This window comes from Exophiala xenobiotica (assembly GCF_000835505.1).
Source record: "Exophiala xenobiotica strain CBS 118157 unplaced genomic scaffold supercont1.6, whole genome shotgun sequence".
Taxonomy (NCBI): Eukaryota; Fungi; Ascomycota; class Eurotiomycetes; order Chaetothyriales; family Herpotrichiellaceae; genus Exophiala; species Exophiala xenobiotica.
This window is the reverse complement of record NW_013562489.1, coordinates 1715792-1781783: the sequence shown is the minus strand read 5'-3', so window position 1 is coordinate 1781783 and position 65992 is coordinate 1715792. Positions and strand designations below refer to the sequence as shown.

Genomic DNA, 65992 nt, shown 5'->3' with positions numbered 1-65992 from the left:
GACGTGCCGTCGCTGTGACTGGCTGATGGTGATGGAACATACGGCGCTTGACAATCAGGAACCCGTCATCCGTCGGCGGCTCTCCGAGCGAAGGACGAACTTGCCCCGGAGGTTAGGGCCATTAGGAATACGGTGCCAATCAGACCCATCCCAAAAATGGAGGGCGCAAATACCTCGGATGAGCGGGGCTTTGCGCATGAGGTCTAAAAGAGTCTGGCCTCCATCAGAAAGAACATTAGGGGGGAAGTGATTGCTGAACACAGGTCAGCAATACCGCTTAACAATTCTGGACCTCCGCAGATGCAATGCTTGCCTCACAGTCTCCACATCGTTCAGGCAACTGATCTATGAATTTTATGCGTGGAGCTTCATGGCATTTCAAGTCAAGGGCTCCAGCCCGGCCCCCGTTTGCTAGTATAATAATGAGCAGCATTCTCCAAGTCGACCTTCCGCAGACGAACAGCGATATTTTGGACTCACGCGGCCCAGTATGGAGTATTCTGATATGAACACAGATTATGATATATCGTCCTTCGTGGACTTTGGAATATGGGTTCGCTTATCAAGCAACTATTGTCAACGGTGCTAACTATGAATTGACAGTCTTACGATGAAAGCATGTTCCAACCTTTCCAAAATGAAGTTGGCTTGCGGGCACCAACAAGCCTTGATGCCTGGCCTGCTCAATCGGAACCATATCCCGATTTTCCGGTGACTTTATCTTTCGACCATCTCGATGGCAGTAATTCGGTTGCGCCGCCTAAGAACCCTGACCTGGTCGACTTTATTGCATCAACACAACCACAACTCAGCCTTGCCACACACCAGGGTCTCTCATCTTCTCGGATGGTCCCTCGACAAGCACCGGTGGAGTCGCCAACACAAGACACAGTCGCCCCTGGTCTTCTAAGTCTTGACAGCGGACCTCCTGCTGAAGGGACCGCCAATTCGCTCAATACCTTGAATCCGGCCGATAACGAGGAATATAAACGACTGCTAGGCACCAGCGAGATACAGAGAAAGACCTCTTCAAGGTGCAGCAGCAAGCACAGAGCTCAATCTCGGGACGAGAAGCCATCCTCCAATCTCCAAGCTCATAGAAAGACCAGTCGATCTCCGTCGTCCAGTGACGGCGAAGACTCGGCGAGCGCTCGAGCTAAACACAATCATTCCGTGGTCGAACGTAGATATCGAGATAATCTGAATGGCAAAATCACCCAACTTCATCACACCTTACAAGCAATTGAAGCCAATCCACGATGGCGGAGTTCCATCTCGCAACAGTCGCATCCGGCCAGGAGAGTTCGGAAGAGCGACATTATGATGCGAGCTATACAGTACGTCCACTCGTCGGAACTTGAAATGCGCCATATGACAGACGAGATTCGTCACCTGCGAGACCGGGTCCAGGGCCTCGAGAAGCTCGTCAAATGCGATGACTGCGTTTTGGTCAAAAGTTTACGAGGTCTGAGCGTCAGACAACCTTGCTGACCACAAGGATCATCCCTAGAGAGGTATCGATGGCCAAAAGCATTTATCGTGATTAAACAAAATTCTTCAACCAAGTTCCCCAACCATTCGAGTATCGAGATGCTAAGATCGAAATGTGCGGATGAACCTGGCGGACACCTTTGTGGGCACGGTGCCAGCGGCGACAGGGCCACCAGCGGCTGTGTACGAATCATGGACCACGCAAGGTTTCAGATTTTGCGTGCTTGAAAGAAGTCCTTGCGGCAACAAAGTGGCACTGCTCAAAACTGCTTTCGGCAAGCGAGGGCGTGCGGTACCGTTCGAGGAGATTCACGTGGATGGTGGTTGGGTTGGTGCTACCGAAGACTGGATTCGCTTTCGAACCTGGCAATCGCAGCCGCAAGCGACACGAAAACTGTTGTGAAAAGCCTCGGCCTATTATTGTCGTCTTCTATGCCTTTACGAGTATTCAAGACTGTTGAAGCCAAATTGCGCTTTTTGATCGCACGCAGCATTCAATGCCTGCGTTTGCGGGTCATACTTGGTCCAATCGTGATTTGCGCATACGACTCATGTTGTAATGTCTTGTTCTGCCTCTAGTTGACCTATCTCGACCAAGATAATCTCCACTGCCTCGCTCGCCAGTACGTGTCCATTCTCCTCATCTTATGCCTCTGACCGGATCATCATCGTCAAATACCCGCGAAAATGGTGTTTGTCTTAAACGTCTCTCCTGTATTCGCAATCTCGTCCTGGACAGAGAATAAATTTTCTGCCTCATCCCATTCCTCCTCGCTTCCGGTTAGGGCTTACGATGTATCGAGCACACACGAGTTACTTTCCACATTGCAGGAAAGTTCTGCATCGCAGCGGTAGCTGTTGCATACACCTGATGGGGCGTGTTGCAGGTATGGAGATCGAGGATCGCGTTCATCGCAAAAGTTTAGGACGATTGGCTCTAGGTCTACGCAGTCACCAGGATCATCCTACCGATGCTGGCCGAAAAAGTGCAACAGCTGTGAAGGAGGGAGTTGCGCACGATTCCAGGGGCTTTCCCCCAGAGCCAACTGCGCTGCAATGATGTGCTTGTTGTTCCGAGCTCTCTGGAATAACATGACGTCTTGTTTCTTGCCATAGTACCGGCCACGCCCTTGCTGAGGTAATCGTCAGGCTCAAAAGGCACCTGCCAAGCGTCGCTGCGTCGTAAGGACAAGGATCGATCAAGGAAAGATCAAGAGAACCAGGTGCATAAATGATTGCCATGTGGCACAACCTTCATTGTATAACGCCGGAGAAGGAACACCTGACGTCAGGAGCCTCCACGAAAAATCGATACGCACCGTTCTGTGCCGCAACAGAGTCCGCGACAGCAAAGTCGAAACAATTCCCCAACACGGGCTGACGCGTCACAATAATCCATGCTCAACAGCATTTCAGGACGTCTAGCGACCTACCCATTACAACGATTATAGCCTAAGCTATCTCCAAAGCAACTTGCATCGTGTAGCCTTTCCTACGAAGCCGACGACTATTTCTGCCGCATCTGTGACCTGACCATAATAGTGGAAAAGAAGGCAAAGCAGCATAAATAGAGCAATGATAATATCCTCAAAGCGTATAACCAACCCTACGTACTCGCAGATACAATTCACGACATAATGTATAGCTTCACGGATCGTTCTCCCGCGCGCTTCTATATTTCAGAAAGAGTCTCAGAAACGATCCAATATTCCAGTCCAGTCTGATTCGTCGGGTGGTTCGTCGGGTAATATTTCCCGAGTTATATAATCACTTGAATTTTCTAAGCTTAGCGAGCCTATATACATTCTTCTTATCCTTATTCTTATCCTTATTCTTATTAGCATCCCAATTCTTAACCATTCAGTCGACCTAAGTTAGCATCTTAAAGACGCTATCACTATTCTCTTAGCAAGATTAAGATATAATTAAGTACCTAGGTTAGGCAACTACATTCAAGGGTTAATAATATCATCGTACATATTGCACGAAGCGAAGCTAATAAAGCTATAAGCGTTCAAGCACCTCGAAAGGCAGCATCACCACCTATACTAAATGCACCGAACTCGGGAAGACTTGTATCATAAGCGACGTAAGCTATCGTAACCGTAGATATAATCCTCTGGACTATTCGTATTTAAGGCCGAACGACGTTAAGAAATTTCTATAGAACCTTTTCTAGGTTCTTTATAGCGCTAAAGTCGGTTAGATAGACGATTTGTTCCAGTATATTCGTAGCGAGGCCTCGCTCGAGGAGGTTCGATCACGTCTTAGTGAAATCTTGGGAAGCATGAGCAGTCCTGGGGCTAAGGATCAACGATAGCAGCAGGGACGAAAAAGGTCCCTGGTCTGGCGCTCCATCGAAGATAAGTTGAAGTATCCATCAGTGGCAGTCCAAATACCAATTCCTGCGTCGAACCTCCATATCATCCGTATCTTTATCGTATCTACTGACAGTGTCGCTTGTTGCTGCAGTACCTTCAGTCCGAGGTTGCTCTTGCTCGTACTTTTGCTCAGGTGCAAGTTTGACCTGCAAGCTACTGTATAAATATTACGCTAGGACAGCAGAGATGATCAGGAAAGGCACCACAGGATATTCCACTCCGGTAAGAAAACTACTTGGTGTTGAGTCAAGTCATCCCGGAGAGCAATATAAAAGTGGTATTAATATTGTCGTTACTAAGACTAGAGGTCGCACGGGTGATGCGTCTGAACGTGTGAGCAGCCAATCTGCTGGGCACGTATCCGTACATAGTATGCAAGTTGTCAGGTTTTTGAGAGAGACCTGCAGTAGAATTCACCGGCACCCACATGGAGCTCAGAAAACCGCCGCTGCGACAAACAGGCCACGTTACCCGGTCAGGCAAGTCGAGGAGCGGAACGCCAACCCGGCTTGGATTTGCGCCATGACTGCAATCACCGATCTGGGTCACCTTTCCTGACTCGCCGAGAGCTGAGACGGGCTGTTGTTGCTGCAGCCTAGAGCTGGACTACTTCTTAAGACGGTAAAGGAGAAACTGCTAGCGAGGGCGGTCCTTAAAAGAGAGTGTACACAGGAGGAAGAAAAGCACAGGAATGGTGGGTGCAGTAAATTGGTGGTGTCCTGCTGTGCATTCGACAGGACTACGAAATCGGCCTGTCCAGGGGTACGGGATTTGCAGGGATGGCTGCCACATGAAAGAGTTTTGGTGGGTACCTCGTAGATCCGACGGACGCCTCGTAAATTTTTGACACCCAGCAACAAAGGAAAAGATATCCGACTACATCCGTAGTAGAGCGTCGCACATAAAGTATCGGGCGGCCCCTAAAGTGATGCTCGGAGGGGATGCAGGGGCTTTGACGATTGACCCAGGGTCTATGCCAGTGAGGGTAGGTGGAAAAGGGGAGCCAGACCACGAGGTCGTTAGGCAGATACGGTGCTGTCAGTGGTGTTGCGCTGCATCAATTGCTGCCCCTTCGCCTACTGTCCAACATATGGTGATGCTCCTCCTTGGATTCATCCCGGTCGATGATTTGGACAATTTACCACATAGAGTAGCGGGAAACCACGATAGACGACTATGTGAAGAATTAGCAAGTGTAGTGGAGAAAAGGAAGCTAGGAAAGGGGGCTACTGCACGTCATTCGTATTGTTGCTTGTGTGACATGGATGTCAAGAACACAACTAGTGTCCGGTCCCTCTTGGTCGTCGACTCTCGTCTCGACTTGGACGTCGATCCTCTGCCACATCCCTACCTTCAACTGCTTGCTCGTTCGAGGCGAATAATGCCCACCACCTTCTGCCTATCGTCCCAACTGTCGGCGTCACTGGTGGGCCGTCGACACCAACCACATTTCTTCCTCCTGACTATTCTTTTTCGTTCCTGCATTCCCCGTCACCTACATCATTCGGCAGCTCAAGCTCTCCTTCCTGCAGTGTGGCCCCCCTCGTTCAGCAAGATCCTTAACGTGTCTTCACCATCTCTTCCAGTGCCGAATCACCTCGCGGAGCTACTTTTTAGCCGTGATTTTGCACGCGGTCTTCGGCCACGCTCGTCTCATCGACCCGGGTCATCGCCCATGTGTCATCGAAGCGTGATAAACCCCATACCCGCATCCGGAATATCATCGCATGGCTTGACCGCACTCGGACGAGATCGCTTAGACCGGGGAACCTGTGAGTCGGGGTCCCCATCCTCGGAACCCTGATTTTGCCATCGTAGAGCCTGTCATAGCCTTCACGGCACTGGCTTTCTGACCATATGCACCAAGCGCCCACCACCGAACATTCGGGACCTAGAGCCAGGACGGTAGTGGCCCAGTAATGCATATCACTTTTTGCTGGGCGCTAGAGCCGGATGTGAACGTATGCGAATCCATCTATGGCCTGGGCGGCGTCTGTACGTTATTCGATGGGTCTCCATCCGGGCGGCACACTTTTTCTGCCAACGGCCGGACGGCGGCGGCTTTAAACTCACCCCTCGCCCACATCTCCCACTAGGCCTGCACATCTCACACTTGCATCAGACCGATCGACGGGCTGCTGGACGACGAACGGCCAATGCATTGGACCAGCGTGTTCAAGCACTAGCCAGATTCCGTGGCCAGCCGGCCCCGCCTGAAGAACGGCCTTCACTTTCGCGACGATCTGTACCTCTCGACTCTTCGGTTCGGCAGCACCTTGGTCCACTTGTGGCCCATTCCGACCAGGTCCCGTCTCCTAGTCTTTCTTTCATTAAGCGACTTGTCAACCTGCTGTCATCCGAGGCCGTTCCTTACTGAATCCAGCATTGCTCCTTTGCAGCGTCATAAGGCTCGTTTCCACCTGCCGACAACTTCTGAGCCATCTTTGCACTTAAGAAGTTCCCTTAATCCTTCGACTTTCCCCGCTAGAGAATACTTTCCATACCTACTCACCGCAAGAAACCCCCCCTGTGCCTGTTGGCTGACTTGCATATACCTCCCTCGGAAAGGACTCCCTGGTCAATTGTCGCGGACCCACGCAGAGTAAAATAGCAGGCCCTGTCGGAATTTCTAGCACCTCCGTCACTGTGGACTCGAAATTCGCTCGCTCGTCGGAGAACGCACTCGAGTCGAGACCTGTGTAATACCTGGTTGGTCAGCTACTGGCACACCTTCGAACACTGTCGTGTTTTCTGGTCCAAATGTCCATCTTCTGTCCTCCTCGATGCATTGACCTGCTGCGCCCATAACTATATGTAATATAGCATTGGTGCTACCACCAAGTCATCATTCGAATCGAACCAAGCACAGCCCTTCGCCGTATCCCGCAATCCCGATTGCGACCGCAGGCATGGACGACGTAAACAAGGCCAAGCCAACGCTGCCCTTAATCGCCACTCTGATAGGCGCCGTATCAGGGCAGGCTCAAAAGCGTAAGTCTGCCAGAAAGGTCATGGCCGGCTAAGCTAACGGAACGCAGAAAAAGACAATGAGCTTTCGCCTGTGGTCGGTTATCCTCCGCGCAGAATATCGGGGAGTTCTCAAGGACTCAACACAAGCCCTAACAGGCTGCATGTTTCAAAAAGTCCACGCCATCCTCCTCTCCCCTCACCAGAGCTGCCTCCAGCGTCGGATTTCGACTTTCCGCGGCTGTCTCCCACGAAATACTCGCCAAAAGTTGGGTATGCTCGACCGTCACCTGCGGTCTATTCGCTAACCGATGCACCTAGTCGTATCCATAACGACCTGCTTATTTCTATGAGTGCAAATCCAGACCGGTATGGTCAACCAACGTCTATATATTCTCCCCTTAAGACCGACGGACCGCCACAGCTATATCCTCCGATTGCGGATGTACCTTAGTCGGCCTTGGCACGTACAAAGCCAGTATCGGACGATATACAGCTCGATGGACCTATTCGAGGTCACCCACTCGCACCATTTCGCGATCCGTCATCCGACGCGACGGCATACAACAGCCTCACACAGCAGAGACCTTTGCTCACCAATTTCCCGTCGCCCATAGCTGGTTCGAGCTTGCCTCCGATTGAACCGCAAATGGCGCCCACCTGGCAGCATCACCACTGTTACCCGCCTGCAAATCCCCCAGCTTACCCGCAGCCGCAAGAGCGATATATTTACCCGAACTATAACAAACCATTTTCTAGACCAAGCTCCCTCAAAATTCATACACATTCCCACACGGGAGAGAAGCCCTACCGGTGCAATTACGCCAGCTGCGGAAAGTGCTTCAGTGTGAGGAGCAACATGAAAAGACACGAGAGGGGCCACCGAGCCCAGGGCCAAAACGATGCAGGAAATGGCCCTGGTTCACGCAAAGAATGACGTTCGTAAGGGGCAAGTTCCAAGCTCATGAAAGAAGAGCTGTGAGACTACCCAACGTCGTAATTGTGGCAAAGTCTGTTGGATCACGGAGGAATGTCGAGCAGTCACGGTGCATTCGCAGGCCGTGCGATACCTTTCCAACAATTCGATTTCTGGTATACGACGGGTGGGGAATTGGCTCGCTTCCACACGCGATCTGTGAAAATTGGCGCAACATAGTACGTTGGTTAGTCTGCCACGAGGCATTTTGCGGATGCGAGAGGATGTGCACGAAAGCCCACCCATAGGGCGCCACGTGCGTCCGCAGCTACCAGCGTGCTGGGGCACTTGGGGACCGAAGGGATGGGACTGGTCTCAAGCACAAGCTGCATATCATGCATCTGGTTTTCCTTTCTTCTTCCAGCGGGATTTCAATCAAGTCAAGGGCCAAGACCCTGAAGGGCATCTGGGTGGAGCCGAGCTCTAGACCACGCCCCACCTGGTTGATCCGTCCCTCACCAACCTCGAAAGATATGTCCATGTCGTCCGATAGTTTGATGCCGACCTCACCACCGTGAGCCACTAGGCTAAGACGGGACAAAAAGAAAGTGAGTTTCTGATTACCATAAGACCATCGACTTCCGGACCGAGCTCCAGCGCGGGAGTGATGAACAATCCGTCGTTGGTCGCTGACCAGCTCGAGCAAGGTTTGCAGGGGCGGTCCCCTCTCTTCTTCATCCTCCCCCTCGATTTGGATGTCCCCGAATGGGAACTGCAGCTCGAGAGTGAGATGGCCTGATCGTCGCCTCGCCGTGCATGTGCTCGACGACGTCATGAACACTTCTTCGCGGACCTTTGCGCTTGGCATGATCTCCCGTCTCCCTAGTCTCCCTAGCCTCTCCTTCTTGGAGCGAGGCGAAATTGCGTTCGCGGGGAGATGCTGGCCGCTCGTCCGGGTGTGACGGTGATGGTTCAGATTGATGCGCCATATGTTGAGCTCGTTCGCAAATTCAGTGAGCACGAGCGTCTTGCCTGATCGGCTGATCCCGTGCTATAGCAGGTTTCACAATTGGTCTCTACCTCCCATTTGAGTATCTCGGTCGTCTCTAAAACAGGCGTCAAGTTGAATCTTAATCCTCTGTAGGCTTAGACAGATTTTGATATTGGACCCTGTAATGTCTGGCAAAGGGAAGGTTTTGCAACAGACGCGATCGACGTTAATAGATGACTCCATGACTTCATGACTCCGATGGCCTGAGATCCGCTTGGTCTCTTGACAGAAGAGTCGTAAATCTTTCCAGAATTGCTCTAATTGCCGGGCTATCTGAAAGTTCTCGCATCTTGCCGAGTATAAGTGCACAGCTTAGAGCCTTCTGCACAGCTACCTGCGAAGTTTTCACCGTCGGCATCACGTTTTGGAGGCCGAGAAAAGCGTCCACGACGTCAGTCAGGTGACCGACACGCAGGCTCCGTAAGTCAAACGTTTGTCCTATGTCGAGGTCGCCCCCCTCCACTCGAGGACGGAGCAATTCGGCTGACGTATATGACATGTGAAGAAGGAAATTCCAGTGTTCTATCTGGTCTCTGTGTGATCGGCACGCAGTAAGCACTTTTAGATAGATTATCGCCTGTCCCGATATGTCGAATAATCGGTTGTGAAGTTCAAGTATTTCTGGAAGCGGACGGCTGCGTCTTGGACGGAGTGACCGGTGCTGAAGGATATCGCGAGCTGTTTTGCAGAGCAGCTTCATGCATTCAATGTACGAAAACCCTTCGCCACCTAAGTTTTGCGTGTGATGGGGGCTTTGCGCAGGCATTCCCGAGTTTAATGGTGGTCGACCATAGGTCATGGACAGGAAGGTATCCTGCCACAGGATTTTCCACCTGGAGATAGTGAGCACGCGCTTCCGTCCTATTTAGAAGCAGGCCACACGCACCAGATCTCCTCTCGTAGGAGGGTTTCAGTCAGAGATATAGATGATTGAAACGGCTTTTGAAGATCGATCATTTGTGCCAGTCGGGATGTGAGCCCTGCAACGTATAAGAATGCCGTCAAGACGAGAATCTCATGTTTACTTGCCTAGTAACGACCACGCCTCCCCTGCATGGTTTGTCACAGCAATAGAATCGGCCGAAACCAAGAGGCTCTGGATATCGAGCATTGTCGGGCATGAAAGGTAGTCGACAGCGACCAAACATTCATACGCACACCGTACTAGATCATATTAGTAACTGTTCCTGAAATAGCTGGGAGTCCCCAGGGGCTGGCTGGAGTACACACCGTATACTTGCGGAGTTAAGTATTGTTCTTCCAGTCGAATTGGCAGACTTTGACAGCCTGACGCCAAACATGAAAAGAGGAGACCAAGCCAATGCAAACTTTTGCCGTAGATCGTCGAAGATCCATCCATGAAAGCACTCGTCTCCCTCCGTTGTATAGATCGACAGACAAGAAATTGGGTCAAATCAGTTTCAAACCCATCAATATCGACGACACCTGGATACAGGATATGCGCGCTATCTCGATACTGTCGGAACAGTTGAAAGCAACCGGCGTCACAAGGGACCAGGTCACATAACTCCGTAAGTTTTAGGGTTGACCTGGAGGGCAAGATCGCTAGGTCGACCCAAGGGTAAGTCGTAGATCTGTCATGGGTTGGACCCAATACAGTTGAGAAGCCTTCGCTAGTGGAATTTTGCAAGCGATTACTGTACTCCTGGGCCCGTACCATGCCCTCAGCGTGTAATGGGTTTCGGCATCGGTGAGTGTAGCGGTGAGTCGGGCCTGTGCGAGTGGTTGTGATCGTGTCTACTTCACTTGCCTCGTTGTCTTTGGGGACTGTCTCCGAGACGTTGGCCAACAGACAGTGTTCAGCTAATTTGTGTTTGACGTCCTGGACCAGAGCCTCTATCGTCTCCAGTTTGGACAAGAAGTCTGGTGTTTCAGCGAAGCTTTTGGCATTGTTAGGCATATTGCCAGAATCACTGAACGTAGCTGGTGAGCGAAAGAAAGACATAATCACTGGGCGGGAACACCGCTCCGCATGCTTCCCGTCATACACGTCTGACACCCCACTCCACAACCACAGTGGACTAGACTTTCGGCTGCCGATAAGGATAACACGCTCGGGTTTTGCGGGGATGTCGTTTGAGATGTATAAGCTGCTTGATGTACTGCGCCAGCACCGAAGCAAGCGGAAACATGCAAGCTCAATATTATAGTGTAAAACCACGATTCATCTGAGGGATAAACGGAAGATAAGCTCGTGAGTACAGCAGTCTCTTAACAGCGGCCACCCTTCTCTGCTATAATGTACCAGAAGGTGAGTCGGCGAATCTTTGCATCATGCTCATGATAATCACTCCACCTTGGACGGGACGAGGTTTTCAAGACAGCTCAAGAATGCAGACTCAGTAGACATCGCGAACACAAAGAGTATGCCATAGAAAACTGCAACTGAATCCACCGGCGCTTACAGTACGACTTCAACACAGCAGCGTGCTTTCAAGGTGGTTGTAGGCAAGAACCAGCATGTTGAATGTGCCTATAGAGTCTGCAACGGTAGCCCGGATGTGAACCTTGAGGTTGACGTGTTGAACCCGACTCTCAAATTGGAGGCGCGGTAACCATGAGCCCGGTTTGCCACAGCCAATCAGTGTTTCTTGCCTAGAGCCAAACAAGGATAGGCAAATGAGTGGATCAAGAGAACTTTGTGTTACTGTATGACATGCCACAACATGTGAGAACGTGAACTGGCGGTCTGATGTGTACTCTGTACATCGCGAAAAGATGTAAGCAAAAATTCCAGGTTCGGCAGACAAGAAACAGGAGCCGAACGTCTCAGACCAAGCAGCAGCGCTTGGATTGTTTCCAAATGTAAGATCCCCTTCACTAATCGAGCTTGCCGACTAGCTGCGAAGAAGCAGAGTGCTGTACGGAGCTCGTGTGATGAGAACAGAACCAAGGCGCTCGCCAATGGTGGGTGTGCTACGACTGTGGGGTGGCTGGGTGTAGGGAAGACTATCTGTCAATACTTCTTGGTCACCTGTCCCTACCTGACATACTCCCTTGCTCTACCTACCTTGAGCGAAGTGATATGATCGCTGCTCAACTTAATCCACCTGAAAATGGACTGCCAAATCAGCCCTACCTTTCGATGTTTGATAGCATCGGTGGCGGACGCTCTACTACTAATAGAAGCTTGTTTGGAGGGCTGTCTAAACCATCTTCCTCGAAAACGGTACCGTCAAGAACTGGTCTGTCTGGCTCAAGCTGGGAATGTATATATATACGAGGAGAACGCATCAGGGTTCAAAACATGGGATAATCATCTCGATTGGACCTTTATCGGAAATGAAGAGGGTCTCCATACGTTCATGGCTGTTCCATTAGCACTACGCAAAGTCACTGCCTCACTTGGATTTGGCGACACCACTCACCACTTGGTCGCCTATCAGCCGATCGACGATATCCGTTCCGGTCTGTTAAAAAGACCTCCAACAAGCGCGAATCTGCGAGATCTCGAGCTAAGCAAGAAATTGCACCTCAATTAAACAACATCAACATCGCGATAAGTGACATGGCTTCGCTCGCGGCGAAAATAGGGGTCGTATAGCGGTTATAAGTTGCTTTCGCACCAGTGCGGGTCACGAAGTCGCGGTCATAGAGGGAGTGGCAAAGTCTCACAAATCGTCTTCAAGGGATTGCACTGGGGAGTGATGCCTCGATGAGAGAAAAAAAAAGTATCCTGACAGACCGTAAACTTCGCGAATCACTACTACAAGCAAGTGCTCGCGCTTGGCGCTTCACGGCCTCTCCTTTCATGTGCGAGATCGAGTGCTGTTTGGCCCCGGTGCTCGTTCAGCCGGGGATGGTACTTCCAACAAGAAATCTCACCTCATCTTGTCGACCTCAAAAACCAGGCTTCCATCATGAGTGTCCGACCTCTGGCATAATCTTCGAAACTAAGCTGAGGAGGATAGCTGATCGCGGTGCTACCTACAACTGCCAGACTAAGCCGCTGCATGCAACAGGTCACTCGAGAACGGCGACTGGGATTTTCTGCTGGCGTGGGCCAGGATATTGGCGGTGTTGGCTTGCTCACAGCAGCCGGCGCATGGCTCTCCATTTTTGACCCGCCGCTGAGTATTCCTCGTCATGATTTCCATCAGATCCCGATATTGGGTCTCGAATGTAGCAATCCTCGCAGCTCTTAGATAACCATTTATTTCTGTACCTTTGGTCTGCTGTGTCTCCCTTGTTATTCTGATCAAGATCCTCGACAGTGTCATGTTCCTCTCCTCCTTTGCTATATCCGTGTTAGTTGGACTGTGCAGGGATATAAGGTCGCTGCGGGTTATCGCAAGTGCAGTGACGGGCACAATTCTGTCGAGGAACGTTTTGCATTCTTGATGGTTGGTGACTGCATTTCGTCAGCCGTAATCCCGTCGCGTAGGGCCGCATTCATTTGCATGTGAGCAATTGTATCAACGAACGAACAAACCTGAGACAGGGTCGGGTCGACGAGGGCGGAAGTGGAAGTTGGGATTTTGCCACCTGCTTGGAGGATCTCCAAAGGAAGTCTCTCAGGCTCGGCCATAAATGCTGTAGTAATGAAACTACAGCACTAAGGAGCACTGGAATTACAGGGAAGGAAAGTTACGTGGAAAGGCGCACGCGCGACTGATCCGACGAAATAAACTATGCGCACTTTTCGAGTGAGGAAATCACGTGAAACGTCCTAAAGTGGGTTGGTGGTGTTGCGGACTCGCTTTTCGTCGCCGCTCGTCGCCGGTTTTTGCGAGGCTCTTGTACGGACCTGTGGCATGAAGGCTCGACTCAGCCACATGCAACTTCTTTTTGCTTCCTGCCGAGGCTGCGTCGATCCCTGGGCTGCATTCAGTGTCCCTCGGTGTCCGGGGGTCTCCCCACCATGACATGTTGTCATCCATATCTGTGATGACGGGCGAAAGTTTACATACAGCCACATGCTGTGTGTAACTGCCTGCTAGTGCCGATGGAGCATGAGGCGAGACAATCATGCACGACGTCTGAGACCGAACGACATCTTTTTGGTCGCGGTGCACAACCATATGTCCGTCAACGAAGGCTTACACGAAGACTCGCAGGGACATGATGTTTGCAAAGACGGAGAGCTTAGCTTTCATGTACGTCGGCGCTAGAGCATTGTTGGTGCCAGATACACTCAATGGTTGAGGTAAATGTCCGATGCTTCGCCGCAGCAACTGTCGCAGAGTCATGCTCGAGGAATGACAGAACGTGTTGCGAATCCGGAAATACGAAATGGCGGTCTCTTTTGAAAATCGTTATGGTGTGGGCATGACGCTGGATACGGGCAACAGTAAGTGGCCGTCCTGGTCCGCATTCTTAGAGCGAAAAGTGCGAATTCAAGGTCAAAGCCCATTAGGATCGGCGGCTGGCGGTTGAGCCTGCGCGCTCTCCAAACCGTGAGCGGCGCCCTTCATGCACCATAGCAAATGTGGGAATGTGTGTCTCCTGACCTCAAATGCCAAGGGAATATTACCCGCGTACCCAGCTCTTTTACCAGAAATCTGCGAAGTGTAGCGACCTTGGGCGGCTGATTGGCCCCCATGCCAGGTTGTCAGATTCGGATCACCGGCGATGATAGTTCAAGAGGGCTCATGGTTTTGCGTATAGGGACTGGCGACCGGCTGCCACGTGTTCCATGTCGGGGCGACAGTGGCCTTGGAGTCATATCGTTCGATTGACTAGCGACATCGTCTGGCTTGTCGAGCTGTGCTAGCAGCGTCGTCTGACAATCCATGGCTTCTGTTTCACAGCTGCGCCACGTATGTGAAGAGTATTGGGACGAAGGACAGGTCAGACCAGGAAGTTGTGATCGAAGACCGCAGACATCTGGTCCCCAACCGCGAATCTTCTTCGTCGCAAATGCACGATAAATTTCTCCTAGCATGACAAGTAAACGGATGCTCCAAGCTGCAGTTAGCAGCCGCTCCAATTTGGCGACAGGTGAAACAGCCATCCGAGATCATGTGCTGCACTTGCAGCGCATGCTGTGAATCGGTCAGATTAGGCGCCATTATACGTCGGCTTCAGCGATGTCGCAGAACAGGATACTGTAACTGCGACTCAGGAACCGAGAGATGCGTGAGCATCTAGCCAAAGTGTGTACTCGAATGTCCTGGCCCAATCTCGGTCTTGCACAGCCCCTAAATATTTGCGGCGTCGAAAGTGTGGCTGGTATCCGTACTCGCAGACTTCGACGTAACAGTTCTCACGTGATCTCGTGCCGTTGGCGATGCAACTTGGGCTCTGCGCAGCGGATTCTCAACTGCGTTCAGTTCCAATCGAGCAATTCCACGGCGTAGCCTTTGGCTGGACATTTGTGCTCGTTGATGTGCTCGGACCCGTTCTTTACCTGTGGCCACCCAGGCACCATTACCACGAAGTAACGCGCTTTCGACGCGCCAAACGTGGTAATGGCCTAAGGTAGCGTGGGTTTACTGTGGTAATCCAAAATTTACGCGTTTTCAAAGATTTGTTCTGAGCTATGGGTTTGGTGTTTTTTGCTGGTGGCGGGCTTGATTCTCCACGCGGGATTCTGATTCCGATCTGCCGATGGCCTTGTCTGGTTTGGAGGAAGTTCTTCATGCATTCGCGCATGTCCGAGCGTCAACAAGATTTATTCACATCAGGTGAATCCAGCGGGTCCGAGTTGTCTTTCTTTGCCCAGATTGGCAAAATCATTTTTGGAGAGCACTGTCTACTTAGCCGCTTATGGACATTACGGAAAACGTTGCAAAGAAGAAAAAGGAAGTAGGAATGATTGTTAACAAGTCATTCAGAGGACCTGTGACGCAGGTTACCATAAGTAGTGCAAAGCAGCGCACATGCATCAGTCTGACGAGCTGGAGCCGCCAGGACCATAATTAGAAAAGTTACGTTGCGCGGTCTCGGTGATCCAGTATTCCAATGCACCAGTATCTTGATCTGCACACTAAACGTGCGCTTTGCACGTACCATCACGAGTGTCGCCCAAATGTCATATCTGGATGTAAAGGTTCCTCTTTAATCAACAACGTCATATGGATTATTTGTCGATCGCAGCCTGGGTGGCCCCCATGACGTTATATGGCTCGTTCGCTCACCCGCAGTCATCGTAGATCGAACAAATAGCACTTCTCGAGAGCAGAAAATCAAGGATAGAACATAGACTTATCTATCAAAATACCCACAATGATTTATTCATTACAGTACCAGGCACAATCAGTGGTGCCGAATAGCATATACGCCAGGAGTGCATTTATCCATATAATTACTCCCAACACTTACAAGCCGTCTCTTTTGAAACGCTCTCATCGCGCCCTAATAACCGTGGAGTCATTTGTCTAAATTGCCTCGGACGTTGGCCGTTCGTACAATCCATCGTCGAAATGAGCGCCGATGGCCCAGTCTTTTGGCCTAATGAGTCCAACGATGATCTGATGGTGGACTATTCAGAGTTTCTTGATGTAGATGGCAGCTCTGGGTCTTCAGTTAACGGCGGTAATGTCGTAACTCCATTGCTGCCTTTATATCCTCCATGGCCATTTCCAACCAAGACGTACCTTTCAACTGCGACGAGCGACAGCTTTTGTGCAAATTTTAACCAAGACCATTCGGCCATTATAGACTCAGGGGTTACTTGTTACTCTGAGGCAGCTTCATCGCCAAAATTCAAGAATAACAGTGATATTTTCAGACGTTGCCCGGAAGCTTCAGCTCAAGGTCGGGGGGGTTCTGAAGCCGCTTCGTGCAAAAGATCCCGCCGTCATCAAGATGGAGCGAAGATAAAGGCATTAAAACACACGCGACAGATGCGGTGGACAAAAGACGAAAATTCGTCAGTAGGAGACTCGGACGAAGCAACGAAGAAAAAGCAAGCCCATACCGTTATTGAGCGGAGGTACCGCGACAAACTCAACAACAATATAAAACAGCTCTACCACACTCTGCTCGAAGCAAAACAGGGTTCGCGAGTAAGCCCCTTCCAATTTTCCGACCATCGAGATTTCAGAGCTCCACCCAGACACATCAAGAAGTCGGACATCATCAATGACGCTATCAATTATATTCATCAGACTGAAGTCGATATCCGACACATGAAAACTGAGATTTCACACTTACAAGCAATGGTTCAGATGCTGGAACAGCAGGAAAGACTCATGGCTCCTACGAACTGGCACGGCTGACTTCTGAGGCTGGTCACAATCAAAGCGGAAAGAGCATCTTCAATCACAAGGGAGACCTCAAGCCGGGACATTTAAGCACCATTTCATGAGTTCTTCATGAACGCTATATGGTCGGGCCTAGAATGTAGATAGTTCCCACGCCCGGTCGTTGGAAACCTACATGGGTACGGGTCCAACAAAACACCTTTTAGGCGGTATTACCGTTACAACCATTGAAGAAGGTTCATGGTACCATATCTTGGTTCCCTTTCAGCACTGGCAAATCTAGGAGAATCTGAGCCACCTCGGGCTCGAAAGAATGTCACCCCTGATTTTACTGTACACTTGCATTGTGGGATTTGTGTGCTGGTTCCTCGTGATAGAGTGGCTCGCGACTCATCGAATGCCAACATTGCGGATTTGTTCACCACTCGACAGTTATGTCCATCGAAGCTGCATTTATGTCGCAGCAAACGGACTGCTGGAGGACCTCAACTCTCTGTCTCTAGGAATTTATACGGCTGGACTTGACTGTTCAGCTTTGGGCATGGCTACATTCTTTTCATCGTCTTCTTGGCTCTCTTATTTCAAGACTCGAAAATCCTCACTGTCGTTTCATCGCTTCGTTTCTCATCAGTCGCGTATCCTGATTTTGCCTTCCACTTCAGGAAAAGTCTCCAAAAATGTGCTGCCGAGACTCCAATTGCCATAATCAGTCACATGGTGGATGAACCCCGGCGTCAAGACCGTCGCTTCAGTGCTTAGACTCCAGCGGACAGCGGCGTCCATTCCGTGTTGCCAGTTCACACTCCAATTACAATTGATCAGCGGTGTGAGCCAATCTCTTAGATGGTGAATATTAGCATCCCGGACGGCAGGGCTGATACCTGGCTTAGCAGCGAAGCCCCAAGATTCAATCGCAAGGACTCACATTGGTATAGTCTCAATAGCACCGATATGCGGAATCATGCACTGTGATGGTGTTGGCTTCATCATATCCGGGACTTTCTGGTAGTTCTCGACGGTTGGGACCAAAAGCCACTATGGAGGCCAGTGGTTAGTAACTGTGCAGGCGAGCCAAGTCGAGAACGATTCATAGCTCACCCGCATCATGAAAGTCAACATATACGCGGTGCCCAGTCGAGCAAACACGTCGGTTTCATAACTTCGAGTCACCTCGCACGCCCAGGATGCACAGTCAAACTGATCCTTATCTGTGCGACTCCGGAAAAACAAATTCACGGGCACCTCGTCGTCCACTCCAAGAACGTTCGACAGTGGAACGCCTGTCTCCAGCATCTGTCGGGCACCTTGCAGATAGTGAGTATACGTCCGGCTCATGTATGAATCATCGGCGATGGTCAATGGTAGAACAAGGTGTCGGGGTATTCGAAGCCTTGTGGATTGATCTTCTTGTGCCACGGTTAGGTCCCAGCCGTTCGACACCGAGCTCGAAGACTCTGGCGTCGAGACGTGTTCGAGGTATGGCGCCGTCGGTGAAAATTGCCGCATCGACAACATTGGAATATCGGTGTTGATCTGAGGCTGGGGGAAAGACGGGCGTCGCGATACAGGCTGCGACCGCATCTTGGATTGCTCCGGCCTGACCATCGAAGCGTCAGCCCCCGACAACCGGCGCTGGTCGCTGTGGGCTCCTTGTCCTATCTTCGCAAAATTAGCGACCATGGGGCTTGACGATAAGAGTACGTGCAAAGGGTGTTTCAAGACGCAAGAACGGCGCAAGAATGACTTTAAAGATGCCAAGCAACCCTGTAGGGCACCACTCAAAAACAAACAAAAAAGACCGGACTCTTCGAGACTCACCTGTGACTTTTCTTCTACGAAAACAGTTGGTGATCGCAGTTGCAGTGCTGGATGCCACTTGGAGCGTTCTGCCATTCTGTCTTGGACTTTTATGGGCTGAAATTTCTCGAAGAGGCTTCTACCGGACGCCGTCGAACATGGTGATGAAGAGCCCTTGTCCGCCATTTCGGATGCGACAAAGCGACGCAGCATCTCTTCTCCGTCGGATATAGAGCAACTCTTGAGCGCCATCAGCAACCACTCGATATTCGGGGTTTCCGATCTCTGCTTCGCCTTTGCAAGCTGCAAAGGCACAGATCCGACGCGTGAGGGAGGCTCCATTATTTTCTGACTGTCAATCTCGTCGCCTTTGAGCGATGCGCCGCCACTGGCGCTGGGGCTGTCCAGATCGCCATCACGACTCATTACCTTCCCTGCTCCATCCGGGAGCGGCGACTCGACAATATCTCCATTCGAGATCATGGTATGATCAGAACTTTGCTCATCGCTGTCTCTCAGGTAGTGCTGAATGGCCGCTGCAGAGTCCTGATTGCTGCCGCTACTTTTGATAATGTCATACAGCGATGTCAGCCGAGGTGAGGGACCTTCTCTTATGCTATCCATTAACCGATTGAGAGTTTCCTGATATGAACGGGACTCATCGATCATGCGCTGGAGCGCCGCGCGACGCCGCATGTCGAACGAAAGGCCAATGACACATTCGGTGCCTAGGTTTTCGCAAAGCTTACAGGGTGGCGGACCGCCAGTGCATTTTGTCCTTCGCCTCTTGCATGCCTCGCAGGCCGCCGAGATTCTGGCACTTGATTGTCGCTTTTTCGCGGTCGTTGGCTTGAGTGGTTGGCGCTCCTTAGCCGGTTGAATCGACAGTGCTTTTGGCGGCGAGTGCATCTTTGGTCAATGGCAACATTCTTCATCGGATCATTGGCAATCACTTAAGAAACAAATCTGACGCTTTGGGAAATAGGCCGCTGTCCGGGAACTTTTTCTTTCTTTCTTTAATGCGAGAGCTGCCGCTGGCTTGCCACCAAAACAGCCCAAGATTGGGGACATGTCTGGGTATAAAGATCAAACGTGTTGCATGAAGTGCGGAATGTCAGGCTCGAAGGCCAACAACACAGAAGGGGAAGCCGATGTTTACAGAGGCAAAAAGTTGAGAACCTGGGAAATCGAAGAAACTGGATAATTGATCCGGACTGTTTATAATGAACGAGTTTGTCAGAACTTGCAGAGTCGATTGTTTGGAAATGGAACTCCGCGCCATATTATTGGCTCGAGTGGCAAGTGCCAAAGAATTTGCGGTTTTTGCTCCATGCACGGTCATGCCTGTGCGGAGCCAACTGCCATTTTTCGATGACGTACAAAGGGCCGTGTTAGCGGCACTGCCACGCCACATGCTAGGCCTCGAGGGCACTCAGCGTGTCGACCGAGCAAGGCCCCTGCTAGCCGATGGAATTGGCTGGCCAGTCAGCCTCCAGATCTTGCGTGGGAAGATTTTCGGGCCCGGTTCAATGACAATCGGGACGCTCGGTCTGGGTTGGTAGCCTAGACCTATGCAGGGCCCTTCGACTCCAGGGGACGAGCTGGCAGGTCATTGAATCAACATCGTTCCGCGGGACAGTGTCCTGTACCCAGATCCCATACCCTGATCCTGCGACACATCCGGTCATGCCACGTTCTCGTCGAGCTACGTGATCAATTTGGATCCCGGCGCTTCCAGTCAGCGCCCGCTGGTACATCTTCTCCGCTTCGTCTAGCTTGCCTTGGTGAGTGTATAGATTTCCGAAATTGTTGACCGCGTCTAGTGTCGACGTATGATCCGGTCCTAGTGCCTGCTCATACCCAGCTAGTGCCCGCTGGTACATCTTCTCCGCCTCGTCCAGCTTGCCTTGGTTAGCGTATAGATTTCCCAGATTGTTAACCGTAAGGAGTGTCAACATGTGATCCGCTCCCAGCGCCTTTTCATGCCTAGCCAGTGTCAACATGTACATTTTCTCCGCTGCTGTAAGCTGAACCTGTTGGGTCAACAGTTCAGCAATGAGGTAAGCTTTACGCAGTCGCTTATTGTTAAGACTCTTCATGACTGCACCACGATGGTCGCTAACGTGTCCTAACCGTAGCGCATGTCTTCTTGTTCAATGGATGCTCCCACACAATCGAAAGTGTACCAATACTGCCTCTCATCCACCACCTCGTTGAGAGCCGCTAACGTCCAGTCGTGCACGCACGTGTGCATGCTCCACGACGCCACCGCCGTCTGTACTTCCAGGAAGCAGTAGCTCGTCAGCTTTCTCACCGTGCTCTCGAACTCGACATCCCTGGAAATCACTTCGTACAGCCACGGCGCTGCGTCGTCGGAGAGCCCCGCCCGAAACAGCTCGTACCAGAGCCGTCGATTGCCAAAGTATGCCAGCAAGCCCAACAACTTCGCCGCGTCCGCGTCTTCGCCTTGGAGGCGGGTGTGTGAGACATCCCTTGTGGTGTAGAGTGTGCGTTCCTGATACTTCTGGAGTGGAAGGGGTCGTCGTGGGTCAATATTCCAGTGCTGCTCATACTCCTCGAGGTACCGCTCAAAAGTGAAGGCGCATCGGCGAAGATAGGCCCCGGCGGTGGCCAAGGCTAGGGGGAGGCCAGCGAGTCGCTCGGCCAGCCGCCGCGCATGAATATCTGAAGAGTGACAATAAGTAAGTTGCTCTTAGACGGCATCGACACACTTGCCAAACTTGACATTTTCCCGCCGAGACCGTGTCTCTAGGATGTCGAGGCTTTCTTTCACGCTCTGGAGAGACTGCAGGCGAAGCTCCGACCCCGCCACGAGATCCGGCCGCCGAGTCGTCACGATGAACGGCCCGTGAGCGACATATGGATAATATCGTTCAACTAGGTACCGATCTGGGTCATCGTGGTTGTCGAAGATGAGCAGCCATCGGATATTCTTCTCGTCGGACAACCATCGCCGTATCTGGATGAGGCTCTGCTCATCCTGCAGCACTTGCGCGTCTTGGATATCAAAGATGGCCTCGGCCACGAGCCGGAAACTGTCCTTGAGCGTAGCCTCGGATGCTGCATTGAGCCAGAACACTGAGTCGTATTCATGCTGGTGGCGCTTCGCGAACGCGATGGCCTGCGTCTTATCCATCCCACCCGTCCCCCCAGGTATTAGCCGTCGCTGTTCTGAAGACAAGTCACCGGGTCGCAGAATCTCTCGCATTTGGGTAATCTCAGACTCTCGTCCAATGAAGAGTTCCGTGTTGATATAAGGTACCTGGCCGAGGCAGAGTCCGACAGGATTTTGGAAGCTCAAACCCGCCTTCTGTCTGATAACTATATAATCAAAGACGATTAGCTTGGTCCACAAGAATTCAAATAATTAATCACGCGCGGAAACAGGACATGTATTCTGAGAGATTAGTGATTAGAGAGACCCCTAGTATCCATTCGCGAATCTATAAAAGTATGCAGCTTGAGGCGTATTCGCAGACGCCAAACGAACCACCGTCCACCCGCCTTTCTCTATCCCACCGTGTAATAGAAAGGTCCTCCTCACGGCTAGTTCTTACCAAAATTCTGAGTTCCCACGCCCGCATTATTATTAATCTGTTGCCCGCTGCCGCTATTGACGTTGTTCGTCTGCGCCCCGCCCTGACTGTTGAATGTCATCCATGGGCCCTCCTCCTCGGGCAGCGACGACCGCGTCAACTTCATCTCTTGGACGATCTTCTCTAGCTCCGCCATTTGCTCCGGTCTGGCAGACTTGGCCGCATGATGGTTGACCACCAGTTGAACGTCTTCCGTGATCGACACCATCAGCTCTTCCGCCTTGTTGCCCTTGCCGAGTCTCTTGACGACCTTTATGTACCGTTGCTCCCACGCACCATTTCCTCCAGGTAGAACCTTTTCAAAGATTTGCTCAATTTTCTCGCCTTTTCATCGCATCCTTCCAGGTTCTTCTCTAAGGCTGCGCACACATCCGCAGGCAAGGAGTCTCGGATCGGTTGTAGGTGGGTCTTGCAGGTCTGGAGAGTGTCAAGGACGATGGGAAGCCGTCGGCCTACAATATGGAAGGTGTCGGACAGCTTCACGTCTTTCTGTGCGCTCTCGTAGATTTTGATCGAGGCATCAACGATACCGATGACGGCGGAGATGGCGCCAATCACTTCCAGCCCGGACATCTTGAGGTGGGCGTTAACGAGTTGAGTGATGCTTGTCTCCAACTCCGCACAGAGCGCCCAATGTACAATTTGGCATGCAGGCAACCTTTGTGTAGCGATTTGAGAGCTGCTGGCCAGCAGGCAAGAGCGACCATGGTCAGGCTGAGATAGCTGAATCCATTCTCGTGACCATGCAAGGACCTCGCCGCCACAAGTGCAGTCGTTTCTAGACCGTGATCGTGTCTGCTGCGCACGCCAAGGTTCAGGTCACGTGTATGCGGGTGATCCTCCACAACGATTTTGATCACTACAGGGACCGTACGGTATGATTTGTACGGTATCAAAAACTGCCTGTCGGTGATTCGTGGTTGGATTAGATAGGTTTACCTCAGAATCAGCAAGCACGGCCCACTTATTTTCTTAGCTTCTGGCGTGAAAGTTGCACTGCAAAAGGGTAGGGCGGTTTCGGGAACAACGGTATTATGAGCTACCAATCCTAGACGGTCCCTTTGTTGCAGAAAGAGTTTTCAGCGACTCTAATCAGTAAGCGACATTACGCCGAGATACGCGATATCTCCGAGCCATGAGGTAATGTCGGCTTGTGGTTTGCGGAGAATTGTGCCCAATTGTGCCTTCACACCACTTGACGGTGTCTCTTTCACTCTACCATCAGTCCACTTTCTTTCATCAAACCTTACAGCGATGGACGCTAGGCATCAGCCTGATGGAGACGAGGGCTACGTTTCGCCGGCGCAAGTCAATCAGATTCTACGCCGGAAACGCAAGGCTCGCGAGCGACGAGCGTGCTACCCTTGCCGGCAGCGCAAAGTCAAATGTAATTACGAAACGCCCTGTCAACGCTGCATCGATCGAAACCACGTAGATCTTTGTTCCTACCAACAACCTCCCCAAGAGACGACCGAGACTGAGCCTCTTTCCAATCCTCCTATTTCCAGTTCCAGTCATGGTGCGTATCGCGCCGGCCCAGACTGGAAGCAGCTTTGGTCAAAACTGCAGACTGTCGAGGTTTTCCTCCGAGACATCAAGAATGAAGTAGCCGGCCATGGTACGTCGCCGGCCGAAACCGCACCATCTGTCAGACAGGGGAATTCCTCTAGCCAGGGTACAAGAGAAGCGAATACGACAGTGGTACCTGCGTTTCCGGCCAAGAGTGGTCTGGTGGCAGACGGCTCAGTGTACCTGGGATGTGATTCCGTCCCCGCCATGGCCCTGGCTCTGGGCAATGGGAACGATGGAGAGGCCATGCAAAACGTCGTTGGCTATAGTGTTTTGCCTTTGTTTGGCCTCGACAATGAGTCTGCGACCTACCCTTTCACCGACCTCTGGGGCTTGACCGATACGTCTTCGCGGTTAAAGGAAGTTTGCAAATTGATACCCTCAGATGCCGATTGCTTCCAGCATCTGCGACATTATCGCGATAATGCTAACGTCCTGTATCCTGCAGTGGTCAATATCGACCAATTTGAGGCTGAAATGTCCAGGTTCCTCGTTACGCGGTCAAGCCGTCCTTCGCAGGTCCATGCCTATGTTGATCAGTATTCAGACATATACGGCCAAACCGTCCATTGGCTCAGCCTCCTCTTTGCATGTCTAGCCTCGGGTTGCCAGTGCTCATCTCTTCCACGAAAGGAACGTCAACTGACTGCACAGGTCTACGGTAAACTTCGCGCCCAGCCCTTCCGAGTGCTTATGGTGTGCTGATCAAATTCTTAAAGTGTGCTGTGCCTATGAGTGTTTGCGAATAAGCAATCATCTGTCAAGGCCAACGCCCGTGGACATTCAGTCCCTGTTGGTGGTGGGGAATGTCATCGCCAACAGCATGAATGCCGGCGTGGCCTGGTCATTGCTTGGTACCTTTACCACCACCGTAGATATTTTGCCAATGTAGAGTTTTGACGATCTTTAGGGCTTACCACCAGATTGGCTCAGACCATTGGTTTGCATGAACCGGCAGAGTTCTCCGCATCGCCGGACGAGGGACGTTTCCGAGAAGAGATATGGTACGTCAAAACTAGTCGTAAGCAAGTGTTCGGTGCCCTCCACTAACTACTCGCAGGTGGCAGATTGTGTGGCAGGATAGTCTGCTCTCTATCCTGTTCGACCGATCCCCGGCAACTTCCACAATCGCTACGACGCGGCCGCATCATGTTTCTATGCACGATTCGGATAAACTGTCCTATATCAACTGCATGAAGAGACTTTGCGCAGCCATTCTTGACATTGTCCGCGATCGTTCAGTCTCCGTCAGCGCAAGCCAGGAAGTTTCACTTATTCTCAAGCACCGAGACAGGCTGACGGCCATCTTGGGCCAAGCAGCGCCGCACCTCACCGATGTGTCCGCATCCAAAAGTATGAGAGACCAACTCGAGCACTGGAATCTATCACTGCATCTTTCCTACGTTATGTTCGACCTGCACCGCGCCACTCTCCGGAACCAAACCGACACAGCACTGGCTCATCTCCGAGATGCATGCGTCGATAGCCTGGCCAGTACCGTACACGCTTATTTAGGCCTCCAAAATGTGTCCTCAACAACGAGAACGTCCTGGATCGCGACGCAAAGGGCCTTAAGCTCCGCCCTCCTTTTGGGCATCATAAAGGAGCACGCGAAGAACCAACGTGTCCATACTCTGCTCAATGACCTTTTGACAGTCATGACGAATCTCAACTCCGACACTGTTCCGTCCGAGGTGCCAGCTCCTATCGCGAGGGCCACTGCAGCCCTAGGTAAATTCCTTCACTCTTCTGATGCGATGGAGGTCGACAATCCTCAATGGTCTGGTCATGCTTCTATGCAAGGGGACAGAGACGGGTCACGGTCTTATGACACATCTGCATTCAACTCTCCGACAATGACGCCCGGGAAGTCTCCACATGGCACCAGCCCATTCTCCCTTTTAGGAGACATTCTCTGGGGAACCCAGTCTATGCAAGTTCAAGGTCTCTATCGACGGTCTTAAGGGACTTCCTCAAATTCATTTTGGTGGTTTGAGCGTTGTCGAACCGTCTTGGAGGGTCGACACTACCACGCGGCTGTACCCGAAGCACGATCCTTGAAGCATGTGCACCTTCCCTGGCCTCCGCACGGCAATTTTCCTGGGAAACAGCGAGTCTCGAAAGACGTTGTTCTATGATGCCGTACGGTTCAACAAGCAGGCCGGTCAAAGTATATATACTACCTCCGCTGTCACGGTCACCGGATTACGCAAGGCCGGTTTGTGTGCATTTATCCAGAAGTACACTGGAATACATCATCTTGTAAGGCATGAAACAAGATTCAACTGTCAAACGTCAGCCTCCCTTCTGTTGCAACGCAGGAGTCCGCACGGCAGTAATAATGGACCGAGCCGGAAGCGCCAAATGTTTCTGACGGACGTCCGATTCGTAACGACTGATGTACATCAACCTGGGCCCCAAAAAGGACACCTTTTTCATGCTGCCTTCGTTCAAAACATTGCTCCACTTGTTGTCACTGGGCAGGATGCAAGGATTGAACTGAACACGGCTTTTATTGGCTCAAACTGAAGAGATGAGGGACAATTCCTGGCCATCACACCGGTCCCGACCCGGTCGGCGGCTAGATGCTGTTCCGTCTGTCGAAGCTTATTTGATGGTGAGGTCTCATATGAGATGCAGTTTCAGTCCCAGCGTAAACGCTCACATTGGAAAGTGTTCTCTATTTTCCTTCTAGATGAATGTGCTGATCTCCCAAAGGACGAGATGGAACGGCATTGTACGGTATGGAGAGACACCCTAGGGGCACGTCAATATGTGGAAACGCTGTCTCATATTCTGAATCGAGACGCTGAGGCTACTGACCTTGTCGACGCACTCTTACGGCTCTCTTTCACGCTCACTGTTTTGTCTATCTCGCTGAATTCCCGTTGTTCTTGGCGTCTGCGTGTCTTGACTGCGACCTGTCACACAGTGTATGGAAGTTTGAGTGGGCTTCTTTCAGAGCCAGACGACCGTTTTGAATCCCGTTTGCCCGACTCTCTGTCTCGAGCAGTCGCCAGCGAACGAGGTCTGACCATGAGGGAATGGACTCTGTTGACAGAGTTCTACGCTTCGGCCATCGCCATCGCTATAAAGGAACTCCGGCTGTAGGTTCCCTGCACCGATGTCTCTGTGAATACAGTAACTAATTCTATGGAAACAGGACCGCAAGAGAACATAACGCAGTCTGTGCTGCTACCTCTCTCGAAACAGTATCATTCGCTCAAATGGATATCAGTCAGGCTCTTGACCTCACGGAAAGTCTTCTCGCTCGTATCGAGGCAGAAAGGAATTTTGCCATTGGACTTCGGATGACACCGTGGAACCAGCAGAGGTCATTAACCGGCTCTAACGAGGCCGCCGCTTTTCAGAACCTGCCTCTAATGATTAAGTGCCAAAGATGGGATATTTGGGGCTTGATGAGGTACGGGGTGGCGATTTGCCAGTCTTTCCACCTCCTCGAAAACCTCGAGCCTCCACCGCCTTACACACCTTGAGCACTGTCCCGGTATTCCGGATTGATAGGTTATTCGAGATGCAGTATTTTGTAAGAGAGGAAGGAGATACACGGTCAGGCAGCCAAAGAACATATGCACTTTTGTCCAGCCAACGCTTCAAAAGGCCCCACCTCGCGGATGGCCAGAATGCAGGCGTGGACAGGTCATGGCTATGCCTCTAAGGGGTGAACAATGTGCCCGCATTTGAATCCAACTCCGCCATGCCATTAAGCTTCTCCGCGTCTCCTGCCACCCTACAACAACTGCTGGAAACGATCTGTTACTGTATCGCTGCCATGAGCTCGAATGTATCGAAGTTCTGGCCAGCTACGTCCCCGGAATCTCCGGCTACACCGGCTTATGTGGCACTTTGAGATCTGTCAGGCTAGACAATCACAACACTTATCTTAACGAAATAGCCTACGGAAAAGTGGTGTAGGCGATTGCAATTAGAAATTGAAGGGTGTTGACGTGAGCGGGTGTTGGAGTGGCAGAGCTAATTAGATCCCGCTTAGGTACTGTACTATTGAGGCTTCTCCTCATCTGCCACCCTCTCCTCATCTGCCACCCTCTCCTCATCTACCACCCTCTCTCTCCTCATCTGCCACCTCTTCCTCATCTGCCACCTATCTTCATCTGCCACCTCTTCCTCATCTGCCACCTCTCCTCATCTGCCACCACCTATCTTCATCTGCCACCACCTATCTTCATCTGCCACCACCTATCTTCATCTGCCACCTCTATCTAGGATTTACACCTATGGTGAGAAGACCATGCTTGTATCCTAACTGCCTAAAGTCTACACGCCGCCGGGAAAAACACGACAATCTGCCTCACTACAAATGCCTGGGGTGTCAAGCGGTAGCCCCTCGAACCTTGCAATGGCAACATCGCCATCCTTTTACCACCCAACCCCTTACACGTCCGCCGACCCCTTCAATCTGTCGAAACAAACCCAAGCCTTGTTGGTGTTCACGATGCCCTACTCAGGAGCGCAAGAATCTTGTACGTCACAAGAAAACACCACATTATATCTGTGAAACATGTGACTCGGAAGGTGGCACGAGGGTTTTCATCGGAGAGGCCATTGCTCACAGGCATGAAAGATTACGCCTGGGCCATATTGTCTTTAGGTTAAGAGAGGGCGATCGTACTGAGCATACACCGTCAAAATCAGTCAATGCAAGCCCGGATAATCCGGCGCATAGATTGAACGTGTGTCTCCAACCAAGATTGAATGACCATACCACGGTAAATGGTCCGCAGGCGAGTGTGGAACTTTCTAGGACAAGAGGTCCCGGTCGGCCTTCGCTGGAGGAGTTAGCTGCGACGTTACGAGAATCACAACGGATTGTCTGTGTCGCAGGTGCAGGTATCTCAACATCTGCAGGAAGTAAGCACAAGCCCTATTTGTCAAAATCCTGAACACTAACATTACACCAGTTCCGGATTTCCGTTCTGCTCAGGGACTCTTTGTACGGCTTGAGATGGAACATGGCCTTGCCGAAGGCTCAGGCAAGGAGATCCTTTCCGCGTCCGTCTACGAGCATGAAAGCACCACAGCAGCACTGCACAGCTTTGTTCGTAACTTCATAGAACTTGTTGATGCTGCACGACCTACCCCATTTCATCATTTCTTGGATCGAATTGCGGCCAAAGGCAAACTCCAACGTCTCTTTACGATGAACATCGATGATTTGGACGTCTCAATACCTAATCTAACCACTGAAAGGCCGCTTCCTTTACATGGCCCTTGGCCGAAAACAATTCAGCTTCACGGTACTATCAGTAAAATGGAATGTACGAAGTGCCACAGGATCAGTAATCTTGATAGGGCTTTATTTGTAGGACCGTCCATGCCTTTATGCCCGCGGTGCAGTAGGCAGACCCGTAAACATGGGCTGAGGCCCCGTTTTACACTTTACGACGAAAGTGTCAGAGACGATTTTGCTATCGGTAATGCCGAGCAAGAGGATATCAAATCAAGACCAGATCTTGTTCTCGTGGTAGGAACTAGCTTGCAGATTCCTTCTGTCACAAGATTGATTCACAAATTCGGCCACTTCGCCAAACTTCTGTGGATTAACATAGAGCCACCACCGGAACTTCCTTTCGGCTTCGACTACATATATAGGGCTCCCTGTGATGATTTTGCGAGGTGGATTTCCACCGAGTTTGATAAGAACGAACGTAGTTCTCAGTCTTGAATTATCGAAATCTGGAGACTATAAGAATACCTTCCTTCATGAACACAAATGGAACTTTAGTAACAAGGGTTCACTGTCAATGCGATATCGTGATGCCACCGTGCCGGCCATGCTTGAGTAGTGCCTGGCTACTTAGGGAACCCTCTCGGTTATTGTTAGCATTTGTATTCCGAAGAACAAAAAGCCCCGAGCAGGAAGAGTACCATACGGATTCGTGAATGCATTTAAAGCAGCTCTCCTCGGAGCGAATGTGGAAACCACACTTAAACATATATCTCCGGTTGACACATGTAAACCACTAACTTCTATGTTGATATCAAGACCGATCTGGAGCGGATAGCATGATGGCGATTCGCTCACCCAACAACTGCAGCTATAGGGGAGGTCGACTCTGATTAAGTCAAATCTACACAGGCCTGCATAACGGGTGCGGACACCGCTGCTCAGGCGCATTACTACGTAACAAGTGAGGGCGTGGCGCACAAGAGCAAAGGGCAGGATCGACAGCCCGATAGACGTGTGTTCACTGCTGTCGAAGATTCGTGTACTCAGTACGGAGTAATTAATTAGAATACATGCTCGCAGGCAGCTGGCTCGTGCTGGCTGCAGCTGAAACTCACGTGATATGGCCCTCGGCACACCTTCCTGGACATGAATACCTAAAACCAAGGTGTCCGGGGCTGGTCAACATTCGTTCCTTTTCATCAGTTATTATGGTTTGAAACCTCAAAGCGCTTGCTCTCATGCCTCGTGCTACAATCTGTGGCTGCCGAAGAGGAGAAGATGCCTGTCTGTTCTGCTCATTCGCTGAGTCGGATGACTATGCACGTAAGTTTGAATATCCGTGTTGACAAAAGCTTTCTAACCTCGCGAAGTTAAAAAACACAAAGGACAGATGTATTGCCTAAGATGCTACAAAATCGGAACCAGAACATTCTTTATTCATACGCGATGTACAGCTGTATTGAAGCAGTATTGTCCCCTTGTCTTCAAGGGTGGCAAGGTCTCCTTTCGCGACCTATGCAGAGCTGCGATTTCGGCTCGGCCTCTAGTACGTTCAGAGGGAGAAGCATCGAACCTTTTCACCGCAAAGCTTCAAAAGTTGTTTATTTGTCCATTTGGGAAGCTCCCACCTGAGATTGTCAAGGAGATTTACTCCTACCTTGATCAGTTTCCAGAGCTTGTCTCTCTCACATATGCGATATCAGCCGTCGCGCAGTACGCTATGTTCCCCAAGCCCAGTTGGACCGAAACCAACTCCCTCAGAATCGGCATGATCCTGTACTTAACATTTAGCAAGTATGAGGGACGTGACTATCTCGCCGGTATTCATACAAATCCACCGCCCCGATGGAGGAAATCAATACCCCTTAGAGATCAGCTGTTGATACGCCGGGACCACTTTGCCATCTTGAACCTTTACGGCACCAGAAAAGAAGCTGAAACCGACGGAGTAGCATCACAGTCAACATTCTATCATACTATCGATCTGCGAAATGCCGGCACAAATGAGGTGAAGTTTCAAGTCTTTTCAGACGTTAGTGCACCCCGGTTCAGTTGATGCCGTTGCTCACAATTCTTAGGGCCGTTTTCTTAGAATGCTCGTTTCCAAGAGGACTTTGAGTGATGTAATGGAATGGAATACACTGTCATTACCCGGACCAAACACCTATTGGCTCTTCGAACGCCCGCCGTCTGGCTTCACGCGATATGAATACCACGACATGAGGGACATTTCAGGTCTCACCGGCGCCGTTCTAGGTTCTCGAACTATCGGTCTTTTCTGTCATAGACCACTATCAGAGACAGCGTTCAAGTCATTCACCTCCGGGTTGAAGAGAAAATACCCGGAAAGCAATCTGATCTTTTTGTATTTTCCTTTGCACCAGGGCGAAAAAATTCACGCCGTTGCGGTTCGTCGGATTCCAGGTGTACGCTTTCCAACAAATCATCCAGTCATTCAGGTATCGTCTAGAATCCCTATCAGAATATGTCACTAATAAAACTTTAGGTCGCCACCAGCCTTCAGCGAACTTATTCTTTTGGACCGCAACCACAGAATGAAGATTACTTTCAATACGAAGCTCTACACCCTATCTCCAACGGTTACATTCAAAGTTTGTTCCATCTCGCTCCTAGCGACTCCGTTGCCGCGTTGTCCAACATTGGGATATCAGCTTCGAATCCCTGCCAGCGAACTCTTTTCAATATTTCTCCCGGAGAGTCTCTTCCTTGCCCAGATCTTGGTAGTCCCGAAGAAGGATGGTGTTTTAGCAAATCTCACCTCGAGCCAGACACGATGATTGAAGTGTGTAGTGATAATACCAGTGTCAACCACTGCTCAGGCGTTTTATTAACACATTCCAATGGCGACAGGGAAGCGCTCGGGCAAGTTCGATTCGACAAGCATCTTTCAGAGAAGTGGGACATTCGAGACTGTGTCGTCCGGAATGGAATGACTCAAAAAGCCTTGTTCGTTGAGTTTCGAAAACGATCAGATGTGGTACTTGACATCAATAAGTGGTATGATCTTCCCCGAGAGGGCAAGCTGGTATGGTGGTGTGGACCGAATGGAGATCAAATTGGGATACTCAGGTGAAATAGTCCTACTACATATCACGGTACTGCATTATATCGTCTTGGAACGCCCACACCTTCTTTTCTCTGGAGAAGATCACTTTCTTGCTGTCCTTTTCACCTTGGCGACAGTCACTAGCTTCGCCCCAGCCTCCTCTCACTTTGTAAAGAATCCCATTCTTTCCTTCCCTCTTGTCTTGTTTCGCAGTGACGTGAGTAAAGCTGTCCAGCCAATGCTTCCCGCTTTCAGTCGCTTTTGCTCCATGAGTGATCTGTCTATAGGACCCGGATGTTTGGGCCCCGGAGGACCTGTTGAGCGAAAGATCTCCATACGTTGGAGTGGTAACTGTTTGTTTGTAGGAACCGGGTGCTTGGTCCCGTGGAAAAATCGGGTTTGAGTAGCTCGGGCCAGAAGCTGGAAAAGAAGTGGTTGTAATCTCGGCTGCTCTTGTTGGGGGTAAGTTTGGCTGAGTTGCAACATGGAGATTTGGAGCGTCGGCAATCGGAGCATGGGTAAACTTCTTCATCCTCTCAAAACATTTCCTAAGTTGCGAGCCCTCCGAAGAATTCGCTTCGATGTAATGATCATCGTGCATAGGCTCGAGCCTTTTTGAGCCTTGCTGATATGTCCACACCTTTGCTGTCGTCTCCAGTATAGTCATGGCATAAATCTCTTTCTGCCATGAATGGCTCTGGAGGTATGCTTGACAGGCGTTCAAGGCCTGTCTCTCAGACTCCTTTCGTGCGCTCTCCATAGTCACCCCCTTTGCTTCGATAAAGGTGAGAACCAGGAGTTGATCATCAGCGGACATATATCGGATGCCACGGTCGACACGTGAACGACTTCCCGGCTCGGGCCTGATTTCAGCGTCGATGATCCAGTATTCTTCCGAGAACTCATGCTTCGCGAGTAGATGCTGCCAGAACGACAGCGTTTCTGGTTCACCTGCACCCTTTGCATGTGCGTGTTTCCATAACGCAAATAAGGTTTTCCTGGTTGTTTTATCGGGGTTGAAGAGAAGAGACATTTTACAGCAAGAACTTAACTTGGCAGTGTGCCAGTGTGACAATGTCTGGAGGGATTGAGCTATCCTGACGAGTATTTGCAGAGCGGATGATACGGTGTAGGCCGGCCGACCAAGCCATTAAGAACCACGGCAATGGACTCTTCGTCCATGACAATCCAGGGCTGGGCTTTAGACGCAACTTGGAGGTGATGTGGCTCATGCTTACTGGCCTACATCCATGTCTACGGAATAGGATATTCTGCTTGTCACACATGCAGTGATTTGTTGCCTATGGACGATTCACCAGCCAAAGGTACAGCAGCCATCGACCATTTCAAAAACTCGCATAATCAAGGGTGAAGACGGCCCCGATTGAGCACCCTTTGCCACTTTGAGAAGCTGCCGGGGAAAAGAGTCTGACAGATTTCTGACAGATTTCTGACAGCCTTCTGGCAAAAATTCTGCCAAGACCGTTCCATCCAATCAAGTCTCTTGGACCGCTATCTCATCTTCAGGTTACTGACGGGCCGCACTGCAAAGCCAGGGACGAATGAAAAGTCTGGGGCCTCGAAAGGTCACCAAGACGTCATTCCACTCGCGGGTGTCTTTCCAAATTCAACTCGGGTGTCGCTACCGAATGCCGATATAGAGTGCAGTACTTCGGCACTAAACGGAGGCAGTCGCACTTCTGAAGAACCATGTGAGCTGCCCAACGCAGAATTTTAAATCCTGCGTGCGGGGCTAGTTTACCCCTCTAGATGCCTACGCCAGCCTTGGACTCTTTTTTTCGTGCGACCATTTGCACCTGCAGCAAACATTTGTGAAGAGTACTGCCCGACTTGTAGGCATATCATCAATTTATTGCACTTCTATACTACAGCCTACCTTGTTTGTCACGTAAAACGTAGGTTCAGTCTTGTCATTTGGAACATGAGTAATGTGTTAAATCTGCTTGCAGTCTACATTTTCCAATCAAAGAAACGTGTTCGGATTTGCCGATTGCGAACGCACGAGTCGGTCGCGTCGCCACAGCGACACGGGCAGAGCTCTCCGTACCCGACTACAGGACCTCATCACATTCTAGCTGAGAGGCCATTCCATTGTCATGCAGGAACGGGTGGAAGATGTCGACAACATAAAAGATGATGACCATAAGCTCGTTCAAGTAGTCAAGCGCCTGGCGTCAATATCTGCAAATGAGGAGGTTGTTTTGGACGAGAGTTGGAAAGCAGGTGAAAATTTCCAGAGCCCGGATACATCGGTCTGTGCAGTCCTCATCCAAAAGAACAGCGCCGCGGGGGCAGTCAGAGTGTACAGTGACCCGGTGACGAATGTCGTGACCGGGCCCTCACAAGAAGCAAAAGTCGTTCTCATTGTCCTGCGGAAGGATGAGACGTGTAGGTTATTTGGTCGTCCCTCAGTGAGGTGGTTCTCTCGTCATTAGAACATGGCGAATCAAAGCCTCACTGGATCTGAGACCGAATTCGACTTTGACATCCAGCGCTGTGGGAGCTTGGGATCTGATTTGAATGGTGGGCAATGGTATTCCATATAAAGGGCATATCATCCGCAATTTCACATCACTGGGAATGTGATTTTGGAAAAATTGGATCAAATGCAGCAACGTCAGGTCCAGAGTGACAGAGTCCGTTGATTGATCATCTGTCGTTGCAACTGTTGCAAAATCTTTCACAGTCGAAGTGAAACCTGGTGTCTCGACATTTACTTGACTCTGAGGCAGCTGATCTTCGTCTGCACGGCCTTGGATTTCTTGATGTTTCTGAAGAGAAGAGTGATCATCTATGCGCAATTTAGCCGAATCATCTTCTAAAGGTGTCAAATGCAATCCTACATTTCTCATGAAGTTCTTTCACAAGTCTCCGAAGGCACTCACTGTCCAACGAGGCTATACTTTCAAGTATCTCGTAAGGTAGGTCCAGGCGAACCTTCTCTCTGAGAAATCCGATCCTTGATTTTCCCAGCCCAATAACGCAAAGGACAACCATGCTCAGGCTCGCAACTTTTTGAACCTTCTTCAAAAAGTCCAAATAAGTTGACTGTGCTCTTGCGCCCAGGGCTTGAGGCGCAGTATCGTTCGCTAACAATATCAAGGCTTCTTTAACACGGCGTTCTTCGTGAGGTTTAACACCTTCACGTAGCTCAATTGCTTTGGCCGCGTCCCGCAATTTCTGCATCGCCTCGATGATAGATATTGAACTGCTGCGCGACATGGCAGCGCCGCTTACTCGGTGTCGTAATTCTGTCAAAATTTTGTCAGGAAAGAGTTAAGACTTTGTTAGCAATCCGTCAGAATATTGGCAGAATTTTGCCGTGCTTGGCAGTGGTGCAACCTCTTTTCATTGGTGGCCGTCGTGTACACAAACGATAACCTTAGACAACATCATCGCACTATGTCAATCTCCTTCTCCTTCTTGCTTCGCGGTTCTTTCATTATCAAACCTTTTTTAGCTAGTGGTTGCTGTATTTGTTCAACTGGCTAAAGGACACGTCGCGATTCTTTGGAGGTTCGACACACTTGCTGACATCTGCAGAAATACGATCTTGCATCCCCGACCGACAACAACCAGATTGTGGCCCAAGGAGGGACTTCTGCATGTAGGTACATGTTATTCATCTCTCTACCCATGCTGCTAGCTGGCGGAGTATCGGGCCGTCTCTGGCTAATGCTATTAAGTTAGTTTTCCCAATGCCCAGATGATTGTCGTTTGCCTCCAGGGCAGGGTGCCTATGTATCCTGTAAGCGAAGAGCCTTCCACGTCGGTCACAGTTGGTCAGTTTTGACGGTCTGAAATACTCTCCAACCCTAAGGGTGTGTGAAGACTACTGATGTAAAGCCTGGCCCATGCAGATGCCTGATAGGGTACAAGGACCCGTCAATTGACAGAATCCAGGACCGGTGGAATGAGATGTACATCTCAGCCGCTGCGCTGACAGATGAATAAAAGATGGTCAACCTCTTCGACGCAGGGTCCCATGAAGGCTGCTCTGGTCGATGTGTGGAGACAATCGATACTAAGCGTCCTTTATGCAGACTTTGAAGGGTTTCAAGTACAAGACAAGCTGATTTCTCCTTTTGAGCCCAAGTCTCTACCATTCGTTTCCTTGATTCGACAACCACATAATATCATAGATCCAGCCGCAACCATCCTCAGCTCCAAGCAACCCTTCCAATCGAGCCAACTTTCCTGAGCATCCACCATCATGTCAGACAAACAGCCGAGATCTCAAAACGGAACCTCAAAACCAGGATCTCAAGGGACAGATCGATCCACCGACAGGAATAGTATTTCACAGCCGACATTGGCAGAAGATTGGAACGAACGTATTGCCAGGACAGCAAGCATCAATTCCATGAACTTTCCTGGCCAACTTACTGCGGAAAAGCGTGATGGATTTGGCTTGGATGCAGAGAAGAAGGATAAGTGAGGATGTTGTAAGGCATCATGATCCGAGGAGGTTTCCAATGCCAGTCATTGTCCATTAGTTTTGCGATAGTTCTTTTCACCAAATTGAGAATATCGTTGTCAGATGGTCCAAACTCGCCATGCTGCTTCATCATCTCTGCATTCACCACTTAGGATGATCTCGTTGATGAACCTGACGAGAGCAATCAGGACACTAATTTCAGTATCACTGGAACTGCTACAATTCCAGTGTAGTCGCGCTGCTTTGTCTGATACCTTTGCTCTGCGACATCGTTCCTGGCTGGGAGCTGATACGCATGAGATAGATGTAGTACCCAAAGACTCGCTATTTATCATCTGATAGGTCGTCAGCAACCATCCATTAACTTTAATCCTCAAAAATTATTTAGGCAGAGCATCCTCTGAGCCGGCATTTTGGACAACTATGTTCACATTGTTTGCAATCGCTGTGGTTCCAAGTCTGGATGAGTGTCGCACAACCAAAGGCGAAAATATCGGTCTGAAAGCTTACGAGTGGTGTTGACCGTCGGTAACTGAACCATTCATACTGAGAGCCTGCCTCTGCGCCATCGATGCTGCAACCTTCGAAATCGATGATCTTCAAGTCACCGCTCCTCGTGAGGATCATGTTATTACAGCTGCAATCGGCCTGGACTATGTTCTTTCCGTGTGCATGTTTGATTCCCTCGGCAGCGTCCCTCACCCAACGAAGCTTTCTTTGCAACGGAATCTGCGCAGCGCCGGTTTTCTGGCAAACCGTCCGAAGGACCTGCCCGCGTTCGAGGATGATGGAACCATCCTTCGTACTGCCCAAGTATCTAGCGATGTTTGGATGGGGCCCAAGACGTCCATAAGCCAGGCGCTCGACATTCATGGTATTGTTTCAAGATTCTCTTCTCATCGATCGCATAAATCGTTCCTGATCTGCCGGCTGCAAGGTATTGTAATTCTCCGTATGAGATCGATGTGTGCCTGCGTTGCTTCGAGGAAGGGGCTTGTCTGGGCTTGTGAATGAAGAACATCACGTTCCAGTAGAAACTGTGCGACAAAGCGCAGGTGGACCAAAACAAGTGGGAACAGGTGCGTCACGGTGATTGCTCAAACATCCAGCAAAGCTTGGCGGCGGTTATGGGGCGGTTTGCACAGCCTAACGTGCCGCTCAAAAGGTCTCCGGCTAGGCCCCTCCAGACTTATCAGTTTCCAACTGCGGCCCACACAGGAAACCACTTAGAGCCTTCAGACTCTTGGCTTCGCCAGCTACTGCAAACTGCTGTGTAGTATAGTGAGTTGTAAAAACGCCTTCCTCTTCGGACTTTCTTTTATGTTCTTCTCCAGAAAGTGGAGACCGTTATCGGGTCCGTTTCTTCTATGAAGGGCAAAGTCCATTTTGAGCAAGAGCCAATAAGAACTACGATATCAATACGGTGTTACGATCCCTTCCCCGTCGTATGATATAGCGTTTTTGCCTTGACAGCTTGCTGTCATTTCTGTGGGTTCAAAAAAGTGACCTGCCAAGACATTTTCCCCAGCCATCTGGTAGCCTGTACTTTGATTCCACTCGAAGATATGCTTTCCACTACTCCCGTACGATAGCTCTGGCTTTGCTTGCCACAAACACATTTCTCTTACTGGTCACTATGAGGCTAGAAATGCAGCGCACCGAACCCAGGCGAATTGTTTTGCGATTCCGTGTGGATCACGAGCTGGAAGAAGCAGCTATCATTCATGACTTCTTCACTACATTCAGGCTAAACCCTGGCGACGACTATTATTCCCATCTCATGGCTCCAAATGAATCAACATCGATGCACATTGTCCTCGACATGCATTGCAAGACCAATCCCACGGCCGACCTTGAAACAATGGCTTATGAGGTTTTCAAGGTGAAGAAGAATACCAAATTGTTTGTCAGAATTCTCTTCGAAGTGGCGCGCCTACTGATTAATGGTTAGTCACTTTCAACAACGTGGTAATGCATGCGATTACGCCCGTGAGTGCTGCCGACGGGTTCTTTGGGGGACTGACCGTCATCAATCCGATGAATTATCTGGTGTTACTTTCTTGCAGACAGGACAATCTCCTGCCACATTGGTATCCTGAGGCTGAATACTCAGTGGCAAATCCCTGAGCTGACCGCTGGGAGGGACACAGGGTGCTTGATTGCGACGTGCCCTGGCTGCAGCACACCGAAGATAGTCCCCGCGTATGTTGTGTCGAGGCCTCCTCGAGCAAGCGCGATAAGTTGTGCAGGCAATTTCGCACATTTTTAAAAGGATTGAAAGGCTCTTTAGAGATCTAGTGGATGGATCGCGACTACTCTGACCGGGGCGACTGCCAGTATATAACGGTTAGGACCAACTATGATCAATGTGCAGTCGAAGTTGTGGAACGGACAACACATTTCGATTATCCCATCTGGTGTCTTTTCCACAGCCAATTCGCGTTGCCGGCGCGGGGTGTGACAACGCATCCCGTGCCCGTGCTCACCGAAATCGACATCGAAAGCCCTAGCCATGAAGATCCACCTGCCATGGTTCTTCAGCACGATTTAGAGAAGTGATCGCCATAGCCTACCCAGATGATTTTGTAGATTTGAAGCGGCTGGCCAGAATCTCGACAACCTGTGCACCGCCCTCCTTTGTTGGAAGGGAGAGTGTCGAGAGTTGGGTCATGGGTCGGTTTGGCGCACGGAGGCCTGGTTTCGGACTCGCCGCACATCTTTTGCGACGACGTGTTTCGATCTGGTGTCGTGCTGGCTGGGTACAGTTAGAGTGCTCAGCTATCGATTTGCCGTACGTGCACATGATGTTGTGAGAGATGGGAAGCAGCACAAGGCAAAATGGCAGAGATAGAGTGGCAGCAACACTGTTAGCGCTGAATACAGTACTCGGTGGTGTCTTGTCGCCTATAATTATGATTGTAACAATAAGCTAAGCGTTCCGTGGCGGTCTTAAGTGCCGGGTAAGATTTTGGAGCTTGGGAATTAGGCTTTTTGTAATCTAGGTCGGTAAGTCGAGAAATATCTTCTGACATGCTGCCCCCATCGGGCACCAGCCGAGACTAGCAACTCAAAGTCCACCTTACAAAAAGTCCACCTTACAAAAAGTTCACCTCATCTTCGCAAATCCCCTTCTACACCCTATGCTCTCGCCAAGAAAATGCAGGAATCTGATGTTCAGCGACTCATTTCAATTCTCACCAGAGAATTCACTACAGAATGGGTACGGACAAATGCTCCTCACGGAATGTGGAAAGCCTTGAAAAACGTACCCAGTCTGGAGTCTGGACATATTCAAAAGACCCTGTTGGGTGTTGGATTCAAGGCTTGGCTTTCCCACTTCCTTGCGGGCCAGCGAAAAGAGACTCATTACAAGGGGCATGCTGATGACACCTGGGCGCTGAATACGCTCCAAACCCTCAATCCGGAGCTTCTGCGAGAAGTGGCAGGAGCGATCGAACGAACTCAAGTTCATCCGACCGTCTTGAACGCAATATCTAAGCTGAAGGAACAACGCGGTGTGAGTGGTAAGTACGCAGGAAGGCTTTGTCGCACAACTCCTGACAAGTTTTCAGTGATCCAGGCTTCAGTAATGGATGCCCAGAACACTAGCGAATTTCAGTTCAGCTCGACCGCAGTTGTCCAAGATTTGGAGCCGCATCAGCCATCTATACCCCCTGTTGTGAACAACAACACATTGACTACTGGGACGAATGCTGAGTCGACTTCCACATTGAGGGAGATATCAGATTTTCAGACAGTCTCAAACCCTCCTGCGAGGTACTTACCTACCCTGTTCCGCCCCTATATGGTGTCGGCGGTCAGAAAGAGTGGCGAACGAGCCCACATAGAGATGTTATTTCCATATTCATATTCCCTTGGGATGGTTTGTATGAGTCTAGCCATCTTAGCGAGCAAAGTCGAATTTCTTGCTCTGAAACTCTTTGGTACCCAAGTGGATTCTGAGGGTGACTTTCGGTATATCGAGCAGGCGAACGGAACGAAACTTCTCATCAAGAACGAAGTCGTTGCACAAGGTGCTCAAGACGCAGGAATTGTTGAAATACTTGGTCCGACGTTGGGCCAGATGCTCGAAGTGAGTCCCGCGCGAAAGGAGGAAAGAAATCAAGGAATTCTTAACACAAGATTTGTAACAATGCAAATACCTGGCAATGTCAACCAGGACGGTATTCTCAACATCAACCTCGGAGAAGCTGAAGCATACCAGGTGAAAGATATGCTCTTTAAAACATGAATGATCTGACATGCTGCATCATTCCTCCTTCATTTTCCCACCATCGCCCATGCATTTTAGGATCAAGCCCACCGGAAGAACCGCACGCCCAGTCTTTTTATCAATCTCTCTGACTTGTTCGAACACCCCTCCCACTTCTCGTGCCAGTGTCACCTGCCTACAATCACGCCAATATACCCATCGACCAGTTCCATAAATGCGGTGAGGAGTCTTATGGCTGTCTTCCCAGTTTATCGTCGATGGATCGAGGTCTTGATCATTGATGTCCTTGGACGGCTAGATAAAACATTAGCAATGTTGTCTCTATTCATGATGACACTTACCATGGGTAAGATTAGTTTGCTAGGAGAGTCAATGGTCGTTTTTGCGCTCGAGGATGAACAACCCTTGATGGCGTGCAAGTCGGACGTGAGATGGGAATTTGCGACACCTCCAGTTGTAAGTAGACCACTGGCGAGTTTGAGCAAATGCTTTCCCAAAATCGTGAAGACAAACGGCAGTCTGAGGACTTCCGGAACAGAGCTGACAAAAAAGTTCTCGCGCCGTGAGGGGATGGTGGGGTTAGATTTTGGGCAGCAATTATTGTCAGGTGACTGTTCGCGATACGCTTTGACTTGGGTAGGCCTTACTAAATTGAATGGCTTCAAGAGCTGTCGGTTGTATACAGTATCGCGAGAGGACCAAAAGCAGGGAGGCAACTATGAACCGGGAAGACCGCCAGGCAGCAAAGAGTAGAACTAGCTAGACCCCCGCTGGTCTTAGCCCGCCTGGGAGTATCAATGGCTTCGAGAGACTCTAGAATACGAACGTAGACTTTTTGGTGAACTTTTACAGGAGGTGGACTTTTACGGAGGTGGACTTTTACAGAAAGTGAACTTTTACAGGAGGTGGACTTTTCGGGAGGTGGGACTTTAGGCAATGGTTCGAAATGAATTGGAGCAGGCCGCAAGCCCGCTGCACCTTCCTCAAAGAGCTTATCATCAACGGCGTCAAAAACAACATGGCGACGAAAAGCTATACATTCTATCTTGAACTAATGTCTCTTTGTCTCCAAGAGGGGTTAGCAAGCACTCCCAATCAAAGTATCCAGACGGTCGTGTCTCAGTCTGGGCTTCAGCGGACGATGTAGGTCGCATAATGGTCTGCCATTTCTCTTTGACATGTTTCTGCAGTGTCAGAAATGCACGGTCGGCGTAATCGAGCACGATGCGGTCTCCGTGGTAGAGGACCAGGGGCATCGTTGGTCAGTTGCGCTTGAGCTGAGATGTCCATCAACCTGATCGAAGATGATCACATTAGGGAGGTCTTTTCTCTGAAGACTCCGATGCGCGTCTCCAGGTATAAGAATGCTTGCTTCCAGGATGATCTTGAGACTTCGCCAAGTGTCCTTCCTCTCCTCTTCAGTCAGCAATTCTAAAGTCAGTGTTAACATAAACTCAGCCACAAATCTTTGACAAGCCAGCCCTCCCGCCTCTCCTCTTATTAACCTATATCATCATATCAGAAAATGCATCGGACCCTCGCAATGAACCTAAGTCACCCCCAAAGGAGACGCATCACGACCCAGCGGGGACCAACGGTCTTCCTCAAAATCAACCTCCCAATCCAACGCTCCCCAAGCCAGAAGAAATTCCAGACGATATTGCGACTATGCAATTTGATGAACCGGCTCTCTCGGATCAACTCGACCGTTCAGGTACGAACAACGGCAGAGTCAACTAGAGCGTCCCTGTCAGGGCCCGGATCCTCTTTGTGGTGAGAGGCTGCTATTAATTGTGTCCACCCTACTTTGGCTTTGAGTGGCGTTTGTGTGGTATGGTGCGCTGATTCTGGTGGTTAACGGATATATCATGGTTGAGACTGAAGCTATCAAGGGATCTTCTCTCGGGGTATGATGTGATCGTGGGTGAAGGCAGTGTCTTGTAGGAAAGCTACCTGAACTGGCCTCTTGGGCTTACGTAGAGGCTTCTGTTTGCGCGTTAAAGTCTCGAGTTGTTCTTATAGTAGCAAGATATTTTGCCCTAAATTCGTTAGTAACACTAACTTTTCGTCGCCGCTATCACACGAACCCGTGGATTGGAGCCCGAGAAATCCTAATCTTTTCTTTAGGTAACTACAATATACATAATGACGTATCAAATTCTACCTCGAAACCTACGTATCTCGAACTATATCTTCGAATTTATTACAGCATTCTACGTGGCGTATAGAAGTATCCAATACCACATTAGAAGACATCTTTTAAAACGTTGCTCGTTGGATATTATATATAGCAGCTCCTTTCGAAATATATTCAATCTTACATCTAGATTCTCTATCGAACTCCGCGTATAGTTAATATGCTTACCATTAAAACTAGCGATAAGTTTCGCGAGGTCGCTTCGTAGGTCGTACTGCGCGCCGAAGATTTTATCCTAGAGCGAGAACTAAAAGGGCACTAGCGATTGCCCCCTCTCCCTAGCCCATAGGAACGTGACGAATAATCTTAGAATTTAGTCAATTTATTTAAAAGAGACTATGTAGGTTAGATTCCCATCGGTGGGTCTTAATCACTACTGATGGCTACGAGCACCCCATCATTCTCAATTATTATAAGGAAAAGGGATAAAAACTTTCCCGGATATACCGTAATAAATAGAGCTTCCTTACGAACCACTTCTACGTTAAAGTAAACTAAGTCGTGGCGATAATAGTTCTTCGCGATCCTGAAACAATATAATACGACGACGATAACGACGATAAGATTACCACCGAAAGGGAATTTTTGCCATTAAGTGAAACCAAGGCACCGGAAACTAGTAAGAGTGTAAAGGCCCCAATATCAACGGAAATGATGTAAGTACCTACTTAAATCCTCGTCTCAAAAATGCGTGAGGAACCCTGAGTTGCAATCTTAAAGTCGCGTCGTCCTCCTACTATTGACCCTTTTGACCTTTTAGTAGGCGATATTCTCGTGCTGGAGGGAGGGAAAGAGGGTCTTTTTGTCGGAGCTAGGTAGGTTACGGGGAACTTTACACCCTATAAGATTGAGCGGGAATTGGAAGGAGCGCAGAACCTAGAGGAGACACTGGCCGAGGCTGCTTAAAGTTCTCGATCTGGCTCAATGGTGAAGTGGGTCAACGATTCGATTAGGCGAACTTGGAAGAGCCGAGTAAAGATCCAATTGATAGGATAAGAAAGCGTCTTTAAAGTGTATTTCTCTAATGTCGTTGTCTTTAAAGCCTTTCAGCCAAAATTCGGCGGAGGGAATTTCCTGGGAGGAAGGAACGTCCTAAGAAGGGATAACCTGAGAAGGGATAGCCTGAGAAGGGACAACCTAAGAAGGAACAGCCTGAGAAGGGACAGCCTAAGAAGGGACAACCTGAGAAGGGATAGCCTAAGAAGGGACAGCCTGAGAAGGGACAGCCTAAGAAGGGACAGCCTGAGAAGGGACAACCTGAGAAGGGACAACCTGAGAAGGGACAGCCTAAGAAGGGATAGCCTGAGAAGGGACAGCCTGAGAAGGGACAGCCTGAGAAGTAGTCTGTAGTCCGCATGAGCGGTCACCGTCCTCAACCACCTTAGGCTCTGGCGAGCATGAGCTTTCCTGCTCGCAGTCTAACAGTCCTAAGCTGGTATACAATGACGTCCATCGTGCTTTCAAGGAAGCGTATTTATACCCTTGACGTAGCTTAAATTGTCTATTCGGGCAGGCCTCCTAAATCGGTTGTAGCTTGATTTCGGCAAGTGCCTCGATATTAAGCGCCGTATAGGCGTCCTGTAAACTATGGTTCACATTCAGTAAAACGCAACCACTGGTACACTAAATAGACATACCCGATCTTCAAAAAGAAACTGACCCAAACGACCGGAAATGGTATTTGAAATCCCTTAGGAGGCGCCTTCAATGCCCCGATCAAACCTTTCACAATAAGCCTGATAACCTCGTCCTAGCTAGTGTCGAAGATACGACTAGCTTTACTTAGCGTGTTTCGCCTTTCTATATCGGTCAGTCTCTCTCTCTCTCTCTCTCTTCGTAGATATATCATACGGCATACCGGCAAGAGCACAAAGAAGTATAACCGCCGCGGGCCCATTACTCGACTAAAGCTGACTAAAAGTCCGGTTGATCACGCGTACTGCCTTCGCTCTTCAATATATTTAGCACTTCCCAAAGTGCCAACGAGTATAGCTGAAGCTCGCGGCATAATACCAATAATTCTAAGCATTATGGTTTCGTATCATTTTCTTACCTACCATAAAATCTTTCTCGATCTTAGCGAGGCGTTGAAGACTAGTTTTCGTATCCGACCTAGAATTTTTAAACTTTGTGACCTATTCTATACTCGAGCTTTGGAACGTCGGCTTTAAGTCCTTACTGGAGTAAATACCTTTAATGTTTAACCCCGACGATTTCTTTTTTTTCTGTCGCCTTTTTTCCGTAACCGCTTGTCTCTCCAAGATCGCCTTTATCCCCTTCTGGACGCTCTTAATCACGGAATTAGTAATGTCTATCGACTTGTTATCTGTCTTAACCTGGTCTTGTCCTAGCCCTAGTATACTCGATCCCGAGACTTCGGGGTCTTTAGGTTTATTCTTGTCGTAGCTATGAGGAGTTTGGTAGTCTTTAGGTTTATCCTCGTCGTGGCTATAAGGGGTTTAGTAAGTCGATTGCGAGGCAAGTTATCGGCGTATCACCTTAACTAGGTTGGAATCCTTGCCTACTACCCTTAGATAGATAGGAGTTTAATCATTCGTACTTTTAGTGGTCGGGCCATTTATTTCGGTATAATTGGACTATATTAAGGTATATCGCCTTTTCTTTTGTGTACAAGTTAAGGAAGGTTCTATATTATCCGCAGGAGGAGGAGAATCCTTGTGTCTATTGGTTCCGGTCAGTCCTACTTAATAGAGAGGTAAATATGCTTGGTTATACTATCCCTCATTAAATTTACGTTTTATCGGACGGATGTATATATCGTAGACTAGTTGAATGTCGGACTGGAATTTCTTATTGGCTCTATCGTCTTGGGCGGCAAAGCTGTAGTAGAGTCGATATCGAACGAGCGGGTTAAACAATGGATACGGCGAAGTTGTCTAGTTAAGGTAGATTGCTACATTAACCTCGGCGAAGTAATTAATAAAGTCGATAGAGAATTTAAACGTCGTTCTTTCTGTATCTAAGATATTATAAAGCTGTTGTTGACCCCTCGATGCCTATTCGTGCGCCTTATTGACCTTGCTCTCCGAGATAAACTATACAATATAGCTAGGTAACGGGTTAATGTCTATATCGCCTATCTTCCTTAGCTTGAAAATGTTGTGTTGCGTCCGGTCACTGAGCGCCGGCTGGATAGAAATCTAGGAGCATTGGAAGTCGGACCCACTTTTGTCTACAACTGCGGTTGTAGATAAAAGTAAGTCGAGTACAGATACACCTAGCGAGGGTGGTTGAGCTATTCTCAGCTAGCGTCGGAACTAATGCAACCGGAGAGGCCGCATCTCCGGCATCTTCGTTATAGAAGGTGGCCTTTAGCGCGTATTTCGCGTGCCCAGAACTCTTCTCATTTTGCCGTAAGCGACCTCCGACTCTTACCTTAGAACGTATAATGAGATGAACGGCCCCTAGAACCATCCACTAAATTTCTTAGTTACGCTATTCACTCGATAGTCCTACCCATGAACTGTAGTGCTATAATATACGTATAATAAGGCCGTCCTTTGTCACCACGACGCGTAAGTAAGAGGGGAGATCAAAGGAGATATACGTATCGGGAGTTAGTAGGCCCTAACCTTAATAAATAGCGAAAGTAGGAGGCCACCTCGGAGACGAGACTAGGGTGAGCGCTTCAACTCCTTTAAATACCTAGCAGATAAAGATCCTTTGTCCTACATATTCACTTATTGCCTGGTTGCCTTATTCCCTCTAAGCTTTCACTGATTCGTTCTTTCCCTCACCGGTTATTCTAACATTATGGTAGAACTTGGGTTCGTATGCAGTATCTACAGCCTTGTCTTAACCTTACTTTACTGGCTGTTAGCCGTTATTAATTTGAAACCACGGAAGTATATATCTCCCTATGCTTGTTTAGTCAATGCTTGCGCCTTGATACCGCTTGCTGCTGCGCTTGTCGCTGTTGTCAAGAAACGGCTGCTCCAAGAGACGATTTACCTTAGCCGAATATCTCTTTTCCTTATCAATTTTGTGGACGTTGGTTAAGACTTCTATTCGTCCTAGGACTATTTCTAAAGGTCCGTACAGGTCATTAAGGTATCCGGTATACTCGACACTTTTTATTCTAGCTATATCATACCTTTCTTCACGCTTAAGTGGAATATAAAATTAGTCTCTATGGCGGTCTTATCCGTCTACGTAGCATTGGTTTAAATCGCTCTATTTATTTCAAGTTTTATCTGGTGAGTATTTTCTAATTATTTATTTGGGAAGAACTAAGTAAGAGGCTCTAGGGACTATAGCATTATAGGGTCGCTTCTATTCGCCTTCTCGGTGTTTATTTCCTATCTTATTTGAAGTGTTTAGGCGGGGTAGTATCTAGCGCGTATATAAAGAAAAAAGCACTCGTTTCGAGATATCCTGAATAGCCTGCCAAGTGGCAAAGTGCCGGTAGAGGTCGTGCTCTCTTTCGAAGTGTTCCGGTCGCTTATTAGTGCCTGTATAGCCTTTGTGGTCTTTCGTGTTATTGTACGCTAGCAAAGTAGTGCTACGACAGTACTATGCTACGTGGTAAGCTAAGAGAGAGTAAGAGGTGTACTCTATTTAACGATTCTACAAGGTATATATCCTGCTTACCACTATACTGCTCGCCTTGACGGGACTCCCTAAATTATTTCGACGTTGGCTGATTGGAAGACACCGTGAGGAGTCAATATACCTAGAGGGCCCTTCTTATAGTTATAAGTGTATTATCAATCTAGTAGAATCACGACAAAAACGATAAGATAGTAATAGCATTTCAATATTAACTAATAGCTATTAGTTAGAGCCTATACCGTGCTAAATTGGAAGTTCTCCTTTAGTAGACCCAGTACGTAAGTGCTTTATACCGTATTCTATGGCCATCTATTGTTAATTCGTCGCTGACTTTAAAAGCGCTATTTGCGCCCCGTATAAGGATGTCCTTACTAGCCGATACATTATCTTAAAACAACGACTACTTTTATCGGTACAACGTGTCTACTACGTCGTAGACGCCGTTTTATTAAGACTTAGCCTTCAAAGTCGCGGATCGAAGTCGAAAAAGGGCGTTGTTGGTGGGTATTAACTATTTGGGATAATCTGGAAGGCTTACGGGCTGTGTAGAGAGTGTGAAGTCTATATCGAAGGTCCTTCTGTAGTATGGCTATGACCACTAGAATATTATTACCTTGACCGATTACTAGCGCCAGCCAATTTCTTAACCGACAAGAAAAAATATCCTTTAGGTAGCACATTGGTTGGGAAGTGGCGCTTAACCTGGCGATAAGCTATTGTTTTAGTACTGTGGCCATAGTATAACAACGAAATGTGGCGAGCAAGCTAAAGAAGTTATCTTTCCAACAGATTTCCGCACCAAAGGTGTCATTAATATACAGGATCTTGAACGCGTTATCTCACCACCTGCAGGGGTGCAGTTAGTTGTTGTCGTGGACAGTCTTCATCCCACGAACAGTATCCCTAGATTCGATTTTGCAGAGAATAATCTGTAATGGGGCCAAAGGATTGCCGATGTTCCCTTTGACTTCACATGACTATTTTGGTTCATTCAGGTCGTGAAACCCATGTTGAGATCCTCATTTCACTGTTCAAGGACAAAGAGCTGTACAGAGGCGCGCAAACGGCCGAGGATATGGTCCTTTTCTGGCACGAGACGAGCAAGGAATAGTATATACATGATCGGTCGAAGGAGCAATGGCCAGGAAACCGTCTGGTCTATTTGGCCCTCTGCCACTGGGACACCGCGCATATTTTCCCTGGACAATGTACACAAGTATGTGGGATCCCTGCTGATGGTGCGTCGGCTGCCGCGAATTTCTACTCGATCATCATGTTAGGATAAGTGAAGGACGGGAGAATGTGTGTCCCTCAAATCAGATGGATCAATAATCCCTAACAGGATCCAAGCTGCCGTCAAAACATTTCCCATTATTGTCTTTGATGTACACGATCGGAGTTTAGTCACTGACACGTCTATGATACTAGTGCCGCCAATGCATGCATCAAGCTCTTCGGATGCAGGTATTCCTCGGCGCCTCGACGTGTTCACCGATACCAGAGTCTCATGACAAGCTATATAAAGTACGATTCCCCTAGACGGCTAGCAGTAGACCACACTACTCAGGTTTGATCAAGAAACAGAATCTGCCGCCATGGACAATCCAATAACAAGAATCAAGTGCATTGGCGATATGTTTGAGCAGCTTTCGCTTCCACTCCCACTCTTTGGAACGCCAATTCCGGGTCCACTGACGTTTTCTTTCCACTGGCTTACCAAAGAACCAGTCATCGAGATTCACCACACCGACTGGATTACCGATATCATGTCAAAACTTGGCCCAGCATGTCAAGACACTGTCGGAAGGCATATTATTTCCCTCAAGGCGGCGGTCCTCGCGCTCTACCACCTGGGCGATCGAGACTCACTGGTTCCGAAGGAGCATATCAATGGGGCATTTCGGGCTTTAAAGGAAAAGTTGTTATACTGTGCGATTCAAACCCGAATCCAGGGCAATTTGCAACGGTACACGACCCTTTTGCCCCTGGCATGCATTGGAGAACTGATTGTCTTGACCCTGCGCTCTCCAAGTTCCACGGTTAGAGGCCACCTCTGTGGGTGGGATGCGCATGGCAAGGATGAATTGCGTTATACTATTAGCCAACAGGGTCAAATGGCACAGATCAATGTCAATTGGAAGAGAGTGGCAGGTTTCCAGGCGTCTGGAGAGACAGGACTGTTGCACGAGCACATTCTTCGATTTTTAACGGACATTTGAAATAGAATCTCCGAGCTCCTGAACGACTCTTTAGGTGCTGTGGGAATTTCAAAGACGGTGTCAAAAGGGCCATCCTCACTCAGGCACGTAGATGTGTGTGTACGAGAGTGGATTTGGAGGCGTACTCCCACCACAATACGGGATACATTCTTTGGTTACATACTCATGGGTCTACAGAGCCGCTGACCAACGCTTAGATGTAGTTCCCAACAGAGAAGAACGATGAAGATACAACCATATTGCCTTTGGCTGTAACAATTGTAGTCAAGAACATATCCGTTGAGTTTGATCATCTTGATGGCCCAGGCTAGCGGCATGAAGCAGCGGGGTCGAGCCATAACATGGACTTCACATGTTGGGTAAAAGATGTGATACCAGGTCATCGTGCAATCTCTGCGAGGCTGTTCAAGGGTGGAGCGGCCCCACGTCTCCGGGTTGACCGAAAGTTGAAAGTCTGCTTGTACCTATGCGTCTGTTTGTCAAGCCTTAGCCCATGACCATGACGTCGCGACCATAGCTTCTGCTCAGCTGATTGCAAGCGTATAGCTAGGACTAATGCTATATATACAAATTCTCGGCGAAAATGTTAGTAATTGATTCTCTACTATGCTTTTTACCCGGCGCGCTGTGTACGTCGCCGATCCGGATCGAGGCTGCGACCATACCTCACCCGCAGCTTGAAATTCGTCTCAGGCCAAGGAAGACGAGGAGGTGGCGCTCGTACCCCTTGACAACACCGCACACTCCATGTTCGTCTTGTCAAGGATCAGGCGGGGCTTATCACGGTGTCCCAACTTGCGATGAATTCCCTCTTTCTCACTCAAGTCGGGCGCAAGGCACATAAGGATGCCGCTCGCCAGATCTACTTCACCGCTCAACCCTACCAAAAACTTTGATTGTCGGCCGCCTTCCAAAATGCCTAATATTTCCTTTGGTCAAGAACCTTCACTCCGGGAATCAGGCGTCCTTCCAATCGACTGGGCTGGCCAGAGAGATCGATGGCATGACTTCGCAGATGAGGTGGTCAATGATGATGCATTTTGGCAACTGGTGGTCACGCTCGCGCACAGCATCGTCGCTGGCTCCATTAGCTGGAATTCCGCTGTTCTTGGAAATATTGTTTCGCCATCCCTTCCTCAGCGGGACGAAAGACTCGCGGCCCTGTCCACACTCCAAAAGATTGCCAAGTTACCGCCGTCGGAACCCATCGCAAATCTGAAATTTACCGCCGAGGAATTACAAGGTTTCATGCACCCGATCTTGCCACCGGGTCACGGCCTACTGCAGCCGACCTGGATTGAAGGCCAACAAAGTCTTGAATCGACACCAATAGCGACCATCGCCTCCGAACTTGAGAAGCTTGGGTTTCCTCTGGACATGGAAGTGCTCCTTGCCCGCCGACGTCAACTTCTGGCTGCCTTGCATCGCCACCAGATTCAAGCCGGGCCGATTAACCTGCCCATGAGCATGCCATTGCTCCGAGAGTATTCTCGTCTCCGCAACGAAGTGGTAGTTGAGCTGGGAAACTCGGTTCGCACTACCTTCATGGAAACGATCCTAGACATCGTCGTCATCAGCCGTTGTGAAAAACTTGTCGCCTTTCTGAACATCTGGTCCCAGTCATTGGAGGCCGAGAGTTTGATCTCCAAGGTGCACGCTGCACTTCATGGAGAATCTTCCCACGGCAACAACATGCTACCTCATAACGACAACTTGCTATTACTTGTGGCTGGGTATGAGATTCAGCGCCATTTCGAGCCCGGGGTACAAACCGCCCAAGGACCATATTTACCATCCTGTCTCAGCCGGGAGGGGCCTGGTCTATACAAGAATGCCGCCTTGTCGTACGCACAGAACTATCATCGGGAGCCTACGCTGAGTGTGTTTGCGCCATCGCTATCCTCGAAACCGAGAGCCACGAAGGAAATTGACTTGTGGACAGACTATTGGAACCAGCAACTTCCGCCGAATTGGAGTCGATGCACCGCACCAGATGTCACGTTCAGCTCGGAGACTTCAAACCAACATCTATCTATGGCAGAGGCCAAGTCATATTTTCATGACAGCTATACTTCTGGGAGATCAGCCATCCTGAAATTTGTCACTGGATGCTTTCCCTTTCTGAATTAGCCTCGATCCCTGGATGATGTCCACACAGTTGCACAATAAATATATGCGACAACCCTCTCCATTCCAAGCGTTTATGATCATTTCAACAATATGTTGGCGCTGCTTCACCTCTCTTCTCACTTTTTTGGAAATCCATGGTGAAAGGCTTAGTAAGACGATTCCAACATGGTCCTGCTCATTCAAGCAGACAAGTGTACGTGCACGAGAGTCAATCCAAGGACGAATCTCTGACGCCATTCATAATGCAGGACACATTTACAAGTCTACAGAGCCGTTCATCAACGCCTAAATGCTGAGTCTCTCCTTGCCAATATCCACCCAGGTGCCGTTCTCACGCTTCCCTTCCACAGGACTGTACAACAATCGAGGATCAATACGACTCTCTGTACTTAGGTGCGTTTGCTGATGGATCGTCTGGACATCCTGCCCATCATGATCTGGCTGGGAGAAAAGCAGCGTTGGTGGGTGTGAATCATTGGTGGACGCACCATTTGACCTCTCAATCAGTGTCTCGACTCGGCTTTCATCGTCGAGTACACGGTGGATGTCCTCAAATGATGGTGTACAGTGCATGGTCTTGATGAGATCTTGAAACTTTTGGCTTCTACTATCACCGCACACTTTTAAGAGTTGGCGCATTAATTTGGCCAGTAATTGTGTTTGCTGGCGAGTCTCCTTTCGTCTCAAATCTTTTCGACTCGGTTGACATTTAAATCCCGCTTTTGAGCACTCCCCACATGGTCGCGTCTTATCACACTAAGTTACGTTCAGAAGTAGTTCTCTTTGATGGTAGAGCAACATGCCTTTCTTCTCCGCTTTTTACAATTCTCACAGGCGCTGCTCACATGGGCGGTTGGCCGACGTCGACGAATATTCGCGTCCTCCATCTTCCTCGCTCCGAGGAACTATGCTTAGGTGACTCGTGGGGCAAAAGACCGATCCCAGGAATAGGCCAATCCAGTGGCAATTGTAACTGTCTCATAGCATATCAACGTGAATGGCCTCTTGTGGTCACTCAAATTTTCCCTTTATTTCTGGGATCTACCACGGATAATCAAGTCATCCCCTAATCGTGAAATTGGTCAGAGTTCGGTGGATCATTAGCATCCCCAGCCCCCTAGGACTCATGTATGTAGGGGGACTAGCCCCTAGAACCCTTGGTAGTCCAACAGGGATTCTTTCACACTTCTCAAAGCCTCAAACCTTGACAAAATTATCGTTCGGTTCGAGGAGAGGCAGGCGCGCGCCATCGAAGCCTGGTAGACTAGAGATCCTCCAGCGACTTAAGAATCACGGCTCAGCCATCGATCAGTACGCCCTTTCTAGCCTCGAGTTCACTATCATCCAACTTACGTTTCCGACACCCATATCCTAACATGGATGGATTTAACGGAATTGAACATATTGGCGATTGCCAAAATTCGACTAGAGAATCACTCGAGGGCAAGGTTGACTCAGAGCCTCAGCAAGACAGTGCACCGGCACTCTCAAGCCTCCGTCTTCCCAAGGAAAATGGTTTGTACTGTCACTGAGAAGGCATTCAAGATGGCAACGACTAACAGCATAATCCTGTAGTTCACCGAATCATGAGACGCGCCATCCCGAAAACTGCTATGATATCGAAGGATGCAATTGAAACTATAAACGCATGCACGTCCGAATTCATCTCGTTCATCACTAGTCAAGGTATGTGTAAGGTATATACTACTATAGCTCTACTACACTGACTTGAATAAGCGGCGGAAGATGCGCAGAAGGAGAAAAGATTAAACATCAGTGGCGTAGATATCATCAAGGCGATGACAACGCTCGGCTTGGAGAACTACGGTGAAGCCTTGAGGATTTACTTCCAATGTTATCGGCGAAAGGGAAAACCTCAGGAAAGAATACATTTCCTGTGAATATATAGCTCTTTCCCCCCAGCTGAAAGCTTTTCCGAACTTCCTTTACTCTCCTCCTCTGCGAGCGCGGTCCATTCTGGATTTCGTTAGGCAGCACTTCGTAAAAATTCGACCTCACCAGAATGACGTACATCGTCGACATAAGCACTCAAGACTGGCCTCTCTCCAAGAACCTCTGTATGACGACCGTTTCCAAAGGATGCACACACTATGTCCGCAACATAAGCTGCTGGTGGGCACGGCCGTCAATCCTCCGAGGATGGGGCTTTACATTGCTTTGAACGAGCATCGATGCCTGGCCTGCCGGAAGCCCAACAGGGTCCTTTGGGAGATGGGAAAGTGGTGGGACAGCTGCGACGTCGGTGATCTCTTCAGACCTGTTCAAGAGTGGAGCGGCGCCACGTAGGGTTGACCGAAAGTTGAAAGTCTGCTTGTATCCGTGCATCTATTCGTCAAGCCTTGGTCCGTGACCATGACGTCGCGACCATAGCTTCTGCTCACCCGTATGCTCATTTCTCGGTTGGCCAGGTCTCAGCATTTATATAACAGGGTCTTTCCACGATATGAAAGGAGAAGTCGTTGCCTTGGAGCGCTAATTCGCAGTGAGCCGGGCTAGCACCTCTCGTCAACTGCCGCCTCTACTCAATACCTTATCTACTCGCCACGTCAGCCACATCACGAAAAGACCTCTGAGATGGATCTGAATATGATATTGTCAGAGGGCAAGCATCAACACTCGGCCAGGAAGAAGCAGTTGGAAACGTCGCGAGAAGAAGGCACAGCATTGGATGTTCAGCAAGGCAGTCAAGGACCGGGAGCGAAGAAGCAGCCAAAGTGGTCACCAGACGAAGACGAGAGGATCATCCAGCTCCGCACGCAGAGGGAGACTTGGGAGGATATCGGCGAGCAACTGCCTGGTCGGAGTCCGGTCAGCTGTCGATTGAGCTATCAAAATTATCTGGAGAGGAACTTTCCCTGGGACGAGGCCAAAAAGACTAAATTCGCGAAGTTGTATAACAGGTACGTTCAGGAATGTCGCACTGAAGATTTGCCTCGGCGGTTATCAGATGTCGTAGACCGATCGACTGACATGTCACCTACTAGACTTCGTGCAGCAATGTGGTCAAAAGTGGCAGAAGAGATTGATATACCGTGGAGAGCTCTCGAAGAAATGCACTGGGAAATGGGGAAAAATGAGCTGGCGATGCGTGCTGGGGTGAAACCCTTTTCTCACAACCCTCGTCAGCATTCGCAATCCCAAGGATTAGCGCTACCCGGGGTCAGAGAAGTGTTAGGCGAGACTCCTGGCGCCTGGTGGACTAGGAGTGGAAACGGACTGGTATGGGTGAAGACCTAGAGGGCCGTCAAGCTTTGCATTCATTGCGATTGATTGTCTACGCTTGGGTCAGCCTGCCTTACAACGAGACCCGGAAAAAGAGGGAAGCACAACCTGTTATCTATAGTGGACCTATCACGGTTAGGTCTAAGGATGGTCATGTCGATGGAGAAGCACTTGAAGGAAAATTATAGACCTGGTTTATCTACGGGGACAGATCCGGGAGTTTTCTTTTCAAGTTATATGGGATGGAACGGTGGATTCGTTTCACTGTGGAAGAACTGATATCGGACCCTATATTGGTTGAGCTTCTCGAATTGGGGCATGAGCCATGGAAATCTATATATGTACGCTTATCCAATCGGCTCACTTAAGAGTGTGGTCTCATAGAGATAGAGGGTCGCGCCTCTTGGAATTCACACGGCGATCGGTCATACCCAGGACGTAGGGGGATAACACTCGTTCGTTTGCATCGTTATCTTAGCATCAGAATCGGTCGAGAAAGGAGAGCAACGTGGGTCAGTGCGCGGATGGTGATAGTTTAAAAAGGCCTGAGTGTTAGGATGTTGCTCCGCTCGCTATGTTATATTTGTTTCTCTCACAAAGATTCCAGAGCTCTACCTCCTACTTCGCTTCACAACTTCTTCAGACCATCTTAACTCCTGTAGTCGACATAACGCCTTCCCACAAATCTTATATAAACTGTGACGAAGGCTTCGGGATAGAAGTTCCGTCGTTATTGTCTAGCCAACAATCGCCTCCACAGTCGCAGCTACCTACAAAGAAAGACGTAGGTCGTGCTGCGATAAGAGCAGGCGCAATAGCTCATATAGAGGTAGCACCACCGCTGAAATCGAGACAAGCCACATCGCCTCAGTCCGTTTATGTGATGGCACCAAAGGTAAGATCAGGTATAGATACTCGCTAGCATGCCGCTGACTACCCAAAGATTCCGTAACACTTCTCTTTTGAACAACTCTTAGTTATTGTTGGTTGCTTATATGTCACTGCCGGCCATTATGGTCGTACTGGGGATAAAAGGCCATTGAAAGATATAATTCAAAGGGATTAAGAGAGCTAGGTGCGAGGCCTTAACAAGGATAGCTGGGAAAGTTTCGCGTCTGCGTACACCTCGATCGTATATAGAGTATCTGTGACTATTCCAGATCTACAACAGCAGCTACACCTCATCCTTTTAGAGCTTAAGCAACTTACTGGGTTATCTCCGATTTAAAGGTCGGGGGACTTTAGATCGGCGCAATTTTCTTGGGAGAACAACATTTATCTCGTCTGTCTCAGTCTCGCGGTTACATCTACATACCCAAAGTTTTCGAAATTTTGGAGCCCGGATAAGGATGATCTTGCCGTTATGCTCAGCAGCTCTTCAATGTTTCCATGTATCGTCACTAGGGGTGCGCTTCATTTAGCGGTGCAGGATCTACGTCTACTGTTCAGCGCACCTAAGCCCACCATGAGCAATTCGAATTGGCTTTAAATTCCCACCACGGCTAGGAAGCGCCCATCGGACGAGGACCTGGGTGCAATTAATAAGAGCCTTAAGGGAGTAGAGTCTTCCACCCTTTTCGAGACATAAGCACCTCGATGGCATTATTATTTTCCGCCTACTCCGCCAGGTGTTACACGACGGCTTACTGTATGCAGATTCTATGCCAATTTAAGATGAATACCCAAGATTTCAACCGATTTATGAGTGGCCATGCATACATCCAAGTCACCGTTGACCTCCAGTCCGTGGTTCCCAAACGGCCAAAGGCTACTAGTTGTCCGAATAGGCCATGATATATACACACCCTACTATGATTAGAGCTAGGTATCTAAGTTCTATAGAAATGAAAATGTAATGCGAGGGGCATATACCTAGATGGAAGTCTACCTTAACGTCTCGTTAGCTTCTCCATGCGCCCGTATACGCCATAGTGCCCAAGTAGAAGGCGCATTCGGTTATAAGAGATTTGCTCTCTGGGGCCGCCAGCTAAACTCTATAGCCCGGGCACTGGATAGCCCCTAAAGCGCTTGACTCGTCCCGATGGATTCTTGCTCTTGAAAGTTTCCTTTACTTTACTGCCTTGTTGGCGAGCCTGAGTGGCAGTGATTTAGCTGTACCCGCACCTCTCAACGAAAACTAAAGTAATAATATTCCAGAATGTTTGGCTGATGGGTGAGTATCGTATCTATAGGCGGCATAGTTGGACTTCAGTAGGTATGAGCTACGCAAGACTGGCACCTCGTCGCAGTCACTTGGTCCCTTTGGCTATGTTCTAGGTAACATCGCATAGTTGTTAGCTTCAATCGTTTTATCTCTCAACTAATAATGGAGCTAGGTTGCGGAAACTAGTGCTGACTGCTCCTAAATAGCAGCTCGTCGATTAGCTTACTCCTAGCCCTCCTACCAATAGTCGGTCTATATCTCGAAGCTAGATATCCTTGGACCATACTGCCTACGACGCCAAAGAGCTCTATATCGAGAATCTATATACTAAATAAATAATACCCCCTCTGTTATCCGAATCGATTCAACCTAGTTCTAAGACTATCCCCTCCCTAAGAAGTATGGATATAAGGGCGGCTAGTGGGAAATAGCGTGATAGTAAGCTCAAAATGAGATAGAGTTTACTTATACTAGGCCTCTTAACGATACTCTATAGTTTTCATTATAAGTTTAGTGACCTATGTTTACTGGAGGACTTGGTGTAAAGAGAAGAGGAGACATAGTTTTCGAGAGTAGGAATAGAAGACTAAGAAGTTCTAAGATATACGAATAGATCACAGTATTAGCTGGAAAGCATTTACCTCCGATTTTGTATCGACCTTCCCTTACGCGCTCCCAAGGGGCCTAGAACTTCCGGAGCCTCTATAGCGTCTAGAGGATCGACTGCGTAGCCAGCTAAGGGACAATCTTTAACGGATAGGCCAGCTGGAGGACTAGCCCCGAAAACTAACTCCGATACTACTACGGCAATTTACTTACAAGGATTTCACTTGGGAGATAAACGTTTGGCTGGTTCTTTACAGCTCGGCTCTTATCCCCTTCGGCGGGCGGTCTATTTCAGAAATATAGAAGCGTAACTCAAAATAGCTAGCGGGCTTTCTGGGCACTCCGTGTCTGTTTAGTAAGTCTCTTATCGCTAAAAGGCTTACTACTACGTAGCTTAAAGACTATATTTCAAAGCTGAAATTATTATTTTGTGGTCTAGGAAAGGAGAAGTAAGTCTTGGTTAAGCTAGGTTCTAAGATCTCTTTCTAACCATCTATCTTTCTAGCAATTTCACTTCGTCGGAACTAATATACGTAGTGATATTTTACGTGTATAAACCAAATAATAATACCTTTATCGAATATTTTCGAAATTTGCCTTACCTTTCTACCCTCTATAAAGATCCTAGTTCCGAGCCTAGGAAATAGCTCTACCGATACATCTTGGAAAAGAACGGATCAATAGTAACCGAAGATAATCTCATTATCAACGAATAGAGGCCGATATACTGTCGGCTCTTTGACTCTTTGACTCTAGCCCGCCTAAGTTGGAAAGATATTGTCGGTAAGTCTTAAGACCTTCTAGATCATTGGTGTCTAAGGCCTATCCTTAGCGTAAGAAGCGAACTGGATAATCCTAACGTAATTAAAGAAGTCGAGTAGATCAATTTATACGTGCCTTAAGGGCTTAAACGTTCGTATTTAGGGGAAGAACGATAAGGAAGAATCTGTGGTGAATTAAGAAGCTAGGTAAGTATAATAGGTTGCTATTAGGTTCTCGAGCGTATTGTTCTGTTTGATTGTATTGCAATGACTTATATTTATAGTACTAGGCCTTTAGCAGTCTGTTACTAATGGAGGAAGAAGGGCCCCTATTACTAATGGAAGAATTGTTATGACTATTCCCCTATACTCCGCGATATAAACATCCTAAGAAGGGCCCTAGTGCTATCGCACTACGCAGTCTCTAACGAAGATCTCCTCTCGGGTGTCTAGTTCTACATTATTACATCCTGATTTGCAACGACACTGAAGCACCAGATATCAACTAGTTGCTAGTCCTATTTATCTTCGTAAGTTATAAGAGATTAAATAGGTAGATAGACTAACCGAATAATCTTGGGGGTAGCAAATAGAATAGGTTCTGCTCGTGTCCAGAACTTGACTGTAACCACTCCCGTGGGCGCCAATAATTTGAAATTTATCACGTCGGAATAGTTGAGGCAGAGGATACAGTAACATTCACCCGCGAAATATTCCACGGTGACTTTCTCTGGGCATCGATGGATTGCGTGGGCCGAAATTATAATCCCTAAGGTACCGTACATTTCAGCGACCGAGATCGTTGGATAAAGCTCGATGGCGGGCCGCTTCATCTTATCAATGGTTGAAAATCCAGTTGCTTGTTAGAGATATTATTGAAGTTTCCGTGAGAAGAGGTTGAGACCACAATAGGAGCTATAGAGGCTAAAGGACTATCTCTTAGTTTAAACGAAAGGGGTGGGCAATACTTGTGGTTCCGCCCGCCATTTCAGCGAGACGCCACCTATTGCTTAGGGGTGCACTATTAGCAGCGCCGTTGAGGGGTTAAACCTTGTCCTCCGATTCCGAACCTATTATCCTCCGATACTATGCGCTCATATCAAGCGGCGTCGCAATTAGAACCGATTATATTTTTCTTTGGCGCTATTGAGATGTTAGAGGTGAGCGTTAACTCGTATGCGAGCACGGTCATGAGATTGCGGGATGGTGGCCGACGATAGTTATTGGACACGGCATTATACGGCCTGCAGGTGTCGGCTCAACGCCTTTGGCTGGATTCCAACTCGCTTCCTTAAACGTCGTAAGAACCTCTGCCTAGACCCTATCCAGTTTTTATGCAGGTATTGCAAGGTCCGTAGCCTCCGATCAGGCCGTGTTCCTAACTTAGGGGTCCTCTAGTGCTATTAGACGGCACTATTGGCCGTCGAGGGCGGCATTTTAGATAAAGAGCTAAGAGGGTAGTGTGGTGGGCACGAATGATGTCGAAGAAATAATGGACGTCGTGACAGATTGTTTTACATCTCGAATGTAGCTCGCATGCCCCGCGAGGATATTTGACGTTGGAAGAGAGGACTGCCAGTGGCTTACGGTTTCGCTGGTAGTATGGCCAAACGCGAGGTTTATGGTGGATGTCCGTGATCTCGACGGGATCTACATTCTCAACATCAAGGTGGTGGTGTTCCTTAAGTTTTATCCGCCGAGTGTATCGGTGCTAGGTTCTTCGCACAGTATGGTGTTCTTACTCTAAGACGGCCGTCTCATCCTAGGTATTCTTATAGATGATTATTTGCGGTGGCTGAAGTGTTCTTCTACCTATGATCCGTAGAGTAAAAATGATAAACCGAATAGGTTATAGAGTGAGCGGTAAGCTCCAAGCCCATCTCCGATATCTATGGTGTTTCTTATAATAAGTCCTGGCGGCCTAACGAGGGCCGGGTCTAGCGTGACTAAGTATCGGGTGTGCCATTTTTGGCTCCTAGGAAAGGCCGCGCGCGTATAGCTTTGTCGAGTCGTCAACTCTTTCGGGAGGCCATTCGAAACCAAGCGCTTCTGGAAACCGTGGTTGCTGCAATAGGCGATTGATATGTTTGCCCTAAGCTAAGGCTGCTGAGGGAGTCTGAGAATGTCTGTGCTGCTGAGGGCTTGGCACATTTGTTTGGAGCATATCCGGGATGTCACCGCCACCGAAATTCGTCGGCTTCGGCTTGACTGTGCCAGGAATGGCTGTCAAGGGGCCGTCCTGCACAATGACTGAGAGTACAGTATATAAGGTGGCCATCTCAAGGCAGCACAACTCTCTATACAGGCGACAAAGGTGCGGATTAATGCGCAGACGGTGGCTCCCGGAGACCTTTGTCTTGGTGGTGTTGGAAGATACATCCTCAGATGCCGCACAAATCACTGGCGGGTTTGTACTACGCCGCAAGCGCCACGGACATCAAGTGCAAATCACACATCCCCCGCGGGCGAATCATCGCGAGCGCCAGTATCGGTTGCGAAGCACCCAAACACCTTGTCGAACTGTCAAAAGACGCGCCGAGGAGCTTGTTGAAGTGTCTCCACAACGTTTCCTCATCGGCAGGGTCGTTCCTGCCGAGGAGAAGGTTTTTAACCCGTGGTCGACGGGTACAATTTCAACCTACTAACATTAGAAACGGGATGAAAATATCGTGTGCGCAGCAAGAGCATTCCGGAGACAACATCCCTCGGCCCAGTCCACGTCTGGCGACTGATATCGTATCTTGCGATCCTCGATGGATGCTGTGCTGCTTGCATTGGCAACGGATGGCGAAGCGAGGTGAATCAACTCTAATTGGGCAGACGGCCTCTTTCGAGCTCTTTGAGCAGATGTTGGCTCGTGCTGCCCTTGGCTGCGTGAGTACGGTTTCACGCTTCTCGGAACTATTTTCCCACTGTTTTTCGTTTTTATTGGTGTGCTGTGCTCCCAGCCTCTATAGGCCGAAAGAAATATGCAATCAAGAACTATTGCTGAACCTTCTCGTGCTGCCGAATGTCACCCTCCCAACCTTGATATGCATATACGAGGACGGAGGGATGACGGCGTGAGTGGTCAGATAGAGGTGAAAGTTCAGGTGGCTTAGAAAATCGTATCATAATAGTATGGAAGGCCGTTTTTCATGTCCCCGCTTCACCCTTCCGGACGTCCTTTTGTACGGTCATAGTTGAAATGCCATGAATAGTGAGCGGATCAGAGATCATCCGTTGGGGCCACGAACTCTTGCCGATTATACTTTTACCTCTATTGGTCGGCCCCCGCTGCTACATATATTCTCTCCCCTGCTGCATCTCATTTTGCTCCTCCTCTTCCTCAATCGTCTCTTCGTCTTTCTTATAGTACTGTGCTCTTACAGTAGCCTCGACAGAGGTATAAGAGATTATCCGTTGATGTAAAGTGAATGATAGAATTGTGTTAAGTAGTAAGGGTGGAAGTAGGAAGCCACATCTTTTGAAAGCCTTATAACCAGATACTGGAAAGTCGGCAGCTAATACTTAATCAGATATAGAAATTAAGCTTTGGAAGCTACAGTACAGATCCACAAAAATAAGACATTATCTCAAGATCTCACGTACGCCCTCGCCTATTTGCCTATACCATAGAGATGATAGATTAGAGGGACTTCATACACTGGCCACTGATAGTCTCACTTCTTTCTGTCACACCACTTATAAGGCCTCATTAGAGCTACTATGGCCAGGTTTTCGCCGTCTCCTATTATCTCCTTAGCACCTTGTAGCCACTTCAATTCTTCTACCTCCTCTCTCTTAGTCTTCTATCGGTGCTGTCACCTCGATAGTCTAGGATATCTATTCGGTCCATCGATAAAATCAACAATTTATCTCCGAGGACCAATATTCACAGCATTACTCTTCGAGTCTCGAGCTTTTAAGTGGAAATGCGTAACCCTGATTAGACCTTTAACTCTCGGAAGTATATAACTGTTATACACGATTTCAATTTAAGAAAAAAAAGCTTGCGAGTATAGGCGTATCGTGCTCGTCACTCGCCGCTAGATGTCACTATAGATGGTACGTTTCTTCTTGTCCGCTTCTGCTGAGAATTACGATACGTGTTGATACACTATCTCCGGTTAATATATTTACGGAGATGGTGTATCTTGTCTTGGCGTTTCTACGGAGGATTACAATACGTGTTAGCGTAGTATCTCCGTAGGAATGTCGACCCCTTATAACTAGACTTAACGATCTTAGCACGCTCTTAATAGACTATATTCGGGAGCTACTTAGGGGGTGTAAGTTATATTGCCTTTCAGTCTTATGTTTACTATCACTTAGAGGTTAGTCTAGTGTTGTCGTCGTTTGCGTATATAATTAGCGGTAACGATAGCTATGTTATAATGCCTATGTCTTAAAAAGGAGGTAGTATGGGCAGTAGAGACGTAGGGCTGGCACTTAGCTGTATGGTCTAGTGATTTATTCTATAGTTGAGCCAGCGATATATTGGTATGAAAGTAGAGAGGTCTGGTACCCAAAGAATACGTCGAGCTTTTGGGAGATAGGCTTTACTTTCTCTACGTTTACATCTTATTGGATTAAGCCGTATTGTTAAAGTGTGCTAGTGGAGCTTATGGTAAGTATTTAAATGGGTCATTATCTATGAGCTACTAAGGAAGTACTAGAGAAGGGCGCTTGCTAGCGCGAACCTATAAAGTATGTAAAAGACCCTATAAGGGCCACTCGACCACTACTGTACTATAGCACTTCGACTCTAGTAATCTTGATATAACCTTTGTCGAATATAACGCCTCGGCCACCTGCTAATCCCGTGACTTGGAGGCCATCGATTAGAGACGTAGCCTGTATGGCTCTTCTTTCGTTTATATCCTCCTTGGCTGCTATCGACTCTACATTTCTGGTGACTATTCTATCGGTACCTTATATATTTTTAATTTTTCTATTAAATTAGAGCTAATATATCTAGGTCGCATATCTACATTTGACCTTCCTTATGGTCCTTTTGTTGTGGGGAAAGAGGCTATCGTTATACTATAGGTGGCTCAGATACTTCCGAGGGCGTCGCGAACTCCTGTCCTCTTTCCTAATCTTCTACCCCTCCTTCTACAGTACATTCTCCTCAAGGACTCTTTATAGTAGAGTTCACCTTGTAGTATCTATCACTTACTTTATTATAGGAACCCGGGGGTAAATTGCTCGGGGACATTCAGAAGGAAAAGAATGATACCGAACACAACGTTCTGGAGTATACCACTAGTCGCTACTTTTTAGTTATAGAATTAGATAAGATGATAGGGGAGTCGATAGAGCAATCGAAGGTGGCTAGACTTCGAATGTAAAGTTGGCCGAAGTCTCCTTTACTTTAGCTGTTCAACGTTTAGTGGACTCTACTAACGTCGAAAACCCCTATTAGGAGAGCTATAATTTAGCAATAGCTGTGCCGTTTATAGATATTTTTTACTCTAGAGAAATAGTCTCTCGAATCTTCGCTGTTACTGTATACACTATGCTATAGTATCTATGAACACTATAAACGCCTATAAAGCTGAATCTATTTAACTTAAGAAGTGGCTTTCGAACTCCTTAATGAATCCGTCATCAACACCTTTACCTCCGAGCATTCGCTTAATCCCTTGCTCACACCGTGGTAGAAAATCCTAAAGTCGAGGGTTACTGTCCCTAACTAGGTCAACCAATGTTTGAATATTATGTTTGTTGAGGTTTTTATAACTAGGAACAAGTAAGTGTATGCTTGCTAAAAACAAGACTTGTGGTATACTTACCAAGTAGGCCTAATTGTATAATTAGGATCTAGGGGATATGAAATCGTTCTTATAGGTCGTAGCATCTATAGCGGCCGCTTAGGCCCGTAGATATCTTTAAAGTGGTGTAGATAACTGCCTCGGTAATTAGCCTTCTTTAGACGGCGGAGGGCTTTAGGGTCTTTATCTTGCCCGGTACATTTCAATATGTACTTATAGGCAAGCGTATCTAACCCCTGGCCCTATTTGGTAGGCTCCGTTTAATCTCCTATCTATATATTGAGTTTTAATGCGTATACGCTTGGTCTCGATTTATTTTGAAAGATTCTTATTAGTGCGCGATATATAGAAGTAATATACAACACTCCAAATTCTCGTTTTAGGCTACCGAGCTTCGCGTGGCCGCGGCCTTGGGTATACAGTTGAACCGCTGCCTGTAGGCTATCTTTGTTACCTTCTAGAATGCTGGTATAGAAAGCTTCTAAAGTATGGCTAGGCGAGCTAATAGTGTCGTAGAGACTTAGAGCGTTCTGAATACTAGCGTTAGATAGGGTACGACCGGAGAGGATATTTTGCCGTAGACTTCGACTACTATTGTATAGCTACATAGTCGTTTGAGTGTCATTGTAGACTCGAAGTAACTAGTCTTTCAGAATACAAACCAAATCTCGAAAGTCCTCTAAGACCTCTTTGTACCCTATAGAGGAGGCAAGGAACTTCATCCTCATCTACGGTAGTAGGTCTTCGAGTTTCGGTTTCGATTCTGTCTAGGGATTAGGGCTAGGGCTTACTAACCCCCAAGACGAAGGGCTGGTGGTGCTGACATTTCCGGAAGAGGGCGAGGGAAGCTGGGGAGCTTCCGTAGGGCGACTAGCTACAATCAGTTGTATATAACGTCTCCGGAGAGCGACGAAGTTTGGGGGGCTTAGGTCTGTATGTCCCAAGATTTTGTCCGCTTCGTGGAGTAGAATGATACCGCAATTATTGCCGTTATTGATTAAATCCTAGACGGTTAGACGAAGCTAGTTAGATTGAGTAGAAATAAACTAAGGGAGAACTTACTAAACTGTATCTTACCGTCTACCCGCTAAGCTTTAGTGCGCCGGAAAGGATGAAATGAGCTATAGATCTGGACCTCTTGTTCTTATGGTCGTGTACCTTAAGTTGACGGTGGGTGAAGTGTAAGCTCACGAGAAACCAATGATATGTCTACTCGATATAAACGGGAACTAGAACTATCGAGGGTATCTGTTATCTATAGATTTTAGTCGGATTCTTCTGAATGTAGGCCGTATTGAAATCATGAGACTCTACGATGTGTACGTTACATCGGACTATGGCTATACGGTAGAGGCATTCCATCACCGCATCGTTATTGAGCCACTGGCCCGGTCGAAATGTATTCAATATACGCTCAA

General features: G+C 48.7%; 18 protein-coding genes across 22 annotated transcripts; 12 read left to right on the top strand and 6 right to left on the bottom strand.

Moving 5' to 3' along the window:
* Nucleotides 1–618: 618 nt before the first annotated feature.
* On the top strand, nucleotides 619–1491 carry PV05_09922 (uncharacterized protein; the record flags this gene model as incomplete). The annotated part of the gene is made up of 1 exon (XM_013456308.1): nucleotides 619–1491. One exon carries the CDS (start codon nucleotides 619–621, stop codon nucleotides 1489–1491), a length of 873 nt encoding a protein of 290 aa, XP_013311762.1.
* Nucleotides 1492–1612: 121 nt separating this feature from the next.
* Nucleotides 1613–1894, top strand: PV05_09921 (uncharacterized protein; the record flags this gene model as incomplete). Its single annotated transcript, XM_013456307.1, has 1 exon — nucleotides 1613–1894. One exon carries the CDS (start codon nucleotides 1613–1615, stop codon nucleotides 1892–1894), a length of 282 nt encoding a protein of 93 aa, XP_013311761.1.
* A 4830-nt stretch (nucleotides 1895–6724) lies between these two features.
* PV05_09920 (uncharacterized protein) lies at nucleotides 6725–7798 on the top strand. The gene is made up of 3 exons (XM_013456306.1): nucleotides 6725–6863; nucleotides 6911–7112; nucleotides 7161–7798. The coding sequence occupies exons 1-3, from the start codon at nucleotides 6782–6784 to the stop codon at nucleotides 7291–7293; spliced, it is 417 nt and encodes a 138-aa protein (XP_013311760.1). The 5' UTR covers nucleotides 6725–6781; the 3' UTR covers nucleotides 7294–7798.
* Nucleotides 7799–15998: 8200 nt separating this feature from the next.
* PV05_09919 (uncharacterized protein) lies at nucleotides 15999–17518 on the top strand. The gene has a single exon (XM_013456305.1). The coding sequence runs from the start codon at nucleotides 16192–16194 to the stop codon at nucleotides 16987–16989; it is 798 nt and encodes a 265-aa protein (XP_013311759.1). The 5' UTR covers nucleotides 15999–16191; the 3' UTR covers nucleotides 16990–17518.
* On the bottom strand, nucleotides 17283–19971 carry PV05_09918. 4 transcript variants are annotated; one of them, XM_013456304.1, is made up of 4 exons: nucleotides 18793–19971; nucleotides 18073–18633; nucleotides 17900–18009; nucleotides 17283–17848 (listed from the first exon to the last, which is right to left on the bottom strand). In XM_013456304.1, the coding sequence occupies exons 1-4, from the start codon at nucleotides 19678–19680 to the stop codon at nucleotides 17602–17604; spliced, it is 1806 nt and encodes a 601-aa protein (XP_013311758.1). In that variant the 5' UTR covers nucleotides 19681–19971; the 3' UTR covers nucleotides 17283–17601. The 4 variants fall into 4 exon arrangements, with proteins under 4 accessions (XP_013311758.1, XP_013311756.1, XP_013311757.1 ...); XM_013456302.1 differs by having other exon boundaries at nucleotides 17900–18633; XM_013456303.1 differs by having other exon boundaries at nucleotides 17283–18009.
* Nucleotides 19972–20203: 232 nt separating this feature from the next.
* On the bottom strand, nucleotides 20204–20870 carry PV05_09917 (uncharacterized protein; the record flags this gene model as incomplete). The annotated part of the gene is made up of 2 exons (XM_013456300.1): nucleotides 20204–20372; nucleotides 20434–20870. The coding sequence occupies 2 exons, from the start codon at nucleotides 20868–20870 to the stop codon at nucleotides 20204–20206; spliced, it is 606 nt and encodes a 201-aa protein (XP_013311754.1).
* Nucleotides 20871–20899: 29 nt separating this feature from the next.
* On the bottom strand, nucleotides 20900–22961 carry PV05_09916 (uncharacterized protein; the record flags this gene model as incomplete). The annotated part of the gene is made up of 4 exons (XM_013456299.1): nucleotides 20900–21456; nucleotides 21502–22113; nucleotides 22350–22617; nucleotides 22665–22961. The coding sequence occupies 4 exons, from the start codon at nucleotides 22959–22961 to the stop codon at nucleotides 20900–20902; spliced, it is 1734 nt and encodes a 577-aa protein (XP_013311753.1).
* A 681-nt stretch (nucleotides 22962–23642) lies between these two features.
* PV05_09915 (uncharacterized protein) lies at nucleotides 23643–27990 on the top strand (the record flags this gene model as incomplete). Its single annotated transcript, XM_013456298.1, has 5 exons — nucleotides 23643–24618; nucleotides 24677–24811; nucleotides 24868–24961; nucleotides 25018–27064; nucleotides 27121–27990. 4 exons carry the CDS (start codon nucleotides 23643–23645, stop codon nucleotides 25919–25921), a joined length of 2109 nt encoding a protein of 702 aa, XP_013311752.1. The 3' UTR covers nucleotides 25922–27064; nucleotides 27121–27990.
* A 182-nt stretch (nucleotides 27991–28172) lies between these two features.
* On the top strand, nucleotides 28173–29690 carry PV05_09914 (uncharacterized protein). The gene is made up of 2 exons (XM_013456297.1): nucleotides 28173–28847; nucleotides 28898–29690. Exons 1-2 carry the CDS (start codon nucleotides 28214–28216, stop codon nucleotides 29659–29661), a joined length of 1398 nt encoding a protein of 465 aa, XP_013311751.1. The 5' UTR covers nucleotides 28173–28213; the 3' UTR covers nucleotides 29662–29690.
* Nucleotides 29691–30374: 684 nt separating this feature from the next.
* On the top strand, nucleotides 30375–32311 carry PV05_09913 (uncharacterized protein). Its single transcript, XM_013456296.1, has 4 exons — nucleotides 30375–30489; nucleotides 30537–31198; nucleotides 31245–31625; nucleotides 31673–32311. Exons 1-4 carry the CDS (start codon nucleotides 30405–30407, stop codon nucleotides 32258–32260), a joined length of 1716 nt encoding a protein of 571 aa, XP_013311750.1. The 5' UTR covers nucleotides 30375–30404; the 3' UTR covers nucleotides 32261–32311.
* PV05_09912 (uncharacterized protein) lies at nucleotides 32222–33477 on the bottom strand. Its single transcript, XM_013456295.1, has one exon. It carries the CDS (start codon nucleotides 33264–33266, stop codon nucleotides 32271–32273), a length of 996 nt encoding a protein of 331 aa, XP_013311749.1. The 5' UTR covers nucleotides 33267–33477; the 3' UTR covers nucleotides 32222–32270.
* A 686-nt stretch (nucleotides 33478–34163) lies between these two features.
* PV05_09911 lies at nucleotides 34164–35499 on the bottom strand. Of its 2 annotated transcripts, XM_013456294.1 has the most exons (2): nucleotides 35098–35499; nucleotides 34164–35045 (listed from the first exon to the last, which is right to left on the bottom strand). In XM_013456294.1, the coding sequence occupies exons 1-2, from the start codon at nucleotides 35474–35476 to the stop codon at nucleotides 34663–34665; spliced, it is 762 nt and encodes a 253-aa protein (XP_013311748.1). In that variant the 5' UTR covers nucleotides 35477–35499; the 3' UTR covers nucleotides 34164–34662. The 2 variants fall into 2 exon arrangements, with proteins under 2 accessions (XP_013311748.1, XP_013311747.1); XM_013456293.1 differs by having other exon boundaries at nucleotides 34164–35499.
* A 772-nt stretch (nucleotides 35500–36271) lies between these two features.
* Nucleotides 36272–37736, bottom strand: PV05_09910 (uncharacterized protein). The gene has a single exon (XM_013456292.1). It carries the CDS (start codon nucleotides 37563–37565, stop codon nucleotides 37077–37079), a length of 489 nt encoding a protein of 162 aa, XP_013311746.1. The 5' UTR covers nucleotides 37566–37736; the 3' UTR covers nucleotides 36272–37076.
* Nucleotides 37737–38258: 522 nt separating this feature from the next.
* Nucleotides 38259–39078, top strand: PV05_09909 (uncharacterized protein). The gene is made up of 2 exons (XM_013456291.1): nucleotides 38259–38594; nucleotides 38644–39078. The coding sequence occupies exons 1-2, from the start codon at nucleotides 38329–38331 to the stop codon at nucleotides 38789–38791; spliced, it is 414 nt and encodes a 137-aa protein (XP_013311745.1). The 5' UTR covers nucleotides 38259–38328; the 3' UTR covers nucleotides 38792–39078.
* A 756-nt stretch (nucleotides 39079–39834) lies between these two features.
* PV05_09908 (uncharacterized protein) lies at nucleotides 39835–40944 on the top strand (the record flags this gene model as incomplete). The annotated part of the gene is made up of 2 exons (XM_013456290.1): nucleotides 39835–40216; nucleotides 40265–40944. The coding sequence occupies exons 1-2, from the start codon at nucleotides 39850–39852 to the stop codon at nucleotides 40942–40944; spliced, it is 1047 nt and encodes a 348-aa protein (XP_013311744.1). The 5' UTR covers nucleotides 39835–39849.
* An 8346-nt stretch (nucleotides 40945–49290) lies between these two features.
* PV05_09907 (uncharacterized protein) lies at nucleotides 49291–52044 on the top strand (the record flags this gene model as incomplete). Its single annotated transcript, XM_013456289.1, has 2 exons — nucleotides 49291–49750; nucleotides 50876–52044. 2 exons carry the CDS (start codon nucleotides 49291–49293, stop codon nucleotides 52042–52044), a joined length of 1629 nt encoding a protein of 542 aa, XP_013311743.1.
* Nucleotides 52045–53630: 1586 nt separating this feature from the next.
* On the top strand, nucleotides 53631–53945 carry PV05_09906 (uncharacterized protein; the record flags this gene model as incomplete). The annotated part of the gene is made up of 2 exons (XM_013456288.1): nucleotides 53631–53730; nucleotides 53782–53945. The coding sequence occupies 2 exons, from the start codon at nucleotides 53631–53633 to the stop codon at nucleotides 53943–53945; spliced, it is 264 nt and encodes an 87-aa protein (XP_013311742.1).
* A 694-nt stretch (nucleotides 53946–54639) lies between these two features.
* PV05_09905 (uncharacterized protein) lies at nucleotides 54640–55302 on the top strand (the record flags this gene model as incomplete). The annotated part of the gene is made up of 2 exons (XM_013456287.1): nucleotides 54640–54965; nucleotides 55050–55302. 2 exons carry the CDS (start codon nucleotides 54640–54642, stop codon nucleotides 55300–55302), a joined length of 579 nt encoding a protein of 192 aa, XP_013311741.1.
* Between the last annotated feature and the right edge of the window lie 10690 nt (nucleotides 55303–65992).

What these genes read in the sequence shown, in the direction of transcription:
- PV05_09919 (XM_013456305.1), top strand. Translation starts at nt 16,192, where the DNA reads ATGAGCGCCGATGGCCCAGTCTTTTGGCCTAATGAGTCCAACGATGAT.
- PV05_09914 (XM_013456297.1), top strand. Translation starts at nt 28,214, where the DNA reads ATGGTGAGAAGACCATGCTTGTATCCTAACTGCCTAAAGTCTACACGC. An exon ending in TATCTCAACATCTGCAGGAA is followed by an intron (nt 28,848 to 28,897) that starts GTAAGCACAAGC and finishes ACATTACACCAG; the next exon opens with TTCCGGATTTCCGTTCTGCT.
- PV05_09913 (XM_013456296.1), top strand. Translation starts at nt 30,405, where the DNA reads ATGCCTCGTGCTACAATCTGTGGCTGCCGAAGAGGAGAAGATGCCTGT. An exon ending in TGAGTCGGATGACTATGCAC is followed by an intron (nt 30,490 to 30,536) that starts GTAAGTTTGAAT and finishes AACCTCGCGAAG; the next exon opens with TTAAAAAACACAAAGGACAG. An exon ending in AGTTTCAAGTCTTTTCAGAC is followed by an intron (nt 31,199 to 31,244) that starts GTTAGTGCACCC and finishes CACAATTCTTAG; the next exon opens with GGCCGTTTTCTTAGAATGCT.
- PV05_09911 (XM_013456294.1), bottom strand. Translation starts at nt 35,476, where the DNA reads ATGTCGCGCAGCAGTTCAATATCTATCATCGAGGCGATGCAGAAATTG. An exon ending in GAAAGAACTTCATGAGAAAT is followed by an intron (nt 35,046 to 35,097) that starts GTAGGATTGCAT and finishes AATTGCGCATAG; the next exon opens with ATGATCACTCTTCTCTTCAG.
- PV05_09912 (XM_013456295.1), bottom strand. Translation starts at nt 33,266, where the DNA reads ATGTCTCTTCTCTTCAACCCCGATAAAACAACCAGGAAAACCTTATTT.
- PV05_09918 (XM_013456304.1), bottom strand. Translation starts at nt 19,680, where the DNA reads ATGCACTCGCCGCCAAAAGCACTGTCGATTCAACCGGCTAAGGAGCGC. An exon ending in TCGTAGAAGAAAAGTCACAG is followed by an intron (nt 18,634 to 18,792) that starts GTGAGTCTCGAA and finishes AATTTTGCGAAG; the next exon opens with ATAGGACAAGGAGCCCACAG. An exon ending in TGTTGACTTTCATGATGCGG is followed by an intron (nt 18,010 to 18,072) that starts GTGAGCTATGAA and finishes TGGCCTCCATAG; the next exon opens with TGGCTTTTGGTCCCAACCGT.
- PV05_09920 (XM_013456306.1), top strand. Translation starts at nt 6,782, where the DNA reads ATGGACGACGTAAACAAGGCCAAGCCAACGCTGCCCTTAATCGCCACT. An exon ending in ATCAGGGCAGGCTCAAAAGC is followed by an intron (nt 6,864 to 6,910) that starts GTAAGTCTGCCA and finishes AACGGAACGCAG; the next exon opens with AAAAAGACAATGAGCTTTCG. An exon ending in AAATACTCGCCAAAAGTTGG is followed by an intron (nt 7,113 to 7,160) that starts GTATGCTCGACC and finishes CGATGCACCTAG; the next exon opens with TCGTATCCATAACGACCTGC.
- PV05_09910 (XM_013456292.1), bottom strand. Translation starts at nt 37,565, where the DNA reads ATGAATGTCGAGCGCCTGGCTTATGGACGTCTTGGGCCCCATCCAAAC.
- PV05_09909 (XM_013456291.1), top strand. Translation starts at nt 38,329, where the DNA reads ATGAGGCTAGAAATGCAGCGCACCGAACCCAGGCGAATTGTTTTGCGA. An exon ending in GTGAAGAAGAATACCAAATT is followed by an intron (nt 38,595 to 38,643) that starts GTTTGTCAGAAT and finishes ATTAATGGTTAG; the next exon opens with TCACTTTCAACAACGTGGTA.